This window comes from Eumetopias jubatus, unplaced genomic scaffold (assembly GCF_037043125.1).
Source record: "Eumetopias jubatus isolate StellerSeaLion01/CBP00866 unplaced genomic scaffold, mEumJub1_p1.0 scaffold_4, whole genome shotgun sequence".
In the NCBI taxonomy this organism is placed as follows: domain Eukaryota; kingdom Metazoa; phylum Chordata; class Mammalia; order Carnivora; family Otariidae; genus Eumetopias; species Eumetopias jubatus.
In genome coordinates, this window is record NW_028274810.1 from 108,797,521 (window position 1) to 108,864,497 (window position 66,977).

The following is a 66,977-nucleotide window of genomic DNA, read 5'->3' on the forward strand; positions in this document are numbered from 1 at the left end:
CCGGGCCATCAGTGGTGGACATGGAGGATGCTGGCTATCCAGAAGCTAGGAACTCCGTGCCATCTGCTGCGCCCAGTGCGCCCTCACCCTGATCAACCCAGTGCTGGCCTGTCACCCCACCGCCAACTGTGGGACCTGTTGTCATTCCCCGAACATGCCAGGCCTGCTCCTGCCGCTCTCTCAGCCTTGGCTCCTGCTGCTGCCCAGCCTGGAAAGCTCCAGCTGTGCTGTCCACACACTGGCTCCCTTTCCTCGTCACTGGACACGGGTCTTACATCTCCACAGGGAATACTGCAATGAGGTGTCCACCGTGTCCATCGGCTTGTCGCTGGCTGGGGATAATTTTGATCACGTGGTCAGAGTGTCCATCTGGGTTTCCCACTGTGTGGTTGCGCTTTTCCCTTTGCAACTAATAAAGCCATCCTTGAGGAGAATGATCACACTGCGAAGCTGTGAGGACACGTGGCTGCTGGGGGCGGGATGCGGCCGCTGGACTGGGGGGTGGGGAAGCACTGCAGTGACAACCATGGACACACGCAGAGCTGGAGGCGGTGACTGTCCCTTGGCTTCGTAAGAGAATGCACCAGTGTAGGAAGCACACAGCAAGGCATTAGGAGACCAAGGGACTTGATGTTTGCAAACCATCTAAGGTCTGGGCGGAAAGGATTTGTATAGATATAAACAAATTCGAAGAGTACACTGCTGCCATGTGAGAACTAGTGTGACATCTTTCTATTTGTCTCCATTTCCCAAATTTTCTACAAGACAGTTTGCTTATATAATAGGAGAAAAGGGTTTGGGTCCACCTCCTGTCTTGTATGAACTGCTCTGACAACCGGGAGCCGGAAGAGGGCTCTTTCATTGCTGGCTAGAGTGGTGACTCCATCTGGGCAGCGCATTATTTTTCTTTTCCAGCAGGTTCTGGGGTGCATCTGAGGGGGCCTATTGTTCACTTCTGCTCGGGACCCCTTCCCTCATGCATTCCCGCAAGAGCACGCCTTTCCTTCTGGGAAGTGCTCCTCTCCCTCTGTTCTCCTACATCATTTTGGAGCCCGAGGCCACACGGGGCCCTGCAGAGATGAGAAGTGGAAAGGTGACAGGAAGACCTGGTCACTGCAAGGTTCTGGTCCCCACCAGGAAACCTGGATTCCCTGGGTTGCTGAAGCAGCGCTTGACCCTGTGGGCTGCCCCTGGTCCTTCCAAGCCTCTGTGAGCCCCAGACGGGGCTGAGGAGTTCCTGTTGCTCACACTGTTGCTTTGGCAGTGGTTCCCTTGACTTCAACGGTCCAGGCCCTGGGCCCCCAAGGCTGGGCAAGTGCCTGGAGGAGCGGAGGGGCGTCAGTCGGGCGAGGCAGGGGCGGAGGGGATGAGGGCCAGAGTCACACCGACTGGCCTGCAGCCCCGACCATGCGTGTGGTCTGTCCCTCCACGAATGCAGCCTGTCTGTAGCGCCTCACTGTGTCTGTCACCTCCTCTAGCAGTAAGGACCCCGAGAGACAGAGACTACTCTGCCGAGGAGGAAGTGGGAGTTTCCTGAGGACGGAGCTGGCACGTGGAAAAAGGAAGTGACACGCCTCACTGGGTCAGGATAAGCCTGCCTACTTCTGTGCTGACAGACCAGCACCGGTCGCTGTGGCTGGAAACCACACACGTCCAGTTCACTGCCAGTTGGCGGTCTCTGCTCCACTGGCCTTCCTCATTCCGGGGCTGGGCTGAGAGAACACTGCTGCTCACTAGGCAGAGGGCAGAAAATTCGGAGAAAGCCTGCTGGCTCTTCATGGTTCCCTTTTATTGCAAGACGTAGGCACAGCCTGAGGAAAAAGATGAGGGTCAGGACCACAGAGGACAGGCCTGGCTGGTGGTCAGCAGTGGGCGGGGAGGGGATGAGCCCAGGCCGCCTGAATCCCCCGCTCCCCCCCCACCTCCGCCAGAACAGTTCGGGCCCCAAAGGAGCTTCAGAATGCAAGTGAGGGCGGGAGGGAGAGCACAGGCCGCTCGCCCCAGAAGCTTCCTCAGTACCCAGCAGCCCACCCCCTTCCCGCCTCTGGCCTCCCGCATGCCCTCCAGGCCCCGGCCCCCTCTGGAGCCGTCAATCCCCAAGGGCAGCCTGCCAGCCCACCCGCCCGCATCCTGTGTGCTGGGGCTTTTTCACAGCATCTGGCATCCGTCTTTAACACCCACCACATACTGCGTTACTTATTTCTAATTATAAAAAACACGTAAAAGTTAAAACATTTTAAAAGGATGATCTCGAAGGAGAAACAGTTTCCCCTCCGCATTCCAGGGGGATACCTCGGATATTCTGGAGGACTGCCCCTCCCACAAGCGACATTCCCAACAGCAAGTCCGGCCCCCCGCTCGCGAGCCTTGGTTCCCACGGCCTGGGGGACAGTCCATCCCCCGCCCCCCTCGATCCTGCTGGACAGTCCACCCCCCGCCCCCCTCGATCCTGCTGGACAGTCCACCCCCCCCACCTCCCTAGGCCACATGCGCTGCCCCCCACCCCCGGCCCCGCGCGCCCCCGCGATCCGAGCACTGCGACGGGAACGGGCTGCGCGACCCTGCCCTTGCTCCCGCGCTCCCCACGGCCCGGGGCGAGCTGCCAAGGAGCCGATGAGTCTGTGTCGGGGGCCAAGGACCCGGACCAGAAGCCCGCAGACTTTATGTAAGGGGCCGGACAGTACAGACGATTTGCGTAATAACCTTTCGGAAGAATCCGTCGTTAATGTAAAGACCGTGGGCGTCCGACGGCTGCACGAAAGCCGGGGGCGCGAGCTGCGGTCTGGGGCTCGGCCCGGGGCTGCCGTGGGGGTGTCCGCACCGCCCTCGGACCCTGCGCTTCCCCGCGTGTCTGTCCACGGCAGGCCGCCGGGTCTCCCGCCGGAAGGCCCGGGGTGAGGGCGCACCCCCGCGTCCGGCGCGGCCGCCGGGGCTCCCTGGGCGCTGTGGACGCGCTGGCGGCCGGGTCAGGGACGGGCTGCGGCGGGAGGCGCGTCCGCGCTCCGGGCACGCACCGGGCGGCTCGCCGCTGCGGGACCACGGGCGCTGCGTGAAGAGCGAGCTGTGCACGAAGGCTTTCCCGCGCTCGCACGGCTTCGCGCCGGTGCTTCACCACGTCCGGCCTGCGGCCAAAAACCCTCCCGCCCTCAGCGCCCTCAGGAGCCTCGGGAGGCCGCTCCCCGCGGGGAGGCTTCCAGGGCTGGAGCGCGAGGGCCCCGCTCCGGGCGGCCTTGCCGGACTCGGCCTGGCGGATTGCTGGCTCGCCCAGCTGGGTCTCCCTACACCTAATGGATTCCGAGTGACACCCCCCCCCCCAGCTGGGGTCACAGCTACGGCGTCTCCCGCCTGTCCAGTCTTCCTGGTGGGTCACCGGGCTCATGGCGAGGCTGCCTTTGCCTTTGGGCTCGTGTTCAGGGTTCCTGTCCTCCCTGGGGGCAGCCCCACCAGCCTCTGGGCACCCCCATGGCTTCTGCAGGACCCAGCAAGTCCTTGGCCCAGTGGCCCGGCCTTAGGAGCTCTGCCCGGCCACCCCGCAGACACCTGGGGCTGGGTCTCCTCCAGGGTTTCCTGCAGGAGAATCTGCTTCTCGTTCTGGGGTGCGTGCAAATGTCACCAGACTCTGAGCCACAGCATGGAGAGACTTTGGGGACAGCAACATTGTCTCCTTAGAGCCAGTGGTAAGGGAAAAAGGAAGCAAGGACAGATGCCCGGGGTGGGAAGGGGTGTGTGTGTTGGGGAGGCCAGGCCAGAGGCAGGCTGTGAGAAGGGCCCAGGGCCGGGTGGCAGGGCAGCCGCGACGCCACGGGGACACGGGAAAGGGCTGGCGATGTGCACCTGGAACGTCCTCACGCCCACGTGTAAGCCACAGCAACTTTAGCGCCCTGGGGTTTGGCCTCCTCACGGATGCGCCTCGCCTGGGAGGCTCAGGAGCTGCAAGTGTGGGTTCCCACAGGGCTGTGGTGAGAAGAACCGGCAAGTTGCAAGTTAGCAGGTATAGCGTTCTCTCCCCGAAAAGCTGCGCGAAGCGGAAAGGAGAGCCGGCTCCCACGACTGCGCTAAGGCTGCTCTGGACGCTGGCCTCCCCGCAGAAGGACCGCGGCACCCTGCGTAGGACCAGAAAGACGCGCCCTGCAGCTTGTGTTTGGAGTGCCTCTCGCCCTCCCGGTGCTGGTGCGACAGAGCAGTATCACTGAAAATATCTCAGATCTGCTTACTTTTCCTCAAAACAAACCAGGACTTCTGGTCAAAGATAACTGCGTAGGGGCCTGTTACTTACTTCTTTCCCCCAAACTACTGAAAACAGAGAGAGAATGGAGAATGGCAAGCGGCCAGGTGAGCCCCGCCGCAAGGCCTGGGCGGCCCCACCTCCGACCGCTCTGGCTGCACCGCCCACGGACCGAACACTAACCCGGAGCTGCGGCCTCTGCACCCGGGGCCCCATCTGAGGCCGCGGGCGCGGCCGGCCAGCACTTGGACCGCTGCCGGGAGAGGCCCCAGGCATTCCCACCCACCCAGGTTTCTGCCCACCCCCTCCAACCGCATCGCAGACGACACATGCGCCGAGAGAGGACTGGCGGGGAGACACCCCGGTGGCCCTCCGGTGGGAAATCCCAGTTGTTTTTTTTTTTAAGATTTTATTTATTTATTTGAGAGAGAATGAGAGATAGAGAGCACAAGAGGGAAGAGGGTCAGAGGGAGAAGCAGACTCCCTGCTGAGCAGGGAGCCCGATGCGGGACTCGATCCCGGGACTCCAGGATCATGACCTGAGCCGAAGGCAGTCGCTTAACCAACTGAGCCACCCAGGAGCCCGGGAAATCCCAGTTTCAACGGGGGGAAGTCTCAGCACAGTGAGACCCAGCAGCTGCCCGGGCTGGTCTCAACCCGCAGGGTGCTGTGGAACCCAGGAGAACCCACCGGAGGGCCTGTCCCTGCTGTGCCTGATGCTGGGGATGCACATGTGCAGGACAGGGCACCATAGTGCCTGCCCCCACCGGAGGGCCTGCCCTTGGGGCACTCCCGGAAAAGGGAGACACTCAGAGGCCTGGCCGTGTGGGGTGGCTGGCGCCCAGCAGCGGTACATGGAGGCAGGGCAGCGGCTGACTCTGCTGGGAGAGAGGCCGCGGGCACTGCCCCAGCGGGTTCTGAAGTGTGAGCAGGAGTGTGGGAAGGGGCTCTGCGGCAAAAGAGAGCAGAGGGAAAGGCAGGCGGCCAGGGGCCTAGCTGTACTGACCTCTCTGGAGCCACCAGTGGGTTCTAGCTAATAACCTCGAGAAGTAAAAATGGGGGTCAAAGCAAAGAGGTTCATGTTGAGAAGCTATTTAGAATTTTTAAAGTCCTCTTTGAAGCACAAGATAGAATAGTTTACTAGGATTTCATTGTACATCGTTAATTTCTTGGTAATTCTTGTGAAAAAAGAAAACATATTTGAATACTTAATGTTTACTCCTATAAGACGAAGAGGCATTATCAGAAGTAAAAGCCACTTTAGAAGCAACAGGAAGTTGAGTTCACACGACAGAAAGCCAAGTCGGGGAGGCAAAAGATAGATGGGTCTAAGGGAGCTTCACAAAATAAAATGGAACAGTTAAAGGAAGACATGAAGATGTGGAGGGCAGAGGAAGACAAGCAGGACGCTTCCAGATGGCTCTTCTGCAGAAGAGGACCAGTCCTTCGACTATGGAAAGGAGTCAAGCTGTCCATCAGGAGCACAGAAGGGCAAGCCTCAGAAACACTCTGCTGAACAAAGAAATCGGGCACAAAGCTCTGCACAGGTCACCGTTCCGTGTTATCTGAAGTTCAAGCTAGAACAGCGGTCACCTTGGGAGTACTGAGAGAGAAGGTTCTGGAAAGTTCTATGTCTTTTTTTAAGATTTTTATTTATTTGAGACAGAGAGAATGAGAGAGAGAACGCGCATATGAGAGGGGGGAGGGTCAGAGGGAGAAGCAGACTCTCCGCCGAGCAGGGAGCCCGATGCGGGACTCGATCCAGGGACTCCTGGATCATGACCTGAGCCAAAGGCAGCCGCCCAACCAACTGAGCCACCCAGGCGCCCTGGAAAGTTCTATGTCTTGACCTGGGTGGTTTTACAGGAAACATGTAAAAAGTCAAGGAGGGCACTTAAGATGTGGGAGTTTTAAATAGGTTAAGTTATGCCCTAATAAAAAAATTAGAAATATTAACCACTCCATCTCAGGAAAAATCAATGTACAGTGTCCCACAGCAGCCATGTATCTTGGTGAAGCTCTTCAAGTTCAGGGGCAAGGAAAGAATGATGAGGCCCCACAGTGACAACATGGGACAGACTCAGGAGAGGCCTGCAAGGGAAAACCCCAAACCCCACACACCCCAAGAATGTTACAGGCCCCTGAGCTGCCCTTTACTTTAAGGACCATGGAGAGTGTTCTAGAGCTTTCAGAGGCAGAAGAAACGCCATCCCCGGGGTGCCCTCTCCCAGGCAGGGGCTGGCAGAGGGGTGCTGCTGGGTGGACAAGCGGATCGGGTCCAGGGGAGCAATCTGCCCCTTGTGCCTAGAGGTCATTCAATCTGTCCCAGGTGTGGCTCACCGTCCACCATTCACTGGCTGGTTGCTGCCCTGTGAACCAGGGGGTGCCCCTCCCATGGGGCAGCCTGAGGCTCAGGTGCACTGAGAGGGGGACAGCAGCCTGGCAGTGGTGCTGCACACAGAATGCAGGGTGGCCGGATGGGAAGCCCTGAACCAGGGGTCAGGAACACCTGCGTCAGATGCCAGCATTGGCTGCATAACTTGGGCAAATGACGGCATCTGCCTGAGACCTAAGAAAGGGCTGGAAATCCACAGGCACATATGGACACCTGTCCCCTCTTAGCTCCCCTGTGCGGTGGGAACTGTGTGGCTCGTCCAGGTCAGAGACCACAGCTTTCCATCTGGGCACCTGGGGCCTGGCACACGGTGCTGAGCAGGTAGATGGCCCGTCCACCAGTGGTCACAGCAAACCGTGTGTGTGGGTGTGGGGGCGTCGGCCTCAGAGTCCCAAGTCTGGGTTCACAGTGAGGCTGTGGTAAGTCTTCTCTGAGCCTTGGTTTCCTGCCTGTAAATTAGGGGTGTTGGAGCCCCCCACGAAATGGGGGCGATAAGGTGCCCAGGGCTTCTAGCACCGCTCCCGTCAAGGCTGAGCCCTTCGGGACATGAATGTTATTTTAAGGCGCGGTTAAGCACCGGGTCCATTGTTTAAACTGCAGCAACAGTCCGTCAAGCCCCAGAGCGCGGACGGTGGGATGCGTGCCAACGCCCCCGGCAGCCGCTGAGTGAGTTCTTGCGGGGCGGGGGCGTGTTCCATTCTCCCCACACTTTCCAAACTGTCTTTAAAGAGCGCGACTGCCTCTCCCGGTGAAACAAACTCCCAGACGCTATTTCAGCGTCTGTTAAAACCTGCGCCCCTTCCCGACCGGCCTTCAGTTCCGCTCAGACATGGGGCCCGACGGTCAGCATCTGCGGCCCGAGGGACGACGACTGGGGCGGGGGCGGGGGCGGGCAGCGCGGCGTCCCCGCAGCCCAGGCTGCGGAGGGAGGGCCTGGCCCCTCGGCGGGCGCTGCGGCCGCTGCGGACCAGGGCCCACCGGCGGCTCTGCGCCAACACCCGCCGTCCGATCGCTCTCCCGGGGGCCGCCGCCTGCGGAGTTTCAAGACTGGGAACCGGCCCGCCCCGCGCTGCAGCTGCGCCGACGCCCGGCCCCGGTTCCTTCCCGCAGCTCCGACCGGCCGGGCTCGGCCGCATCGGACGGCGACGGCAGGACGGAAGGCCCAAAGACGCCGCGCAACCTGTCCCCCGCCGCCCGCTGGACCCCGACCCCGCGGAGGCGCAGGCGCGCGCCCCGCCCACAGGAAGTCCCGCCCCGCGCCACCGGCACTTCCGGGCGCTCTAGGAAGCTCGGAGGACTTTCCGGGGGGACACGCGCGGGGGCGCCGGAGAGCCTGAGGGCGGGTGCGAGTGCCTGGAGCTGTCCGAGGTGCGCGGTTGCTCGGAGCGATGGAGCCTCTGAGAAGTGGTCGGGGAGGCAGAGACCGGAAGGGGATGAGCAAGGGGACCTGGCCTGTCGGGCCCTGAAGGCCGTAGTAAGGGTTTTGGCAAGCAAGCGAGGGACCCCACCCAGCGTCTGACTCGAGAAGACCCCCTGGTCTGTGGGTGGTTGGAGTGGTCCAGGGGAAGAATGGCGGAGGGCAGCAGGCAAGGCCCACGGAGGCCGTGCTCGCTGCAGCCTGGACTCGGACTGGGGTGCGGGCATCGCCGTCCACCGCTATGGCCAGTCCAAGAACCCTGCAGCCAGCTGAAGGAGTCGAGTGCTTAGAAGAGAGGCCTGGCCTGGAACAGCTGGACGTGCCAGAGCTGTCTGTGCAGCAGTCCCAGTGGCCTGGCCAGGTGGAGTCTGAGCTGAACCTGCCCGCGCAGGTGCTCCTCCTTTGAGGGCAGGTGAGACCAGAGGTTCCCAACCTGGAGCGCTGTCATTGTCACTGGGCTTACTGGAAATAAACCCAGATTCCCTGCTTTACCCCAGGCCTACTTCGTCTGTCTCCCCGGGGATGGGCCTGGGAAGCTGTGTTTTCCAGCAGGTTCCCCAGGTGATGTAACCGCGTGGCCCCTCAGTGGGTGCTCACACCCCGTGAAATAAGATCCTAGAAAACGCAAGGCAAGGGGTCTTATGGGAGGCCAGTGCCTCATGAGAATTCGCTGAGCTCAGCGTGAGACCTCCAACGCCAAGACAGGGGGTGTGTGAAGCCACTCCCAGGAGGAGATACAACTTGAACAGAAGGGAGGGCAAGGCTCGGAAAAATGGTTGAAATGTATCCACTGTCTGAAAAGACTGTAGAGAAGCCTCCTTCTCCTGGGCTTCTTGATGGGGCCTGTAGCGGCGACAGGAGACAGCGCTCTGCTTCTTGCGACCAAGGGTGGCTGGACTCAGCATGGGGGTGAGGCACACAGCCCTTTGGAGCTAGTGCCCTGGCGTGGCATCGGCGAACATGAGGGAAGGAGAGTTTCACCTCCTGCTGCTTCCCTGGTGACGGTGCTGGTGTTTTGGGGCATGAGATCTTTGCCTGAAGGCTTTGCTGTGACCCTGCGCTGCGGGGTGGGTGCGGATCCTCTCACTGACATTTCTCAGATGCTAAAAGTGTTCACTGATGGTTATATCCCGCATGGCGACGGTGACAAGGTTCTCTAGTGCAGACCACCGATGCCTGTCCACGAGCCCTGCATCCGCGGTGCCCTCCCTGACTCCGCTATGAGCCAGCATGCTTGCCCACATTCACTACATTCAGAAGCTCTCTCTCTTCACGAACTCTGATCCCCCGACAGCCTGACCCTCTACCAAAGGCTTCGCCATGTCTAGTCCACTCACTGGGTTCTTTCCAGTGCGAATCTCTGATGTTGGACCTAGCCTGAGCTCGTGCTTAACCCCTCGCACGTTCGTGGCGTTCTTGAGGTCTTCGCCCCCGACTCCAGCGTGCAGAGCTCCAGCCCCTGCGGTCCCTGGACACCACACCTACCTTGTCTCTGAGCGCACTGCGGTTTCCAGCCCTGACTGAGGGCCGGTCTGCACCTGTGGTCGCGTGTCTGAGGCTCACAAACACCGGCGTGACTTCTGGAGTGCCAGCTGCATGTGGGTGAGGATTTCCAGCAAAATCTCGCTTGAGGCCATCTATCTGAACACTGACTAAATTGTGGCTTTTAGCATTTATCTTGTTAATAACACTCAAATGCAAGTGGCACCAGACATTAAATTTTGTCCCTCACCTCCACCCGCGCTCCCAGGTCGGCCTGCACCCCCCCCCCCCACCCCCCGCACCGCCTGCCACTCCCAGGCCGGCGGGGCGGACCCGCTTCCCCCGGCCGGTGCCGCCATGCGAGGCTCCGCCGCTAGGGGCGCCAGACAGAGCGGGCGGCGCTGCGGGGAGGGAGGGACCTGCTCCTTCCGCGGCACTTCCAGCCTGGCTGCCCCGGGGCGCTCTCCTCTCCGCCGCCGTCCAACCCGCTGCCGGTTTTTTCAGCGTGCAAAGCTTCGTCGCGCAGGGTGTGGGTCCAGCCCGGCCCTCCTCCAGGCCCGAGACCCCGCCCGGATTCACCCCTCCGCGGAGATCCCAGTCAGAGACACTCCTTCACGGGGGTCTCTGAGAAGAAGAGTTTGCCTGGTTTTCACTAGCGTTGGGAAAACTCTGCCGGATCTGGTTTAGTGGACAACCTTGGGTTTAAAAGATAAAGCGGGGGGATTGATCACTGATACACTTGGGTGACTCCTAGTGACTGCTCAGTCGTGCTGCAGATGCGCAGAGCCACCACCCAGCTGCACGCTGAGGACAGAGTCGGATGAGACTTGCTGTGTGGGATGCCGTCTCCTGGGTGGGGAACGCCCAGCACAGTGCAGGTGCTCAAGAAAGGCTTACTGAGGGGCGCCTGGGTAGCTCAAGCGGTGAAGCCTCCGCCTTCGGCTCAGGTCATAATCTGGGGGTCCTGGGATAGAGCCCGGCATGGGGCTCCCTGCTCAGTGGGGAGCCTGCTTGTCCCTCTGCCTCTGCCTGTCCCCCTGCTTGTGCTCGCTCTCACTCTCTCAAATAAAATCTTAAAAAAAAAAAAAAGTTTACTGAGTGGATGAGACAGGAATGCACAAACGTAATAAATTATCATGGGAAAGGGTGTAATTATTTTCCGGATGGTAGGCCGTGTGGGTTTGGAACTCCTACTTGTTAACCTCCGACTCTGGCCTGTGCTCTGCTGGTCCCTGTGTGTGTGTGTGAGCACATCTGTAGCAGGAGGAATTAGGCCAATCCTATGGCAGAAGTACAATTCTTATCCTTGCTTGTGGTGGTTAATTGTATGTGTCAACTTGACTAAGCCATGGGGTGCTTGGCTATTTGGTCAAACATTATTCTGGGTTTGTCTGTGAAGCCGTTTCTGGATGAGATGAACATTTCAATTAGCAGACTGAGTGAAACGGGCCGCCCTCTCCTTCAGGCAGTTGACCGGCTGACAGAACAAAACGGCCCGGTCTGACCAGTGCAGGCCCCACCCCACCCAGTCCTTGTCGACAGGTGCGTGGGGGCACAGGGGTCTGTGGCCGCCTGCCAGGACCGGTCTCGGTGCTGGCATCCGAGCGCAGCCTCCACGCAGAGGTGGCAGGATGACCCTGCAGCGCACAGCCGCCGCCCCCGCTCCCCGTGAAGCCCCGGGGGGTGGGGGCTGTGCGTGCAGGATGCTGGAGCGCTGAGGCCCCACATTACCCCTGCGGCGTTAGACGGCGGAAAGAGTTGGGAGAAGGCGGCTTTCCCTTCTCTTCCAGACCACAGCGCACCAGCAAAGGCGACTAAGGAGGTGCCCTGAGCCCTGAAGCCGATGTCCAGAGACTGCCTGACTTCTACTCCTCTCCCCTACATATGCTCTCCCCCTGAGGTGGAGGGGGGCGCATGGCGAGGCAGTCCGAAGTGCTTGGTGGCCACAGGGCCCTGGGAGTGTGGCCCAGAGAGGTGAGGCCGCCCAGCCACAGGCCTTTGGGCTTGGAACTGGGGAAGTGAGGCTCAAGAGTTGCAGCCACGGGAGGGACCGGGACAGGCCAAGGCCTGGCCACAGCTGCAGAGGTCTAGGCCTGTCAGGCGCGAACATCCTGGGACCCCTCTTCTGAGGGCTGGAGGCAGCTGTGAAGCCTGGGCCACTTCACCTACGGCTCAGGATAACGGACAGGAGGCACCTTGCCTCGGGCAGCCACCCCCTAACCTCGCCTGCCCCACTTCGGCTTTCCACACCTGCAAACACGCGGTTGTGGCTCCGGGTTCAGTCAGGCCTCAGGTCGGCGTCAGTGCCCCCCCCCCCCCCCCCCCCCCGAGACCAAACGCCAGCCACGCCTCTCCGGAGACAGGCAGGAGCGACTCCCATTTCCATCCGTTAAAAAGAATTTATTTGGGCCACTGGGCGTGCGGGGCTCGCTGTGCGGATCAGGAGGAGGGGGAGGCAGGAGCCCTCGCCCCGGAATCTCCCCCTGGTCCCTCCCGCGCCCGGCCTCCCGCCCGCTACTCCCGGTAGTGGACCCTCTGGTGCTGGATGAGCTGGGAGCTCTGGCCGAAGGCCTTGCCGCACGCGCCGCAGGCAAAGGGCTTCTCGCCCGTGTGGGTCCGCAGGTGGCGGAAGAAGTGGGAGCGGCCGCGGAAGGCCTTCCCGCACTGCCCGCACTCGTAGGGCTTCTCGCCGGTGTGGATGCGCTGGTGCTCGATGAGCACGGAGCTCCAGATGAAGGCCTTGCCGCACTGGCTGCAGGCGTACGGCTTCTCGCCCGTGTGCAGCCGCTGGTGCCGCACCAGGTTGGAGCTCTGGCTGAAGGCCTGGCCGCACTCGCCGCACTCGTACGGCTTCTCGCCGTTGTGGACGCGCAGGTGCTGCGTGAAGTGCGAGCTGTGGCTGAAGGCGCGGCCGCACTGGCCGCACTCGTACGGCTTCTCGCCCGTGTGGATGCGGTGGTGCTGGATGAAGCCCGACCAGCCGCGGAAGCGCTTCCCGCACTCGTGGCACGCGTACGGCTTCTCGCCCGTGTGGATGCGCTGGTGCTTGAGCAGCAGCGACTTGTACCTGAAGCTCTTGCCGCAGGCCTCACAGCGGTGCGGCTTCCCGCCCCGCGGGCCACCCTGCCGGGCCCCGGGCCCCGCCCCGCGGCCGCCCTCCGGCTCGCCGGCCCGCTCGGGCTCCCCCGCCGGCCCAGAGGCTCCCTGGGGCAGCAGCGTCAGGCGCCACGGGCCCCTCTTCTGGGAGCAAGGCGCCGTCCCCGCCAGCTGGCCCGTGGGTCGCTCCAAGCCGGGTTCCTGCCCAAAGCGGTCCCCACACCTGGGTCTGCGGGGAAGGTTCCTCAGAAGGGTCCTCAGTGCCCCCCCGGCCGGGTCCACCTCGTCTTCGGCATGGTGGGGATGGGGAGATGACGGAGCCTGCTCCGGCTCTGCCTCCGAGTCTGAAAGGAGACATGGAGGGGCCGATGGCACCCACCCCGGCATCGGCCTCCCCCTCCGCCGGACCCCGGCTCTGCCGACCTAGCTGATGGTACCAGCACGGAGCGCGGCAGTGCTGGGGGCCAGAGTGAGGGCAGACCTGGGGGACAACGCCCCCACAGATTTAGCCCCAGAGCCCAGGGGCAGAGCCCCCTGCGTCGGGTGCTGGCCAGGCTCCCGGCAGGGATGTGGCCGCCCCCCTGCGGCACTGCCAAGAACCGGATGGAGTCTAGGTGGCAACTGTCTCCTGGCCTGCCCCCCTGTGAAGCTCCTGACACCTCCAGGACCTCCCAGGAAGGGGGGACAGAGACCCCAAGGGGGCATCCCAAGGGCTTCCATGGGGCGGGGGATGTGGCAAGGGGCTGAGGGCCGGAATTAGTGCTGCCCCAGCCAGGCTGTGGGGAGAAGGGGATGGGGACCAGAGCTTAATTTAGGGGACCTAGTGGAGGTCCAGGGCACTACACGGTGGGAAGGAGGGGACCCAGGATGACTCCCTGGCCGCTGGCCTGGTGGCGGACTGCTGCTGAGTGGGAGATGCTGACTGGTTACAGCTCTGGGGCTCAGGGAAGGGGTCCGGGCCATCGAGGACAGAAGTGAGCACTGAGGCAGAGACAAGTGAGATGCAGTGGTGCGGGGAGCACGGTGCCCGAAGCGGTGGGTGCTGCAGAGAGCCCGGCACGTGGCAGCCATGGGTAAGTGCACTCGGGCAGGGACCGGATGGGGGTTCTGCTCACTCACCTGGCCAGCAGGTGTCTCTGCCAATCTGGACCTCCTCCACATCTTGGAGATCCAGGTCGGACAGCTGCTCCTCCTGCAGTGGCCGGGAGAGCGCCTCAGGGCTGCAGCCAGGGGAGTCTGGGGGCACAGGGGGATGGGGGCTCATCTCCCCCTCCTCTCCAATCTAGCCCAGGCCTTGCCCAGCTGCCTGTACAATGCCACTGCTCCTCACACAACATACCTCCTTGCCCTCCTGGGGGTCCCGTGGGGCCGGTGCTCCCCAGGAGCCACAAAGGGAGACGGGCGCAGCCACATGACACTCCTTCCCAGAGTGAGGGGCCTTAGGCACTCCCTGCCTGCTCTGGAGTGGGGGGCAGTTCTGGGAACGCGGGCCTTTCTGGGCTACAACCTTCACAGTCCCCTCCCCCAGCCCTCCAGCCGCTCACCACCACCTCTGAAGGCCGGGGCCCTGGCTGGGCTGTGTCCCCCAACCCCGGGCACCTCCAGGGAGGCTGTGACACAGCCCCTGCTCTGCCTCAGTGGAGGCCCCAGGCCTGGGGCTCTCGTGGACACCACAGGGGAAGGCATTAGGGGCCAGGAGGGCAGGGGGAACTTTTCTGGCTGGAAGGGACGCTCCTTGTTTGTCAAATGGCACAGAAAGTCCATGCTTGGATGTGGACATGGGGAGAAGAGAGTCGGGGCAGGTGACAGCCAGAGTTCAGGTCTCAAGTGCCAAGGCCAGGCACCCTATCTGGAAGGCCTGCCCCTGGTCGGGGGTAGCGCTGCCCTGGCCACATGGCCCCTCCCCACCTCTGGGCAGCTGGTATGTCCTTCTCGTCCTGTTCCTGCCCACAGCCTGCCCCTCCTGCCACAGGGCTCCACACCATACCTTCCGGAACGAGTTCTGGAAGCCTGTGCTCTGGCAGGGACAGCCTTATGCCAGGCCCCTTGGCCAGCCCAGCACAGCCCTGATTCCCAATGTCTCTGCCCCGTTCCACACCCCACCCGCCTAACTCCCTGCTCTGGAGGCTCGGGGAGGAGGGGCCGCCAGCTCTTTGCACCAGTTTCATGCCCACCCCACCCCCAGGGACCAGGCCGGGTGCCCTGTGCCCATGCTGCTCCCTTCACCCGCTCTAGCTGACAGATGGGTCCCCGCTCAAGGATGCCCTCTGCCCCCCTCCAGCATTGTGCCCTACCAGAGATGTGAAACTGGCTCTTGTGTGAGGTGACGTGGGAGACTGGTAGGACCCAGCCCCGAGGCAGGCAGGAGGGACCCCAGGTTTTGCAGGGCGGGCCCCACCCACTCTGGTCTGGGAGTGGAGAGGCTGGGGCTCCAGAAGTCCTGGCCTCACTGGCCGGAGGGCCCTGGGTAGGTTCCGGAGATGCTGGGGTCTTTCCTCTGAGGGCACGTGTGGCCCCTGGGGCACCGAGGAACTCACCAGCAAAGGAAACGAGGTCGACCGTGAGGGGCAGCCTCTGCCCTGGACAGCAGCTTGGTCATGGGGCCCAGCTCTCTCTGCTGGGCTGCTCTCCGCGAGGAGGGGACGAAGGCAACCCCTCTCCTCCCTCTGGCCCCTTGGACCTCCCTGAGTTCCATCACCCTCCAGCCATGCCTCCTCCTTCAGAGCCTGCTGGAGGCCCCGCCCCCCTCTTCTTTAGGGTCAATCTTGGTTGTTTTCCTTTGCAGGCAGGCCACCCCCCTCTCCCCCCCCCCACCCCGTTTCTGAATAGAACAGAGAGTGCTGAAGCTGCTGGCTGCAGCCCACACTCCCTCTCACTGGGCAAGGCCCCTTGTGCTCAAGGCACTTGAGCGCACTTGGCTGTGGCTCAGGGGACCCAGCCCGGCCTTCCAAGCTCTTGCTGGATCAGGGGCAGCCCCACTCTGCGTGGGCAGGAGGACCTGCATCTTGGGCACCAGTCTTCTCATCCAGCAGAACTGGCTAGGTCTGCATGTCTTTGGGGACAGCCCCTCTCCAGTCCTACATCCTGCCAGTTAGAAGCCATGAGCCCCAGCTTGCTGGGCCCAGTGGGGGGAGGCGGGCTTGAGGGCCCGGCTTGAGTCACATTGATGTATTCTAAATCCTACCGGCCTCCACCGGCTCATGTCTGGGCTTCCATGTCCCCGTCAGAAACATGGGGACAGGAGGCCCTACCTTGCCAGGCTGTTTTGAGAGGTGGCATGAGAAACTGGAGGTGGAGAGTGGGCCCCGGAATCCTGACTGCATGGGGACAGGGGGCACAACCACAGGGGGTGGGGGGCCCTGGGGGAGGCCCTCAAACCACCCTGTAGGGAGAGGCGCCTGTACCAGCAAGGCCTGCAGAGTATGTGCTCCTTCCCGGCAGCACCCAGCTCCATACCCCCCACACCCCCAGCCTGGCCTCCACGGGGACGGGCAGGAGGCCGGGAGAGATCCCCAAGCCAGGCACAGCACAGGGCGTGGCTCGCTGCTCCCGCTCCAATCCTGGACTGAACTGGGGGGTGAATCCCAGGTTCCCTAGCTCCGTGTGACCTCTGTGGGCCTCGCTGTCCTCACTGTTAATGTGGCCACCGGGCTTTAAGACAGCCCGCACAGAGCCCTAGGCACAGAGCGGGCGCAGCTCAGCCGTCATCATGTCACTCCCTGTAATGCCGGGACTCGCCAAGAGTGAAAGCCCTGGACACAGAGCGAGCCCCACCCCCTGAGCCCAGGGCCAGCTCTTTAGGACACAGGTGAAATGAAACACACCCAGGTCCTTGACCTGGTGGTCGTCAGCTCATTTGTGTCCTCAGCTGTGAGGAGTGAGGCCAGGCCTCCTGTGGCACATGGGGCATGGACAGAGCCCCTGCGACTTTCTGATGGCTGAGTGTGAGCAAGACCCTGGGGCACCACATGCCATGGGCTTAGACACCTCTCTGCCCCTGGCGCCCCGCCAGTCATGGGCTACTTCCATGCCTTTGACATCCTGAGATCCTGCCAGGAGGCTGAGACAGGCTGGAAGCTCCATCCCTGCAGGTCCCGGGGGCCCCCAACCCAAACCAGCCTGCCCAGAACTCTGGATGCTATTTTCCTGGGGTGGGAGCAAAGGCTCCTAAAGGGAGATGGCAGGACAAAGGGCCCTACCACTGAAGCTGCTCTTCCCCCACGCCCCAAACACAGTCCCAGGGGGCTGTGGAGAGCCATCGCTCACAAGGCTCGGCCTCCGGCTTCAACCACGGCTGCCCCGTCCCGACCCAAGCGCGAGGGTGCAGGAGCCCCAGCACCCAGGGAGCTGCCTTGTTTCCAGCCTGCAGCCAGTGGTGCGGGGCAGGCGAGTGGTGTAGGGAGGCGGAGGGAGTGCAGGGTGAGTACCGTGTTGATGACCGTGGAGGTGAAGCCGGGCCTCGCGGTGGTGGGTTCCAGGTGTCCCTGGTGACGCAAGATTGACAGGGGACGGGACACGAGGGGGCTCCTGACCGTCCCCCAGGGTCGCCATCTTCCCCAAGGCCTGCTGAAGGTATGCACACCTGGGACCTGGGGAAATGAAAACCATGGCAGGATGAGGGGGGTCAGAGGGATGAGTGGAGGGCGGGGGCAATGCCAGCTGCTGGTCAGCCACAGGGGAGCTGGGGGGGCGGCTAGGCAAGGATGCCAGGAGGGGCCATGTGGGGCCTGGGGTGAGAGCAGCTGGACCCCTGGTATGTTTATTCCGCCACGCGGACAGCACCAGCACACCCGCAGGGACCAAGCCCAGGCGCTCATCTGAGCAATGGTCTGGCCTGGAATGTTCTCCCAACCCAGATCCTAAAGCAGGTGGGACCTCCCTGAAGAACCTCCCGCAGCACAGCTGTGGGCTGCTGGCTCTGGAGAAGGGTGAGAAACCGCACTATGCCTGCTGGAGCATGAACGTTCTAGATTAAATCTTAACAAGACAATTCCTGAGAGAAAAACCGCCTTCCTCTGCCGCTGCAGAGCCCCAGAAGCTGCAGGCTAGAAACCGTATGAGCAGCCCACCATGCTCTGAGCCTCCTCTGGGGCCGAAGGTACGGCTTTAATTTGGTTTGCAAGTATGGTTTGATCCAGTGTGAGAAGAATTTTTCTTTTGCACTGTGGTGAAGCAAGATTCCTCATTAGGGTGTGAAGGGGGGAACGCAGTAAGGACAAATGTTAAAGTACATTAAGCAACGGTTGCAAACAGTATCTGCTTCAAGGTGGGGAGGCAGCCTCCACAGGGCTCCTCGCCAGCGCCTGGGCCATCTTGGCACACCGCATTCCCTAACGATGGGAAGGGTCACGGACACTCAGGGAAGTGGACACAAGTGGACGCAGGGTGGGGCTGCTGTCATGACGTCTGGGTGCGGGCCCTCAACCTCCTAAGTCTCAGCTCAAGTTACTCGGTTCGCTTCCCGGGACTTATCAGGGAAGGTGCACGCTCCCCCACCCTGGTTCGCACAGGTAGCGCGCGCACGGCCGCCCACCGGGCCACCGGGCCACCGGCACAAGATCCGAGCGCAGGCTCCACGCCCACACTGCTGCAAACGGCTGCAGGCGAAGGGGACGGAGACGCCACGGCCAGGAGCAGACCTTCCCGCCCCCTCTCCTCCCGGCCTGGAGCCTGAACCCCGCGGGGAACGGCCCGATCTCGGGGCGCTGGGCGGCAGGGCGCAGCCTGCCCGGCCGAGGTCCGGCGCTCACGGCCCCGGCCTCGGACTTCTCTGAGCCTCCGTGCCCCACCTGTGAAGTGGGCACAGCGCCGGCTCCGTCCCCGCGGTTCCGGGCGCGTGGGGAGGCGACCCGCACACGGACCCCGCGCGCTCGCCGGGGGCTGGTGCGCCCGCTGCGGCCCGCCACGCCGCGGAGGCCTCCTCTGCGCCCCAGGGCGCCCATCTGCGCCCCCCGGCCGAGGTCACGGCGGCGCGGGGTGAGGCCAGGGCGGGGCCCGCGGGGACGACGCGCGAGCGCGGGCGGGCCGGACATCCCCGCAGCCGCCGCAGCCGCCCGGCGCCCACTCACCTTCCGAGCGGGAGGCGGCCGCCCGCGCGCCGGCCGGAAGTGCGCCCGCGCCCCGCCCCGGCCCGCCCGCGCGCACTTCCGGGACGCTCTGGGCGCCGGAGGACCGCCGCTCTCTGCGCGGCGCGGCGAGGGGCTGGGCGGCCGCCAGCTTTGCTCCGCCCGGGGCGGTGCCGGGCTCCCGCGGTCCGCCCCCGAGTTCTCGGCAGCTGGCTGCAGAGGCAATTAATTGAAAAGTTGCGCCCAAAGCATCGTCCGTACCGCCTTTCTTCCCTCGCGGTGTTTCTGCTGGACGGCCATCAGTCGCTGGGGAGCTAGCTGAGAACAAATTCTCTTCTTTTTGGGGGTGTCTCAAACGCCCCTCTAAACTGCCCTACCACCAAAATTGTTCCCAAACTCTAGGGCCTGAGGAGTGGCTGTTACAAAATTTCCCAAACCTTATCATGGAATTCCTCCTGATGTGAACCCGAAGTCTCGTTTTTAGTCCTGTTCTTACAACCCCAGAAAGCGAGAAGTCAGCGTCACTCCTTGTTAGGAAAAGCAGACAGCCGGAATAGGCTTCCGTGAACTAGTCCAGCAGGAAGGACGTCCAGGGGCTGGTTTGCCCACGCTGGCCCTGAGCCCAGCCAGGTGGACAGCACGAGGACAGCAAGGCAGGACCCACGCCCAGCCAGGGAGCCCCCGGGCTGCAGGGATGCCCAGGGCGGAGGGAGGGGAGCCCAAGCCCAAGAATCCCAGCATCTGGTTCCAGGGCGGGTGCCAGGCAGGAGAGAAGCTGCATGATCAGGGACAAGTGGACTCCGTGACTGTGTGGTGAGACGGGATGAGAGCTGGGAAACCGGCAGAAGCCAGCCTGGAGCCTCCCATCCCTGCCGAGGATTAGTGCAGCCATCTGCTGCAGCGGCCTCACTCACCCCACACTGCAGGCTTCTAGCCCTGCAGGTTCTGTAGGAATCCCCCGCCGCTCCCCTCTGCCTGACCTAATGCCCGCCTGCCTCTGTCCCACTTTCAGGGGACCTGGCCTGGCCCTGCGGCGCCGCCAGGCTCCTCAGCCTCCACAGGCCTCCTGTCAGGCGTCTGGGTTTCTGCAGAGCTGCCTGGCCTCCCCCTCGCCAACAGCTCGCCTCTTCTCTGTCCTGCCCGTGAGTGTCCCCCACCCATCACCTGACTCTGGGGCTAACCTGGAGCTCCATCCTTGGCCAGGTCCTTTGCCATCAGGCATTCTGTGCTCTGCAGGGCACTGAGCAGCTTCCCCGCTCCCACCAACCAGATGTCAGTAGCACCTCCCCTCAGTTGCGACAAGCAAAAATGTCTCCAGGTATTACCACGTCTTCTTCTGGGGGGCAGGACTGCCCTCAGGAGAACAGGTCTTCTGTGGAAGGCAAAGTAAGCAAGGGGAGGGGAGGGTGGGCCGACCCGGGCTCTTCAGAACACAGGGCAGCAGGCGAGGGGCCTCCCAGATCCCCTCCAGGGTTATGACTACAGGCATCAGCAACCAAGGAACCCCTAGTTTTCCAGAATCTGGGGCCAGGAAGACCGTGTCCCTGGAGGGACATAGTATTTTGTCCCATGAGGGCTCACTTTCATCCTAAGTCAGCAGATTCTTTTCTGGTTTATATCATTCTCTTACAAGTTTGGTTAATGTGAGGCAGCCCCCAAGAGACGCATCTGGAGGCAGTGACCAGTTGGATCTCTGGCTCTGCAGGCGTTGGGGAGTCCCGACTGCACCCCCAAACTGCAGGGAGATGAGCGGGACCCAGTGAATGGGTCAGAACAGATGTTTATTACAGGAGAAAACATATTATCCACAAGCAGCAGGACAAAGACGTGTTCAGGGTAAATGCTAGGGAGGCGGCAGGAAAGTACCCGGCACTGGTGCAACATCCGCTGGGATGGAGACAGCACCACGTGGAAAGTAAACCACAGAACTCGGATAAGAGAAAACAGAATGTGTCCCCCAGATGCAGAACACATTCACTGAGGACTGAAGGAACTGAAGAGATTATAGAGTCCACGTTCATCAGACCGGACTGTTTGGAAAGTCCCATTTCCCGTACCACGACCAGCAGCTGTGAAAGAGCTCTGATAGCCCAGGGACGCGCACTGCACTGGGGGTGAGGACAACCCCAGTAGCCGAGTGCTCGAGTCATCAGGAAACACGCAATTGTTAAAACCAGAATGCCAGAGGGACCTGGGAAGCCTATGTCTACAGAGACCGCAGACAACCACGGGCAGCAGCGTCCACTGGCCCCCATAGCCCCGTCTGGGTCCTAGCAGGACTCTGGTCAAGGCGAGGACCCTGTGGTTCGTGGAACAGGCAGCTGGAGTTTGTGAGGAGGACACCAGGAGACCACCAACTCTACACTCAGCACACAGAGGTCCCTGGAGGCACGGGCTGCCGCTCAGAGCAGAGCTATGTCCTTGGGTAGGAGACACGCAGTCTGCCCCATCATCTTCGCGGCCACTCCCATCCTGAACTGGCCCTCAGCCCATTCCCTTTCTGGCTCCTTGGGCCTGGGGACATGGCTTCCTTGGGCCTTGGGGACACCCCCTTTACCCCTACGTCCTGGCTGAGAACCCTGCCCTCGCTGATACTGCTCCAGAGCAAATGTCCCAGTGTCCCCCGTGCCACAGGCTTCTGCCACGAGCACCAGGACTGGGGAGCCCCAGGCTTTGCTCCCTGCAGCCGAGGCTGCAGGGCTGCCTTCGGACCTGCATACTCTGCGGCATGCCTTGGGGCCTACGTCACTTGCAGGGGAAAGGAATATCACAGCTTGGTGTCCAGATTGGGGATGGACACAAGAGGTCACTGGAAATCAAGCCCAGGTAACACCCTGGTGCCTACAGCCTCCCCTAGGAGTGCAGCGGACCCAGTCACAGGTGAGTCCCCCAGTCTGTGGGGAGAGGAGGAAGCCGAGCTCTGCGTGCTCTGTGGCCCTCACTGCCCACTCTCCCACAGCGCTGGCTCCCACCTTCCCTCAGATCAAGGCCGGCAGGAGCCCCGTAGGGACAGATGCTGCTGGATGATCGACGTCATGTCCCTGGGACATCTGCAGGTGTCCTCCGTGGCCCCCGCCATCCCAGCGCCCTCCACACTGGGCCAGGCGCCGAGGTGCTGCTCTGGGTGCTCTCCGGCAAGAGAACCATGATCAGCGGGGCGTCCTAAAGGTTTCCCATTTGGAAAAGGCATTTCTCTGGGACATCCCCAGGACGCTGGGAAAGTTGTTGATGTCGCCTGTGGGGTTTCAGCCTGCAGCACATTCCTAGAAGGCTGGGTGGTGTCAGCACTGCCTTCCTGGGTGGGCGGGGGCCAGAGGTGTGAATTCTGTGGCCTTTGGAGACATTGGGGAAGGCCCCACCAGGAGTTCGAGTTCGGGAGTTTGGGGAGTTTGCTGCCTTCACGGGGCTCTGGGAGGAGACAAGGAGAAGGGAGGCGCTGCTCACCTGCGGCATCACTCAGCCCACCTGCGGCACCCCCCACCCCCCCCAACTCGGATTTCCTGCCTGGGCCCCGTGCCCCCACCCGTCCCTCAGATGGTTCCTCTCTGCTCACCCAGGGGCCTCCTCACCTCCTCCTTGGGGCTCAGGACTGGGGCAGTTTGGTTAGTTTGGAGGTTCACTTCTATGCACATTTCATCAGGAACTTCTTGACTGGGGTGATCTGCTCTCACACCGGAAAAGGACAAGAATTACCTTTTGAACAAAGAAATGCAATTATTACCCGGCTGGCTGCTGGGAAGCTACAAGTACACAGGTGAGGACATGCGTATCTCCCCCCCGCCCCCCCCCCCACCGTGGAAGCCGGACTGGCCAGCGCTGGCGGCAGGGGTTCGAGCCATGCACCCCAGACCTGGACGGCAACAGAACCAGGGGGAAAGTGCTCATGTCCCCCAAAAGTTCAGAAAGTTAGAAAATGTAACATTTCAAACGCATGTAAACCTCGGGTGAATATGATGTGATGCAAGAGCAGCTCAAAGCCCCGCTCACGGTCCATGTGGTTTAGGACCCAGACACCCGCCTGCCTGCCCTCTGCCCGAGGGGGGCCAGGCTCCTCTCTCCCTCCGCCCCACTTCACTGTTGATTCACATTTGGGTTATTTCCAATTTTTCTGACATTCCACATGCACTATATTAGTGCGTATGTAAAAAAGCTCACTACGGTATTTTAATGAGTGAAATTTCTGGGCTAGCATGGTATAGCACATCTTTAACTTGCTAGGAAATGCTATTTTTGTTGCTAGCTTTTTAAAACTGCATTTTGTTATAGCACAGCAAATTCAACGGACTTTTTTCACTGTGGGGAAATATACATGGTGTTTATTATTTCAACTGTTTGTGTACAATTAGTGGCATTAAATACTCACCACGCTATGTACCTGTCCCCACGCCCTACACCCAAAGCCTTCTTACCATTCCCAGCAGCAACCCTGCCCCTGTTACACTCCCCTGTCCTGGCCCCGGAGGACCTCTACCACGCAGCTGTGTGTGTGTTGGGGGGGGGGGGCACCGCCTCTGGCCCCTCCCGAGAATGGGTCACACAGCAGTGTCCCCGGCCGGCTTCTGGCGCTCAACCCCGGGCTTCGGAGGCTCAGGCTTGTGCGCCACAGCCTGGGTCTTCATTCCCTCAGGGCTGGCGGCGGTGCCCAAGTCTGGCAGCGCCACGTGTCCTGTGTCTGTTCGTCTGGTGAGGGACACTCAAGCTGCATCCACGACGGCCACCGCGAGTGCCCGCTACAACCCTTCCCTGATGAGCCCCTGCTTCCCCTTCTGCACCTGGGCCTCCGGGGATCCTGACCCTGACCCTCTCGCAACACCTTGCTCAGCCCTTCCGTTTCAGTGCATGCGTCCATGCAGATTCTGCGTAGACAGTGGTACCAGCTGCTGAGAAACACGCTCAGGGTTTTCCACTGTAATCCTACGTGTGTCTTCCTTCTGGTCTGGCTCTGGGCGCAGGGGGAGCTGTGAGGCTGGCCCTCTTGTGCTCTGCGGGCGGAGGGGACACCAGCTACACGGGACCCTAGGCCGAAGTGCTGCTCCAGGTGCTGGGAGATGTTCTGTACGGGTTTAGACAATTCTGTTACATTCCTGATTTATGAAGGTCTATTATCATGAATGGATGGTGCATTCTGGCACATAGGTAACTATTCAGATGATAATATGCCCCCCCCCCCCATCTGTTGATGTGAGAAATCACATCAGTTTTGAGCCAAATTGGCCTTCCTGAAAGAGGCCTCATCTGGCCGGGTCCCCGCTCCGCTCCTGCCCTGTGGGCGAGGCTTGCCCGCCCCGTGCTCGGAGCCTCTGCCGCCGAGAGCACGGACATCCTGGCCGTCCCAGCTCATAAAACAAGGTGAGGTGTTTCCTCTTTTCAATCTCTGAGTCTGTAGAGGACCGGAATGGGTTCTTGAACTCACTTGTGCACCATCTGGTCTTGCATTCTTTGGGGAAGACTCTAGACTCCGGACACACTCTGTGCGGCGGGCACGGGGTCTTGGGCCGGCTTCCCTACCTCATCTGTGCTCACGTTCCCTGGCTCTGAGTTTTGTCTTTCCTGATCTCTGACGTACCTGCTGTCACATCCCCTTTGCATTCGTGATGGTTTGGTGGCTCCTGCTCTCTTCCTGGACGCTGCTGCTGGGCAATGTCAGCTTGAACAGTCCTTGTGAGCAACCAACGTCCACCGGTCTCCTGCCCCAGACAGCCTCCGTTCCCACGGGCCGTGCTACTCTGCCACTTGTTATTTCCTCTCTGCCACTTTGCATTTGTTTTTTTTTTAATGTTTTTATTTATTTATTTATTCATGAGAGTCAGAGAGAGAGAGAGAGAGAGAGAGAGAGAGAGAGAGGCAGAGGCAGAGGGAGAAGCAGGCTCCCTGCCTAGCAGGGAGCCCGATGCGGGACTCGATCCCAGGACCCTGGGATCATGACCTGAGCCGAAGGCAGACGCTTAACCATCTGAGCCACCCAGGCGCCCTGCCACTTTGCATTTGTTACGCTGTTGTTTTTATAACTTCTGATTTCTAGCTCGTCCGTTGATGGGACTGAAGCTCTTAGGGCTACACGTCCCCGTGTGGCTTCAGTGGCCCAGAGAAGCTCTGACAAGTCCTATTTTCAGTGTCAGTGAGGTCTGAGTGTTTTATAGCTCTCATCATGTTTGTTTTTTTTTTTAATTTGAGTCAGGTTATTGAGAAGGTTTTCTTTTTCCTAGGACAGGAGTTTTATTTGAAGAACAACAGAAATCCCTCAAAGCTGCCTGAGCGACAGGAGGCAGAAAAGGCCACTCACTGATTTGAGTTTGATTTTGTGATTCTTCTCATGACTGTAAACTATATTCAAAAAAGAATTTCCAAGTCTTAATTTTTAAAAAAGTATTTTTCTGTGGCTCTTTTCCGGGCTGATGCAGCCTTCCTGGGAGAGGCACTGAGGGCTGTCAGCCTGCACGGCCGCCTCCCATGCCTACAAGCAAATGTCCGCCTTGCTAAGAACACAAACACATGGCAAGAAGCTCCACACCCGACGCAGGGCTCGAACTCACGACCCGGAGATCGAGAGTTCCAAGTTCCATCCACTGAGTTGGCCAGGTGCCCCCAGAGCTGACATTCCTAAAACACTTGGGGGGAGCCAGCCCTGCACCTAGGACTTCACGTGCTGACTCACTGAGTCAGGTTAAGCATCCCCATGTCACGCCTGAGGAAATGGAGGCAGCACGAGGAGGTTAAGGGACATGCCCCAAGTCCCACATCGCCAAAAGGCACTGGCTCAAGTCGCTAAGCCCTGGCCCAAGAGCCTGTGTTCTTCACCACCCATCTCCTCTCTAGAAACCAAAGCCATGGGGTCAGAGTGCGTTTCCCTCTCTTCTAACAAACTGGCAATGATGAAGACCCACCTGCCTGCTGCCGGAGAGGCCAGGGCAAGCCTGCCGTCCGTGTGCCGCTGGGGCACCCGGTCCACACAGCTCCGAGGATCTCCACCTGGCATTCCGTGTCTGGGGACCCATCCTCTCGGCCTGAAACGCAGAAAAGGTATTCATCTCAGTGTTATTTATAACATCCGAAACCAGAAATAGCCCCATGCCCGTTAGGGCACAGTCAGGCTCTGCTCACCACACCTATAGGCAGCGGTGTAGACCATGCATGTCTAGGGATGGGGAAACGGGCTGTAACACGTGATACAGATCACACAGCGAATGCTACACGGGAACACACACGTCCTAGTGTGTCAGAGGGCCGTAGTAAAGACAAACCAAGCCACGCTGAAGAGGACGCAGACACCCCTGGACGTGCGTGCCGTGTCCACAGCCCACGCTCTGGCACCCAAGATGGGCACCAGGGCGCACTGCTCGGAGCCCTTCCGCGGCCCTCCCAGGGTGTCCTTCGGCTTTCTGCGCCTGGCTTCGCCCCCCAGCAGACAGTCCTGGAGGACTCGAGCGCACATGGGTCGGGCTGACCCTCACGCACCCTCCATCTACAGCAGGCCCAACACGGCTGCCGCTGGTCTCTGTAAATACAGCTTTGGTGGCACACGGCCAGGCTCATTCACGGTGTGTTCACTGCTGTCGCATGTCACAGCGGAGCTGAGCGGGGACAGAGGCCTTATGGCCGCAAGGCCAAGAACAGCTACTATCTGGCCCTTTACAGAAAATGTCTGCCAACCTCGCTCCGGGTTCAATTTGCTTCATCACTCAGTGCGGATACATGTCTTGTTACTCTGTTTCTCTGCTGAACATTTGACAGTAAAGTGCAGACATCATGACCCTGTGTCCCTGAAAACCTTAGGGAGCATCTTTCACAAGGACGAGGTCTGGGAAGGCCACAGGCCGCAAGCCAAGCAGGAACTTGGAAACTGATGCAGCTCTGCCACCCAGTGGACAGTGTGGACACACGGTTTGCGGAATGTCCCAGTAATGTCCTTTACCGTACACTGTGCGTCCCCCTGGATCTCCTGCCACACCTAGGGCGAGCTGCGTCAGGTGGGAGGGCCCGCTGCGCTGGGGAGGGGGGCAGGGGTGCCCAGCTCACGTGTCATAACATCACAGCTTTTAGAAAGAATAGGAGCAAACACTTGCCAACCTGGAGAAGCATTTCCACTGGGAGCATCTGCCCTGTGGTGTCTGTGACCCCCTGATTGAGAAACGTGTCTCCCCCGATTCAGGACCTTCTTGCAGGATGGAATCCCCAAAGAGTAAGGCTATCTTGGGGGTCCAAACAGCTGAAAGTGTAGGCATCAACATTTTCCTAGTACAAAGCCCCATTACCTCCTGGTTGATGGTCACCGGGTCCCCCTTACGCTGTCAGAAGTTCTGGGACACACTGCACCACTCTGAGGGCACAGGGCCCCATCCAGACCACTCCAGGGGGAAACCAGGGCTGGGCATAGCATGTGGCCTTCCCCGGGGGATAAGATGGAACTTGGGGGCCAGGCATGAGGAAGTGAAACTAACCTGGAGAGCCGATCCCCGGGGGGCAGAGCGCACTGCCTCATGTCTGAAGACCCCTGTGGCAGATGCAGGCTGGCTCGAAGCTGCCCTCACATCCTTGGGGCCTCCATCACATGTCCAGGGCGGGAATCTCCCACGGTGGCAGTATGTAGGTCCTGAGCGATCCACCTGGGTGAGTCAGGCCGCTCACCTGGGACGGGGGCTAGGCCAGGGGGATGCACAAAGGGTGCAGTTCCTGGGGATGGGGTGGGGGATGGTGGTGGCACCGCAGCCCGAGGAGGGAAACCAGAGCACAAACCACTGTCACCATGGCCAGCCGAGTGGGGACAGCAGGTGTCTGGTGCAGCGCCGTGGGCACAACCGCAGAGCACTGCTACCTAGCTCAGGGCCATGGGCCTCCTGCCAGGCTGCGCAGGAATGACCCGGCAGGTCAAGAGTCTGCAGACTCAAGTCTTCAAAGGAGCAGGTGAGAGGGCTGAAACCACAGTGGACACCACAGGCAGAGGCCACAGAGGGAGGTGCTGGGCTGCTCACAAGCAGCTGCTGCCTCGCGAGCCCCACAGACAGCTGCTGATACCCCCAGAGTCTCCCGTGCCGCAAGCCCCTCCCACATTATCACGGTGTCTTGATCCAGAGATGCTCTGGACCACAAAGGTCTTTACCATGCTCAAGCACTTGCTTACTGCACTGGGTGGATTTTCCTGATGATGAGGGGGATGCCCGGGCACAGGTGCGCTGAGCTCACGGACCCCCAGCATCGATCAGATGCTGAAGGAGGAACGGCTCCCATCAGCACAAACACCGCGTCTCGGGTGGCAGACAGCTTCCCCTCACTCAGTGCTTCTTCCGTGGGTGACGCTTCCGATGGCGAATGAGACATGAGCTGTAGGCAAAGGTTTTCCCACATTCCTCGCACTCATACGGCTTCTCTCCAGTGTGCGTCTTCTGATGTTTTAGGAGATTGGAGCCACAGTTAAAGGCCTTCCCACACTCGCTGCATTTAAAGGGCTTCTCTCCAGTGTGGATTCTCTGGTGTTTGGTGACATCGGAGCTGTGTCTGAACATCTTCCCACACTCCTCACACCTGAAGGGTTTCTCTCCCGTGTGAACCCTCTGGTGGCGAAGGTGGTCTGTCTTGTGCTTGAAGATGCGTCCACACTCGCTGCACTCATAGGGCTTCTTTCTCTGAAAAGGAATGAACACGGGAACCCCCTCAAAGTCATCTTTAAACGAAGCGTCAAAGGCATCAAATACGTGTCCTTCTTCCTCAGGACTCAGGCTGGCTTCCTTGCTGTGCTTTTTCGCCAAAGTGGACCTCTTGTTTGCCTTTTTCTCCCCAGATGCTTTCTCTGCTTTGGGAGTGTTCTTTAGCCCATCTCCTTCTTCCTTTGGGGTCTGTGCCTTCTTTTTGCCCGAGGGCTTTTCCATCTTTCTTTGTTCCCAGGAGAGAGGAAGGGCCACTGGAATCCAGAAAGGGCTAAGGAGAAAGGCCAGGGGCCAGACTCTCCTATTCTTCTGAAAGCTCTCACTTTAGTCACAGCTCTTCATTTTTCTGAGCTTGTAAGGAGACCTCTGGAGCAGGAAGCCTACACCAGAGAGGACACCACCAATCCTCGTGCTGCCGGAGAAGCCAGACCACGAAGGTTAGATCACAGAGGTGTGCGGGAGGAACAGAGCTGTGGTGCAGCGGCTAAGGCACGGATGGGGGGGGTGCGGACAAGGGAACGTGGCCCCTTCCCTGCTTGTGTGCTCCCCTTGGACACCTCATGAGCCTCTCAATGAGGCTCAACAAACAGCGTGTTCTGTTTGGACATGACCAAACAGAACACTCGCTCTAACCCTCTCCCAGGGATGGGGTCTCCAGGCCTGTGTCCAGCGGGGTCTGATACAGACCATGGACCAACAACTCCGTGTGGTCCCCACATTGAGGTTTTTTTCCCCCCACCATTTTCTCCCTCCTTCTCCACTTCCTGTATTTGGGACCAGAGGATGTGCTTTTGGAGCTGCAGGACCCACATGTACCCCTTTGGGAGTTACGCTCCTGTCACCTAGAGCCTGGATCTGAGATGGATCAAACTTGGGGCGCCCCAGCCCTCCTCCCATGGTCCACCTCCATATGGCAGCCAGCAAACCCCTATCATGTACCTGCCCTGACCCCCAGTGGCTCCCCTCATACTTATGAGCCCTATACATGCCTGACCTGGCCCACTCCTCACTCCCCTCCAGCTTCCGTTAGGCTCCTCAAACATACCCAGTCTTTCCTGCCTCAGTGCCTGGCTGATTCCAGAAATTGGCCAAGAGCAGGTGTTCATGGGGCTGGCTGCTTACTTCAGAGCTCTGGATGGGCCCTTTGCAGGGAGGCCTCCCTGACTCACCAAACACTGCCCCCACTCCCTCTTCCCTAACCGGGCTCTAGTCTTCCCTGGGGCCCTTAACCAGAGCCAACTCCTCCATCAACTAGATCTTGTGTACACCCTCTGAAACACCTGATGTTCCCTGTCCCTAACTCCACCTAACAGCACCCAATTCTGCCACAAATTCGAACAGGACCCAACAGTCGCCGGTGTCTGTAGGAGCATCACCCACACAGCTCCTAGTTCTTCATTGAGATCCCTCTTCTATTTCGTTTCTGTATTATTCCTGAGCTTCCTTGCCCTGTCTTCTCTCACTGCTAACTAATGGAATTCCAGCAACAAGCCTGGAGCAACTTCAGACTCTAACTGCTAGTGAGGGAGATCTCCACAACACTGAGAAGCCTTCTTTTTTAAAGAGAAAGCTCCAAAGGCAGGTCCTGTTCTGATCTTCCAACATTCCCTGCAAACAGCGCTCTTAGCAAAGGTATCTTGTGGCCTGTGACGGCTACCCTGATCTACTAGGAGGCCCATAACCCTGACAGGCTGTCTCACCCCAAAATGTGATGCCCTAGGTGGTAATATTCCCAGTGATGTATTTTTCTTTGAATCTTCTTTTCCATCCCATTTATTTACCATCAACATTTTAATCTGGGTGTCTTTATGACTCTTGTACATGACAACACTGTAGCTTTTTTCTTTTTTTTTTTAAGTAAGCTCTATGCCCAACTTGGGGCTTGACTCAAGACTCCCAAGATCAAGAGTCGCAGGCTCCATGGACTGAGCCAGCCAGGCACCCCCAAGTGGTTTTAAGGTATAAATACTTTGAACTCTCTTAAAGTCAAAAGGGTACACTTGGTCTTTCCTCTTCTCCCCCATGCAGAGGCAACAATAAAATGACTGTCGAGATTTCCCATCCTGACAAGGAGTTTGAGAGTCTGGCTTCTAAATAAAAAGGTTTAGGTACACTTGGTCTGGATTCAGGCCGATGTCGCCCCGAAGGCTCTACTTGAGGCAGGTTCTGGGAGGAGGCTGCTCTCAGCATCAGGTGGGAGCCTGAACTGAGGGTAAAGGAAGCTCATCTGGGCTGAGAGGAGCATGCAGGGCCCTCTGATGGGGAGGGCAGAGGATCACGGCACCAGGCAAGTACACTGGAGTCAGAGGCTGGTGTCTAGTTTCGGGAGTAAACCGAGGAAAAACAAGAACTTCTATGAAGGCACCCTCAACCCTGTACCCACCCCCACTGGAGGGCGTGCGTGGGGGTCCTCTGCGCTTCCTGCCGGGACCGGCACTGAGGGCAAGGACCACGGCTATTTCATCCCTGCATCCCTAGCTACGAGGCCAGAGCCAGCATGAACTGGTGCTCAGGAATCATTCTAGATCTTCGTCTCATCTACCCAATTCAAGCTGGCAGGTGCTTGACGGCAGAGAGCACACCAAGTTACAACAGTCAAAAACGGAGTAGACCCGAGGTCCTGGTCCCCCACTTCACAGGCCCGTAGACGGGAGTGCCTGCCGCAGCACACAGGCGCTCAAGCGACCTGCCCCAAGAGCTGGGGTGCTGTGCCCGCGGTGCAACTTCGGAGTAGCTCCTTTCCTCTCTGGGCCAGGCCTCCTGAACTCCAAGCTCTGCGTAGCCCCCGCAGCCGGGGTCCCTGGAAACCCCACTCAGGCTGGCCCGTCCCCCCGCCTTCAGAAGCCTGGGTCTCGGGGAGCCTGGATTACTAGCGGGTTTGGATCCAAAGGCACACATGCACCCCAACAGTCCGCCGGGCCCCCCGCCTGCCAGCAACCACGAGCTGTGTCGAGGCCGAGGAAAGGGGCCCCGACGGGCAGCACGATGCGCCCCCGCCAACGACAGGGCCTCGCCGGCCAAGCGTGCAGGGCCCCGGGGCGCCGCCTTCACCTCGATCCGCTCCGAGCTGCTCCTCGCCCTCCTCCCCGCAGCGCCCGGGAGGCGAAGGCGGGGAGGCCGCTGCCCTGGGCTGCGGCGCGGGTCCAAGCGACGCCGGAGGGAACCGGCAAGTCCCTAGCTGGAGGTCGGGGGCCCGGAAACAGACGGACCCTCGCCCAAACCCCGCCGCAGCCTCCCCGCGCCAGGGTTCCGCAGCCGCCCAGCCGAGCAGCCGGGTGGCGGCGCCCGCCGGGAGGCCCGCCCCTTCCGGCGCCGCTCTAGGAGGAGGGGCCCCGGGCCTCTCAGTGGTATGCCGGCGGACGGCTCCGCCCGGCTCGGCTTTCGTTTCCATTTCTGCAAGGGCCTCCTTGCACCGCCGCCCCCGCCGGAAGGCCCGCCCCTCAGGCCCCGCCCCTCAGCTCTGCGTCCGCTCCCTCGCCCCGCCCGCCCCGTCCTCCCCTCCCTCGCGCCTGCGCCGTCACCCCTGCGCCTCTTCCTCTCCCCTGCGCCCCCTCCCTCGCCCTGTCCTCCTTCCTTCACCCCTGCGTACCCTCCTTCTCCCCATCCCGCCTCCCTCCTGCCTTTGTCCCCCTCCTTCGCCCCTGCCACCCCTCCCTCGCTCCTGCCCCCTCCCTCACTCCTCTCCAGCCCCGGACTGCTCCTCACACAGGCACGTGCACTTGGCCTGTGTCCGGTTGCACTGGTGCCCCCTCGTCTGGGACGCTCCTCCCTGGCTGTCTGCCTGGCGCACTCCCACTTCCTGCCCACTGAGAGCTCAGCAACTCGGTGGAGCCCACCTGCCTTCCTATGTGTATTCAGTTCCTGCTTCCCACAAACGTAGCTGCTTAAAACAACACCTGTTTGTTACCTGAGTTCCTGTGGGACAGGCATCCCGGCGTCCAGACACGGCTCAGCTGTCCTCTGCCTGGTCGTGCCAGGCTGCAGTCAGGTATCAGCCGGCTGCGTTCTCAGCTGGAGGCTCAGCTGTGGAAGAATCCGCTTCCACACTCCCCTGCTTGTTGGCAGGATGCATTTCCTGGGGGCTGTGCTATCGAGGGCCTACTTCTTATTGGCTGTTGGCTAGAGGCTGGCCTTGGGCCCTAGTCGCCCCCCCATTCCCTGCCACGTGGCCCCCTCCATGGGCAGTTCCCAACATGGCTGCTTGCTTCTTCAGGGCCAGCAAGAGAGCCTCTCTCCCCGGTCTGCTCAGATGGAGTCTCATAGAAGGCAGCCTAACCATGGGAGTGACCTCCTGTCACCAACATACAACGTGACCCAACTGCAGGACTGACATCCTGTCACCTCTGCCATATTGTGGTTTTGAAACAAGTCACAGGTGCCGCCTGCATTTGGGGAGGGCAGCAGTCTCTCTAATACCACAATTGGTCTCTTCCCCCACCTCTGGACTCCCCCGCTCTGCCCTGCAATTTTTTTCATAGCACATTCCAGTCTCTGACATACTGTCATCTCCTTATTAGTATGTTTATCAGGCACAGGCACGCCTGGGAGGGTGAGGGCAGCGGGGCTCCAGACCAACGCAATGAGGTGAGTCAAATGAACGTTTGGTTTCCCAGTGGCAATCAGAGTTATGCTTAACACCACGCTCTAGTCGATTAAGCCTGCAGCAGCATTATGTCTAAAATACAACGTACATGCCTTTGTTACAAAAAAATACTCTCTTGCTAAAAATGCTAACAGTCACCTGAGCTTTCAGCGAGTCCATCTTTCTGCCCGATGTTGGTGGCTACTGACTCATCCGGGTGGTGGCTGCTGAAGCTGAGGGGCGGGGGGGGGGGGGGGCGCGGCACTGGCAAGTTCTTAAGACAACAATGAAGTTTGCCACAGTGACTGACTCTTCTTTTCATGAACAATATCTCTGGAGCATGTGATGCTGTTTGACCACCATAAAACGGTCAATTAGAATCACCTTAGGATCCTTAAAAAAATTATTTTCCAGGTGCCACCCAAGAGCTGGTGAAGCAATATGTGGGGCTGAGCCTAGTGACGCATAATTGTAGAGGCTTCCCTGTGATCCTAATGGTCACTCAGGTTTCTGGGGCAGCAGATGGCAGTGGCGCTCAGCCCAAGCTGTTCATCTGAAACACCGAAGAGCTTAAGAGACTGCTACCCGGACCCCACCTCGTGGCAGAGGGGTGTGGACACCTAACATTGGTATGATTTAAAAGTGCCCCTAGATGATTCTTCTGGGCATCCGGGGTCGAGAACCGCTGCTCCAGAGCACAGGCGTGGGGACTCACACAGAGGCTCAGTGAAGCTTCAGACGCAGAGCAAGGAGGAGACGCAAGAGTCAGGCCATCACGTTTCGTATTCTTCCAAGAAACATTGATTCCTTACCTGTGGGCATGTTCCTCAATTACGGGTCACACCCATTTACCTGGAAAAGCTAACCTCTGGCCCCTTGAGCCTACAGTTTGTGACAAGGTAGGCGGTAAGTAGGCTCCTTCCCCAGGCTCATCTGCTGGCAGGCACGGAGCCCAACCCGGGGCCTGAACTCACGACCTGAGCTGAGATCAAGAGTTGGATGCCCACCGACTGCACCATGCAGGTGCCCCACCGCCAGGCTTCTGGGAGGTGAATTATCAGGGGTTGCATAGGTGGCAACAGGCCGGGGAAGCTCGACCCCCAGGTCGTCCCCCTGCTTCCCTGCAGCGTAAGTTCACTGTCAGGCCCGGCCTGGGCCCAGAGGCTGTGCGGTGCCTGCGAGGCTTCACTTGGTGACTATAGGGTTGTGTGACCGCATGGATGGAAGGCTTTCCTGCAGCTGTCACCTTCAAGGCTTGCTCATCAATGAATGCTCCCAGATCAGGGCTTCTGGGATTGGGCCCCCCAGGTGGCGTCCTCTGCAGCCGGAAGAGAACTGAGTCCTGGCACAGGCACCTCCACACTCACTGCTCAGCTCAGGCTCTTTCTGGGAGGAATGAGGACATGGGGGAAGGGGGAGCCATGTGGAGGCTTTCCCGTGTTTCTCCATTCCCGCCCCCCTGCCCCCCATTCTCTGGGACCCTGCGGCCAGGCACCCCCCCCCCCCAGAAGCCCCACCACAGAGCCCAGCCGCTCCCCTGGTGCATCCTCAGGCAGGACACGCCTCTGTGCCAGGAGCGTCCTCTGAGGCTGAGGCCTGAGTGTCAGGCAACATTGAACCACATGGGACCCCTCACCTGCTCTCAGGTGGGAGCCCATGACTCCTCTCCTTCTGGAAGGTTCCAGGTGGGTCCTGGGTCCATCAGCTTCTGCAGACCCAGCAGTCCCTAGAGGGCCAGGGTTCAGCGAGCTCCATCCTCAGGAACATCCTGCTTTTGGGTCAATGCCTCACCCTTGGTTCCCACAGAGAGACCAAGGACAGGGAATATGCACCACGGCCACCTGCTTCCTGTTTTGGGAGAGAGGAAGTCCTGAAACCACCCCAGGACTCAATCTTGGAGGGGGAGCGTGGACAATGGCAGCTGACCCAGGGGGGCCATGGTGGGCAGGAGACCGGGAAAAGTCCCAGCGCCATGGGGCGGATGGAGGCTGCAGGGGCGGGATGCCCAGGGAGTGTCTGCGTGCGCCCTCCCCCCAGGCCCCTTATTCCAGCTGGCAGGTCCTGCGGGCCCAGAAGACGGAGCAGAGCATTCTTCCTGAGCTTGTCCCCAGTGCTAGGACTGGGTGGGGACGCACAGGGCCCTGAGGTGGCGCCAGGGGCTGGTTTCGAGGTGGGGGTGGTGAGACAGCTTGGGTAGGAGTCCCCCAGCCTGTTTGTACTCTCCATGTCAGGGGTCAGTTGTGGGGGAGGAGAAGGGAGCTGGGTGAGTGGGCAGACTCAATGCTGGGAGGGGGAAGAGAGCTTGAGAGAGCCTGGACCCCACGCCCCGCCCCCCCGGAACAGCTCCGAGAGTCCAAGCAGGCACCGCCACCATAACCCCTGTCACTAGAGCACCAGCACCTGGCAGCCAGTACCCGTCGGCCTCCACACGGAGCCTAGGAGACGGATTCTGCTTTTCTCTGGCTTTGTGGGCCAGGGGACTGCGCACAGAGAGGGCATGTGGCTTGCTAAGATCACACAGATGGGAAGCGGCCCATTCAGCCTTGAGGCCTGGCCAGGGGCCAGCCCCGGGGCTGCATGGGCTCCTTGTCCTCTTAGCAGCTCCCAAGCACATTGACAAAGGCCAGGGAGACTCTCGACAGCATCCAAGCGGCAGGGCCACCAGCTCCAGAAGTTTCCAGCATTAGGCTCTTGAGGACGACCCTCTGGGGGTTCGAGTACCTGCAGTGCCCTGGGGTGAGGACCGCTGAAGTCTGAACGAGGCCCGGAGGCTGGTCTATCAACTGCAGCCTCTCCCTGTCCTAAGCTACTGGCCTCTGGGACAGACGTGTCCTTCCTTGTCCATGGGCGAGCCCGGCTCTTGGAAGCCTCATGCCCCCTGCTTTCAGTCTAGAAGAGGGGACCTCACCCAAGTGCCTACTGCCACCCACTGGTGGCACCAGCAGAGCCGATGCACTGCCCAGGAGGCCTGTCCAGAGGAGCGGCTCTGGCGTCTGTAGGACAGACTTCTTTGGGGGAACCACGGGGTCTAAGGGTGTGCTGGCTTCGGCCCCCCGCCCCCATGCCGCTAACAGCCTCTCCCAAACGCCATGCGGACTTGTATGCCCACTTCTAGATTCCTGCAGAGGCTGAACATTTTTGCTGCTTTGATGATGGACAGCTGTGTCAGGCTCCAGCACGCATAACCTCCCAAGGGCGGGGGTGGGGGGGGATGGGTGCCATGATCCCGATTCCAGTGCAAAAGTGGGGCTTCTGCATGTGTTAACCTTGAAAATAAAACTTCTAGTCATTTTACCAGCCAAAATGGGTTTACTGAGGAAGGGCGGAGAATTGCAAGCTGGGGCAAGCAAAACACCGCAGCTTTGCAGAGCGAAGGACAGCAAAGCGCTTTCCCAGAGGAGGGGGGAGCTGGGAGGGGCTGTTGTCAACTGAAAGCCCATTGGGCTAAACTGGGAGCTGGAAGTGTACTGGCTTCTCATTGGCTGGGCTGTTGCCAGGGCTAGAGGAAAGCTCCCCTCTTCCAGCCCAGCAGGGAGTGAGGGAGTAGGGAAAGCGCTAGGGCGGGGGAGGCTCCTCTCTTCCCCTCGCATTTGTACATGATGAGAGTAGGAGGGGGTGAGAGCTCCCGCTGCCCAAGCTCCTCACTGGTGTTCTAGTGAGGTTTCCTTTGATTAATTTTCTCATTTGGGTGGGCCTGAGCTGCGAATCTGCCAGCAGGCTGCGGTGGGAAAGACCCCTGTGTGGCCCCCAGACCCTCACGTCGGGAGGGGCCCTCCGTGGGGCTTGCAGGGGGGATCTGCCCACACACCGGGCAGCACAGCCTCCTGAGGCTGGCTCAAGCCGAATCACCGTAGAAACCACCAACTCTGCGGGACAGGGGACACCCTGGGGAATCGGGGTGGTGCGGGGTTTGCTCAGGGTTTGCAGTGGGCAGGGAGAGGCCTGCCTCCATTTACAGAGGTCTGTGTGCGGAACGCGGCACTCCTGGGCTGGCTGGCTGCTGCCGCTGCAGACCTCATGGGGACACAGGCAACACAAGTGGCCCTGACCGGTCACTGAGCACCCTGATGGACAGATGGACAGAGGACCGAGGAGGCCAGCAGGACCTGGCTACCAGATGCGCTCATAAGGGCCACAGGCTGGGGAGCCCCTTCCTGCTTTGGCTGCTGTGCCCATGCTCCCCAGGCCGTGGTGATGCGCCCAAAGCCAAGTCTTTTTTCTAGGTACAGTTAGATGGATTTTCTGTTCCTTGCCGCTGAATACACTGCAGACTGATCCAGACAAAGTGAGCAAAGGTCTCTTCTTGGGAGAACACAGAGCTTGGCCTTGAGGAGGTCCTTGCTGGAGTCTGGACATCCAGGAGGGGACTGCAGCACCCCACATTGGAGCCTTGGGGAGTGTGGGCTCGGCAGGGTGACACCGTGGGGAGGGCGGTCATGGGGCAGGGTGATGCTGTGGGGAATGTGGGCATGGGTGAGGTGACACCATGGAGAGGGTGGGCACGGGCATGGGAAGGGCAGGCATGGGCATGGGTGCGGTGACACCATGGAGAGGGCGGGCACGGGTGGGGTGATGCCGTGGGGAGGGTGGGCATGGGAGGGGTGACACCAGCAGGTGTTTGCTTCTTCCTTCATCTTGCTTCTCAGCTGGAATGTGGAGCTGGGCACGCAGCCCCCTCTAGGTAGGGGTTGATTTATTGCTCCCCAGAGCAGGGCCCTCCAGCCAAGGTCCGAAAGACAGAAGCTTTGGAGGAGCGAGATTTGAGGAGGGGCACGTGGCTCTTTCCACCAGGCTCCTGAGCCCCCTGGCTTAATAGAGGACTCAGCAAGCCTGAGGTCCTGCAAAGTCTGGGGTGCTGCGTGTGGCTGCGTGATGGTCTTTGCTTCATGGGAGTGGGCTGCACACCCTCTGGGGGCAGTAGGGAGACGGAGAGGGGGAGGGAGTGAGCTTTGCCAGGGTGCGGCTGGGCTGGCAGTGGGTCTCACAGCCCTGGGGGAGGAGATGGCAGAGCACAGAGGCAGGGATGGGGGGCTCAGGAGGGCGAGGCTTTGACTTGCCTCCTGTGTGCTTAGGTCAGCCCATTGAGTTCAGGGGGTTAAGAGACAACTAGTCCGGTCCGTACCAGGGAGGAGCCCCATTCCCCAGACACCTGCTTCCAAGGGAGGTTGAGCGACCTTTCCAGGGGGAGTGGCTTCTGGGGAGGCCTGTCACCCTCTGGCTCTGCCTCTGTCTCTCCTGCAGTTCCTGGGATCTGCCTGCACCATCCCCCACCCTCACCCCCCAGCCTGGGGCCCTGCATCCTCAGTTGCATCTTCCTTGGGAGGTCTTAGATCCCCATTTGTCTGTGTGCCTGTGTCCCCAGCTGGTCAGAGCTTGGAGGGAGGGAGGTATGGTTAGAATTTGTCCCATGAGTTGGAATCAGGCACCACGTCCAGCTCTGCGACAGCCGGGGGACCACAGGGCGCCGGGCACAGTGGTGTGTGGGCACTGGCGCATTGGGTAGAAGGAAGGGTGTGTGTGACTTGGGGGACTGCCTGCCTCGAGGCACTTCAGCCCAGGCAACTCTGCCACCACAGGCTGAGGGTGACCATAGCTTCCAGGCACAGGGAGGCCATGCCCATGGAGGCAGCGTGGGGGAGCCCGTCCATTCACTGGATGGGTTGTCTTTCTCCCCTCCCCCACCCACCCATCACAGATTCCATCTTAAAAATCCCAGCTCTCTAGGAAGCTGAATCTAGTAGTGGCAAAGGCAAGGGCATCTGAATTGTGTCTGGATGGCAGGAGCATTGCTAGAGGCCACGCGGGGGCTGAGAGCCACGCCTGACTTCTGGGCTGTGGCCCCTGTGACCAGTGAGCTTACCCTCCTTGGGTCCAAGACCCGGCACACGGCCAGATGTGCTACGGCTGGGGTCTCTGACGTTGGGTGGTGGGCGACGCCCAGTAATGACTGGCTAACATCCAGGTCCTAATCCCTGGAGCCTGGAGATGTGTGGCCTCATGTGGCAAAGGGGTGATGTGATGGGGTTGAAGGTCTTGGGATGAGAGATTGTCCTCGATTGGGTGGTGGCCCCATGTCACCACAAAGGCCTTAATAAGAGGGAGGTGGCGGGAGATTTGAGGCAGATGGTGGTGAGGGGCCAGAGTTCCAGAGACGCGGAGCCAGGAGGATGTACAGCGGGCTCTGTGAGTGCAAGCACAGGGATTGGCTCACGTGGCTGTGGAGGCCGAGAGGTCCTGTACCTGCCGTCCGCAAGCTGGAGCCCCAGGAAGGCCGGGGGTGGGATTCACTGGAGTCTGAAGGCTTCAGAACGAGGAGCTCCAGCGTCTCAGGGCAGGAGAGGATGGAGGTCCAGCTCCAGAGGGTGAATTTGCCCTTTCTGCCTTGTTGTTCCGTTTGGGCCCTCAGTGGTTGGGGTGCAGCCCCTCACGTTGGCAGGGGCCATCTTTGTCATCTTTGTACCCGAATGCTAATGTCTTTGGAAACCCCCTCCCAGACACACCCAGAAATCATCTGGGCCTCTCTCGACCCAGTCAGGCTGACACAGAAAACGCACCATCACAGGCTCCGGAAGGAACAAAGCCCTTCATTTCAGACTTCTGAGCTTCGGGACCGTTTGAGCTGTTGTGAGTCACGTGTCATGGCAGTCATGAGACATGGAGGCAGGGATCCCGCTGGACACACGCCCTGGCCCGCTGTACAGGTGGGTGCAGAGGTGCTGCCCAGGTTGGATGAGAGGGAGCAGCCCTGAGGTACCACCTCCTGATTTCCGGCAGTTCCTTCCAGGGACTGGCCTAGAACGTCCTGACCGTCCCTGGTACATCAGACTGGCCTTGGCCTGGTGGTCCAGCTGGGTCTTGGTCCTCATCCGGCCTCTCCCAACCTCTGGCTCAGGCCTGGTGCTCTTCCCCTGCAGCGCTTGTCAGTCTTCACTGAGGCTGGTCCTCCCAGGAGGGCCCCCCTACCCTGCCACATGGCAGACAAGGAAACCCACTTGGGGCGGGTGTTGCAGGGGAGGTGAAGAGGTTCGTCTGGGTCACGGAGCTGGTGGGGCATGGCGTTCATGCGGGTCGTGGAGCTGGGGCAAGGGCTTAACTAACATTTTAACCCAGACAGGGTGAGCCCCGAGCTCGGCTTTTATCTATGTGGGAGAGCGTGTGTGACCACAAGTGCGTGCACCGGCGGGAGTAACATGAGAGCGTATGTACCTGCAGGAGCGTGTGTGTGTGACAGTGTGTGAAGAAGAAGGGACAGAGAAATGACTCACTTCAACTCTGCAGCCATTTATTTCCCTCCCAAGGAAAGGGGTACCGAGGCAGGCAGTGTGGGCCTGGTATAATGGCTCCTGGTCACCATGATCTCTGCCCTTCCTCCTTGCTGCCCTGCCATCCCAGTGTGCTGCCTCATGGTGCGAAGTGGCTGCTGAGCCGCAGACATCACTGCAGCCGGCAGGAAGGAGGAAAGAGAAGAAGACAGACCTGTCTCTACCCCAGGGATTTGCCCCCCAGCTAGGCCTTGAGGTTTTCTTTACTAAGGAAAGAAGGAAGCAGAGAGTGGGAGGCTACCCCACCTGCTGCAGCTGCCTGACAGGCAGCGTAGGACTCTGGGCTTCCCTACCCAGGGGCTGCTGGGCTGGTGGGGATTGAGGGGTCCTCTGAGCCTTGTTCCCTGCTGCTCTGATGGGGAACCTGAGGCCCAGACCCAGGCCTCCTTCCTCCTATCCCAGGGCTCTGTCTTGTCACCAGCCAGGAAGGCGGAGAGCCCCCAGCACCCAGTGGTGCCGGCCTGACCAGAGTGGGCCCTGGGCACCCCTGGGTTCCCTTCCCCAAGCCCTCCCACTGCCCAGTCCTCTTCTCAGGAACCCAGGCAACAGTCTTGGGGGGAGGGGAGGTGAGAGAATGTGGCTGACTCCGCCTGGCATAGGATGCGTGTTTTCTCTACCCAGCTGTGTGGACCCGCCCTCTGAGCAGTCGCGGCCTGGACCTGGGGTCAATGTGCTGACACAGGCGGTGGGGAGAGGAGGCCAAAGATGCCAGACAGCCAGGAAATAGGAAATGCAGACGGGGCAGTGTTGGCCGGATCACTAAAGGTGTTCCAAGTTTATTCATCAGAGCTGGGGTGGGGAGCCAGGTGGGTAAGGCACTGGACAGAGTGCTGGCCATCCAGGGTGTGAGTGGGGTGGGGGTGGGACCACCCATTCAGGACCCCATGGCCTGAAGGCCGGGAAGGAGGCTGAGCAGGAGAGTGGCGGCCACCATCGCGGGGCTGCCCTGGGGGCTACCGGCTCCGCTGCCTGGGGGCTCCTGCCAGGGTGGGATGTTGCAGAGGGTGGACTGGCAACAGGTCAGGGTCATCAGGGTCCCCTCCAGTGTCTTGGTGATGGGCTGACACGTGTCTGCACACCATGCAGAGTAGGTGGTCAGAGGACCCGACTCTGGGAGGGAGGAGGGGCGGGTGAGAAAGGCTTTGTCACGCTGGACAGGCTGGCGCAGGGAGGAGGCCCCTCACGGGGGTGCACGCCTTTCTGCATGGGAGATGGGGCACCTCCTGCCCTGGCCACTGCGGGGCCTGCTCACCCGTGTTCCCGTGGGACATGATGGCTTTGCAGAAGCTGTGGCCGTGGACGCAGTTCTGAACTTGCTTGCAGCGCTCCCCCCTGTACAGGGACTGGCAGGCATAACACTGCAGCAGCCCTGGGAGGCAAGAGGGCTCAGGCCAAGGGGCCTCCCCCTGCAGCCCAGCGCCTCCCCCTGCAGGCCCAGCTCCTCCCCCTGCAGGCCCAGAGCCTCCCCCTGCAGGCCAGCGCCTCCCCCTACAGGCCCGGTGCCTCCCCCTGCAGCCCAGAGCCTCCCCCTACAGACTTGTGCTCTGTTCCCAGCTGATCCCTCCATAAGCCTCTGCCCAAGCCTCCCTGCACCCCTCCTCAGGACTGGTCAGCTCTGCCCTGCCCTGCCAGCGCCCAACCGTCCTGTCTGGCTGAGCTGGACTCCATGCCCAGGGCCTCTACACTTGCTGGTCTATCCAGGCAGGGACTCCGCTGCACCCCTCTCTGCCTAGTGAACTCCTATTCAGCCTCCCTGCCCGGGAGTGGTTCCTTCTCTAGGCTCCCTACTCCGGATGGCCATCGAGGGTCACAGCCAGGGTGAGGTGAGCGGGGGTGCTGAGTGTCAGGGCCCTTTCTCTCCCCTCCCCTGCCCCCTGGAAGGCTTTGCCTGTTGTTCTGCATCATGCCAGCCCCGCACTGAGCCTGGCGCTCAGCGGAGCCCCCACACAGTGTTGCGAGAGAGGGATGGGTGCCTGTGCCCTCGGGTGGGGTGGACGGTCCCCTCTGCCCTTGCCACCTGCAGCCACACTGGCCTCCTGCCCCTCCTCGTCATCGTCGTCGTCATAGCCCTCCGGGCCGACGTCCGCGTGCTCCTCCTCCTCCTCGTCCTGCGCCCGCCCGGTGCCTGGCCACGCAGGGATGCCTGTAACCCCCCAGTTCCCGGGCACAGAGCACACATACTCCAGACCCAGTGCTGGGCCCCACCCCTTCCATCTGTCCTTCGACACTCCTCCATCCCCTTCCTCCCCACTCGGTCCTCCCCGTGGGCCCCCAGCTGCTGGCGCTGCTTGCTTCCCAGCACCATCAGCTGCTGTGGGGGCCCCTTTGCAGTAGCTGCCTCCCCCCGCCACCGCCCCAGTAAACCCTCAGGATGGCCCGCCTGTTTGACAGAAGAGGACACGGAGGCCGGGACAGAAGAGGTAACCCGAAGCCTGCATTTCAAAGAGGTGGGGCCTGTCGCTGGGGAGGGGTAGGTTTGGGAACCCGCGGGAGCCCAGGACAGCCCACGTCCACGTCCCTCCAGCCTGACCCCCCTGCACCCCATGCCGTGTCCTGCCCCCAGGCTGGGTGTCCTGAGGGTCCCCGTGGGCCCAGACTGTGCTGTCCCCTCTCACTGCAGGGGTGCCCCCTTGCCCGGGTACCTGGCTGCCCACAAAGCAGCAGGGCCAGCAGGAGAGCCGCGGGTGCCTTCATCCTGCTGGGGGCTGCCGGGTCTGCTCGCTCCGGTTCTTGCTCAGGCTCTGGATCTGTGGGAAGTGGGACAGAGGGCATTCCGGGGGCTTCCTGGAGGCCCCTGGGCCCCAGCTCCCCCCACCCCAGCTCCAGCCTCAAACAATGGGCCTCATACCGGCCCCCAGTGCCAGGCATCAGGCCAGGGACGGCCCTTTCCCTCCCTGACTTCAGGGGCCTGGGGGACAGGAAGTCATTGTGGGGGCCTCCTGTCCACCTGTGCCGCTCCGCCCTGGCCCGGCTTGCAGGCGCGAGCACTGCGGCCAGCGAACCTGGGCCCGGGCTGGGGCAGCGCCGGACAAGTCTCTCGCCCGCCCATCCGCCTCTGGAGCCTGTGGGAACCAGGCCCAGGCCACTTGGCCACAGGAGCTTGTCGTCCTGGATCCTTCAGCTGCCCGTCGCTCACCTGTCACCTGCAGCCCCGAGTCAGCCTCACTGTCCTTCCAGAGCTCGTTCCCACTCCAGGCTGTTGTCCTGGTCATGCCCTCTGCCTGGAGCGTGCTCTTCCTGCCTGCATCCGCGTGGCTCCTCCCCTCACCTCAGAGCTCCTTCCAGCCACCACCCAGCCCGGGCCCTATCTTCCCTGACTTGGGCGTACCCCTGCCCGGGGAACAGGCCGGTGGAGGAGTGGGGAAGCTTCCTGTGACTGAGCCTCTGGGGCCTGGCTTCCTGGCTCCTACCCTCTAGCCAGCTTGGCAGCCCCCCAGCTCTCTCTCTGGGGACACCCCTCCTCCTCTGCAGGCCACAGGCCTGAAGGAGTATTGCGAGCCCCTTCCCCCTTCCCGGGGGCAATGGGAAAGTGGGGGCGGGGGCAGGGGGCTGGGTTGGACCTGGAGCCCGGAGTGCAAGCCCGACTGCTACTTGTGCGCGTGCCTCAGTGCCTGGGCCCCTCCCTTGGCGTGCCGGGGGTCATTTCCCTGACTGTCAGCAGGTGCGTGGGACATTCTCTGGGGCCACCTGTAGCAGAGGTGAGAGGTGGCTCTGGGGTGAGACTGGCTGGGCCTGGTGCCTGGCTCCTTTTCCCCCTCTGCGTCCGGGACCAGCCCCCTTTTGGGCCTCTGGGCCTCAGGATCCTCACACGATGTCTTGGCCATCAGGAGCCAGTGCCTGCCAGCCTTTAGGATGGTACCTGGCTCGGTCCCCTCAGGGCTGGCTGTGAGGACACTTCTCTGAAGCCTCAGCCACCAAGAGGTGCTGTCCCGCCTGAATTCCTAGGGAGCCGTGCACCCTCGCCTACCCCAGAGCCACCCTCAGTTTCCCGAGGAGGCTGCCCCCAGCCCTTCCCCACAGCCCTTCCCCACAAAGGGCCAAAGTCACTTTTCAGACCGGCTCCATCTGTTGGGTGCTCATGGCCCTGGACGCCCCCACCCCCGCCGCGCCCCAGCCACCGCAGCAGACCCAGAGCTGCTCCCAGGAGGGCCCCGGGGGCGGTCCCAGAACTATTAGGGAGCAGGGGTGCCCCCTGCCACCTGCGCCTCCCCCCCCCCCCCCCCCCCCCGCCCCTGCAGGCCAGAGCTTGTTGTGAGAAGCCTCTGGGGATAATAACAGCCCCATTTACTTCACTGATTGAAACATTGTTGCCCCTCAGCAGCCCCCCAGGGCGATGTTAGAGCCCTGCCCTACGGACCAGGAGCTACGGCCCAGCTTCAGCCCTGCCGGCCATCCCTCCCCTCTGCTGCAGGCACTTGCGCTGCCCCCTGCCCCGTCTAGGGAAGGAGCGGGTCCAGTCCTGACCCTGCAGATGCAGCGCACAGCCAGCCCAGGGCTGGTGGCCGACTCGTGTACATGAGGACTGTCGATGCTGGGGGAGCTTGGCCCCTTCCCCAACACCTTGTTGGCAGACACCTGCATCCCTGGGACCCCCCAGCCCTCAGGTCGGGGTGTGTGTGTGCACTCAGCCTTCTCCCCACCCAGGCCTTTTCAAACGTTCTGGTCCCAAAACATGCCCATTAGCGGCACTTCCTTGACCCCAGGCTTCCAGGACAGGGGTGCCTCCTGCAGACCCCAGTGCAGGGACTTGGCTCCCTTAGACACCCCCAGGGCCAGGGCCAGGGCTCAGGGCTGCCGGCCCCATGGCAGCTGAGGCCCATGTTGGAGCTTGCATGCTAAATGGCCTGTGCCCTGGGCTCAGAGCCCTCCCCCTTGGCCATGCCCATATCCAGAGGCAGGCCCGGGGCCCCCTACTCCCGACCCGCAGACCCCTGCCTAGCAAGGACCCAGTCCTGCCTGTGCTGCCCAGTGCGGCTGGGCTGGTTCCAGTGGGTGGCCCTGTGGCCGTGGCTGGTCTGGAGTTCCCCCACCCCCAGGCCTGGCCTCCCTCCAGCCAAGTGAATCTAGTGGGTCACCTTGCTCTTCCTGGCAGGAGCAGCCTTGGGCTCAGACCTCATGCCAGTCGTGGACAGGGCACCCCGGCCATCCGTATTTGCTCTCACGCTGGCAGAGGAGGAGATGGTGGGGGTGGGGCAGGGCCCTGCTTTCCCTGGGTAACTGTGCTCTTCTGTCCCGAGCTTTGAGTTCCTGTTCTGTACCCCCTCATCCTCCCCACGTGGGCCTGTGGGGTCACCAAGCTGAATCAGATCCAGACCTGGGGAAAGGTGAACAATGTTTCTGAGGGGCAAAGGTCTAGCATCTGTGGGGACAGGAAGGGCATCTGTCCCCACCTGCAGTACACAGACCTGGGGAAATGGGGCTTTTGGGGGCAGATGTGGGCTGTACCCATGCTGGTCCTCACGTGCATCTCTCTGCTCTGGGCTCTTTCCCACTCTCTCTGCAGCTGACCCTCTCGGTCTCTGGGAGCAGAGGAAGGGGCTTCCTTCTTAGAGCAGAGTCCAGACCCTCTCACCCCTGTGGGCAGGAGTCATGAGGGGGTCCCTCCTGGGGTCTCTCTCTCCCTGCTGCTCTCTTGCCCAGGCAGGCTGTTCCTGGGGCTTGCCAGGGGCACAAGCCCCGTTCTTCCCTGGAATCCAGCACTGAGAAACAAGCAGACATGGGGGGCTGGCCACTGGGAGCAGGCTCCGGGTGGTCTTGGGGGGTACACTGCCCTGCACCCCCACTCACACCAGGAACCTGTGAGGAAACTCAGGGTCTCAGAAGCTCATCCATTAGTCCCTTCAGGGACTATGCAGGCACGCATTGTTCATTCGGTCAGCCTGCTCCCCCCCACTCCCTGACACACATCTGCACTCCAGGCACCCCTGGCCTTCATTTTCTCTAGTCCTCGGACACCCTTGTCTCCATGCACATCAACCCTGGAGAGTCTCATCCTCCCTTTCCCTGGAAGCCCCACGGTGGAGGGTGACCGAGGGTCCCTGGTAGCTGGCACAGTTCTGGCAGATGTGCCGCCCACCCCCCGCGCCTCTGTTGTGACGCCTTCCCCACCATCCACCTCCAGAACTTTTCCACCTTTCCTAACTGACGCTCTGCCCACGAAACACTAGCTTCCGTCCCCCAGCCCCTGGCGCCACCATTCCACCTGCTGTCTCTGAACCTGATGACCCTTGGGACCTCACAGAAGTGAAACACAGATGTGCCCTCTTGTGACTGGCTTATTTCACTCACATAACGCCTTCAGGCGCACCCATGCTGTGGCGTGTGACGGATCTCCCCTCCTTTTTAAGGCGGAATAACATTCCATTTTGTGGATCCGCTACGTTTTGTTTCTCCGCTCGCCTGTGGACCGGACGCTGGGACGGCTGGTGCCCGGTGCCTTCGGGCTGCGGCGACTTGCGGTGTGAACCACCTGCGCGGATCCGTTCAAGTCCCTGCCTGCACTTCTGCGGGGACGCGCTCAGGAGTGGGGTTGCTGGAGCAGATGGCGCGTCTGTGTCTAATTGGTTCCTCTCCTTCTGCACGTAAACACCTGTGTGTCTCATTAAACTGCCACTAAGCTCGGGCTTCCACGTGCACGCGCAGGTCAGGGCATCTGGGAGGCTGAGGCTCCAGTCCCGCCACGCACCCCGCCCACCTGGCCGCGCCCCCTCCGCCTGGGGCCCTGGAGGGTCCCTGGGCGCTGCTTCCCAGACACCTACTCCCACCCCGTGCCCCTGCTGAGGGGTTCCTTGGTTGGACCTCCAGATGTCTGGGGCGCCAGTGTTACACTGGGGCTCCCCTTGGGAGAACCACGGGGAGGGGGGTACATGGTACCTGTCATTTATTATCTCATTAGAAATCTATCTCCCTCCCCAAACTGAAAATAATTTTGCAGGGGTGCTCTGCAGCCATATAAAGGGATGAAGAAGCTCTTTGTGTCCCGAATCAGAAAAAGATGACCCGGATAAAGCCAGGGATTGCAGAGCATGCGCACACGCTACTTTTTGAATGACTAGGGAGGATACAGGTCTCCGAAGTACCATCTTCCATTCAAATTTGCCCCCCTGGGACTGTCCACCCCCTTGCAAAGGAAGGAGTGCGTGTGTGCGTGTGTGTGTGTGTAAGCCCTGGGGGCCTGGACGGAAAGACACCGATGGCTGAGCTCGAGATAGGGGTCCACACTTGTGGGGGGGAGTTCCCTTAAGTCCCGCATGACCGCAGGGAAGACCCAGGGCAGCGTGGGGCCCCAGGGTGAGCATGAGCACCCTCACTGGGTTATGGGCTGGGTCCAGCCCCAGGCCTCCTGGCAGCAGTGCGTCTCACACCCATCAGAGCAGGGGACCCGTGTCCTGGAGAGGTCCCCTTGGATTCCTGACAGGTAGGGTGGCAGATCTTCAGATACAGGGTGTGGACATGAATAAAAGCAGACCTCACTTAGATGGAGTCTGGAGGCCTGCAGGGGTTGCTCTCACCCCCTCCCACTCCCGCTCCGCTGCAGGCCCAACAAGGAGAGACGCACCTTGCAGGAGGGTACTACCGAACTAGCCCCGCAGGAGGAAGGAAAGTTTCCTCCTCCCCCAGCCAATGAGGGGTTGTCAGAGCTCAGCCAATGAAAAGCCACTACGCTTCCAGCTCCCATTTTACTCCAATGAACTTTCATTTTAAATGCAGCCCCCTCTTTCTTACACCCCACCGCTCTTTCTGTAAAAGAGCCTCCCCTCTGTTCTGCAGAGGGGCCTACCTGCTTGTCCAACGTTGTCTCTGCTGTTCCCTAATAAATCCACTTCTGCTGGTAAAAGAACTGGCGGTTTTATTTTTAAGTGTTAAAGAACAAAAATTGATGGAGTAAATGTGAAGATCTAGCTGACTTTATTTATTATAAAGATTTTATGTATTTATTCATGAGAGAGAGAGAGAGAGAGAGAGGCAGAGGCAGAGGGAGAAGCAGTCTCCTCGCGGAGCAGGGAGCCTGATGTGGGACTTGATCCCAGGACTCTGGGACCACGACCTGAGTCGAAGGCAGACGCTAAACCGTCTGAGCCACCCAGGCGCCCCCTCTAGCTGACTTTATTAAACGATTCGTGAATCAGGCACATAGAATCTCCTGTCTAGCACGGAGAGGGGAGCTCGGAGAAGTTGTGCAAGATGGAAAGTTTTTGTAGGAAGGAGGGGTGAGGCGAGAAGGTTATACGCTGTTAACCTTAAAAAGTAAGGTTTGGGGGCGCCTGGGTGCTTGTGCTCCCGCTCTCGCTGTGTCTCTCTCTGTCAAATAAATAAATAAAATCTTTAAAAAAAAAAGTAAGGTTTAACTGAAACCTGTTTATGTAGTTAGAGTCGGACTTTCGTCCTCTTCTGTCTGGACTCTGACTCCTGTTAGGGGGAGCCTATGAGGTCCGCCTGTACTGTGGGGGTTCGACGTCCTCGGTCTCCTTCAGTGCCGTGCAGTATTGTGTTGTGGGAACACACCCCACAGTTGTTTTATCCATCACACAGCTCGTGGGCTGTGGGTAGTTTCAGCGTGTGGCTGTGAACATTCTTGCACGTCTTTTTGTTTCATGAAAAAGATGGCGATAGAATTTACAGCCAGCTAAGTATGCAAATTGTACACTTATGTGTACGGATTGATGAAAATATATATAGAGAGAGAGTAGAAGCTCATATCAATCAAGACGCAGAGCATTCTAGAAACCCAGAAGGCTCTCTTGGGTTCCTCTCAGTCAGTATCCAGCCCCTGAAGGTCACCACTATTCTGACTCCTACTCCAACACATTGGTTTTCTGTTGTTAGACTTTGTGTAAATGGCATCCTGCAGTATCAGCTGCTTTGTGTGTGACTACTTCTCTCCAGCTGCAGGGCTCGTGAGAACTCTCCCTGGCCGTGAGTGTTGGTATTTCTGCTGCCGTGTAGTGTTACACGGTGTGGGGATTCCAGAGCGGGCGCCTCATCCAATGGGGTAGCGTTTGGATCGTTTCCAGTCTGGGTTTTTTGAGGAAGGCTGCTCTGCACATTCCTTCCACCGGCTTTGGTGCAGACAAGCCTTCGTGTCCACGGGGAGGACAGCAGGCGTGGGAGTTATGTGTGACCAGCTTCGGTGGGTACTGCCATTCTCCGCGGGCGTTGTGAGAGTGTTCTTACACACTGTCTCCACCTGGTGGTGGGAGTCTCCCAGAGCTCCACAACCTCACCAACACTCGGTGTTGTCAGTCTTTTAGATTGCAGCCGTCCCAGTGGGTGTAGTAGTGCTCACTGTGCTTTTAACTTTTTGTGTGTGGAAACTGATAAGCGGATTCCAAAATGATATGAGATCAACCATACATTAGAGTTCTCCCAACTCTCCAGTTCTGCTTGCTCGTTTCTCTGTCCCCCCACCCCCCCAGGGCGGCCTCTGCCTTGACCACAGTCAAATTCTCAGGCTCTCAGCAATCTCAAGGCGCCACGCACTCTGAAGACTGGCGGTGAGTTGTTCGAGGGCAGGTCTGCCAGTTTCCCATCTCTGGAATTTTAGTCCCTCTTGTCTCTGTTGCTTCCCCAGCTCTCCAGAGTGTAAACAGGACAGTTTCTGTGACTTATCGGCTCTTTTGTTTGTCGGTGGGAGCATTAGGCCACTGCAAACGACTTTACCCTGAGACAGAAGTCAGCCATTAGGGAAGGGGGTGGTGTGGTGCTCGTTGTCAGTGTTCAGTCAGAAGGATCCAGCATCCAGACCTCTAGGGCGAGGTTGGGGGTGCAGTTCCATGCCAGGCGTTGGGGGTGTAGGAGAAGTCATAGAAGTGTCGATGAAGCCAGGTGTTTTACCAAGATTTCTACCTGCACCTGCTCCGTTAGTGCAGGTGCTGACCCTGTGCACCGGGGACCCCCATCTTCACATGGGAAAACCAAGGGGAGCAGGGAATTGCTCAAGATCACACAGCTGGTAAGCAGCACAACTGGGACCTGAACACTGGTTCTTCTGCGTCAGTTTTATAAAATGTAAACGTTCTTCTGATGGTGGGACACAGCAGGATGACCCTGGGAAAGATGGAAGTCAGACTCTGTGACTTGTGGTGGGACCATGGGGCTGTCCCCGCCTGGGGTCTGCAGGAGCGGCCAGAGGACGGCCAGAGGGGCTGGGCAGCTGGGTTGTACAGGCTCCCTGCAGATTCGCTTGTTTGAATACTTTTGGCATCTCTAGACACAGGGGCTGTCTCTAGTTGTCTGGTACCCAACCCTGGGGCAGGTAGGGTGGGTGTTCCAGGGTCTGGAGTATGGGAGCCTGATAAGAGACACCATCAGCTGCCCACGAGAGGCAGCTGACTGGCCTTCAGCCAGGACTCAACACTGGGTCAAGACCGCATAATCAACACTGTTTGACAGCAGAGCAGGGGCCTGGGCTCAAGCCCTTCTGTGCCCCAAATTCCTGTTTCCCCATGACTGGTCCCAGCATTCCCCTTCCTGGTGTCTGGGACTCTGAGATTCTGCACCAACTTAAAAGAAGACAAATTCAGGGGCGCCTGGGTGGCTCAGTTGGTGAAGCGTCTGCCTTCGGCTCAGGTCATGACCCCAGGGTCCCAGGATCAAGTCCTGTATCGGGCTCCCTGCTCAGTGGGGAGTCTGCTTCTCCCTCTGCCCCTCCCCCTCCTTATGACTCTCCCTCTCTCTCAAATAAATAAATAAAATAAAATAAAGAAGACAAATTCAAGTAGTGACAGAAGTTTGGGTAACTTTTTTTTTTATTATTATCCTCATGCAGTCAAGGAGACGCATGGGGACAGGGTCTGGCCCCTCTCCACATGTAGACGTTTCATTATGAACACTTCAAAGCGTTCACACTAGTAGAACACTGTGATACCGTGATCTGTAATGAGGAATACCCACCGGCACAACTTGTTTTATTGGGCTTCGCAGATACTGTGTTTTTTGCAATGGAGAGTTTGTGGCAACCCCACAAGCAAGTTTACCCACACCGTTTCTCCAACAGCATTTGCTCACTTCATGCTTCTGTGTCATGTTTTGGTAATTCTTTCAATATTTCAAACATTTTAATTATTATTAATTTACTATGGTTGTCTGTGATCCGTGATGTTACTGTTGTAACTGTTTTAGGGCGCTACAAACCACACTCAGAGAAGATGGTGAACTTAATAAACGTTGTCTGTGTGCTGGCCGCTCCAGCAACTGGCTGTTCCCCCATCTCTCTCTCCCTCTCCTCGGGCAGCCCTATTCCCTAAGACACAACACTATTGAAATCAGGTCAGCTAATAACCCTGCAGTGACCCCTCGGTGCTCAGGTGAAAGGAAAAGTCACACATCTCACTTTAAATCGAAAGCTAGAAATGATCAAGCGTAGTGAGAAGACATGTCAAAAGCCCAGACAGGCAGAAAGCCAGGCCTCTGGCACCCCACAGCCACTCTGTGAACACGAGGGAGAAGTTCTGGAAGGAAATCATACATGCTTGTCCAGGGAACACACGAATGGTAAGAAAGCGAAACAGCCTTGTTGCCGACACGGAGAACGTTTCACTGGTCTGGAATAGAAGATCACACCAGCCCCAGCATCCTCTTAAACCGACGCCTCACCCAGAGCAAGGCCCGCACTCTCTTCAATTCCGTGAAGGCTGGGAGAGGTGGGGAAGCTGCAGGAGACCAGCTGTAAGCCAACAGCGGTTCGTGAGGTTGAAGGAAGGACGTCTCCATACCATGCAAGTGCTGACGTAGGAGCTGCCTCGAGTTCTCCAGAAGATCGAGCTCAGATCATTCACGAAGGCGGCTGCACTAAGCAACAGACTTTCAGTGTAGGTGAAACGGCCTTCTACTGGAAGGAGACGCCATCTAGGACTTTCACAGCTGGAGAGGAGAGGTCAGTGCCTGGCTTTAAAGCTGCAAAGGACAGGCTGACTCCCTTGATAGGGGCTCGTGCAGCTGGTGCCTGTCAGATGAAGCCAGTGCTCAGTGGCCATTCTGGAAGTCCTAGGGCCCTTGGGAATCATGCTTAATCTACTCTGCCTCAGCTCCATCAGTGGGACAGGAAAGCCTGGACGACCATCCTCTGTTTACAACATGACTTACTAGAGAGTGGTGTAAACATGGCTTTGATAGCCGCCGGAAAACCAAACGTTCATTTGACTCGCCACACTGCAGGGTCTGCCTCACTGTAGGGTCTGCTTACCACGGGGTCTGGAGCCCCGCCCACAGTGCTCTTAGATGGACCTATACTTTTACCTGCAGTTGTTTGCAAAGGAGACTGGCCCCCAGAATCCTGGTGTAAGGGGTAAAGGATGCAGTGTTTGGGGGACCCCAGCTCCCAGCCAGTGTGCTCACGACTGTTACTGGTGGGGAAACAACTTTCTTAGCTCGCAAGAGGCTTTACTGACAGCCGATGTCAGAGTCACAGCACTCAAAGGAAAGCATTCTGGTTTTGTTTCTATTTTTGTTTTGTTAGGGCATCAGTCCTGGTCAGGGTGTGCTTTGGGTGGGGTCTTCATCTGTTTGGGGTGCTAGTGTTTGACAGGTTGGTATATCACTTTATTTGTGGCTCATCCCAGGATTCAATGCGTTTTCCTGAGTCTGATGCTTGGTCATGTTGGCCCCTGGGCAAGGGGCCCAGGGTCCCCTGGGCTGGCCATGGACAATGTCTCCTGAATGCACATGTAAGAACAGACCGCCTAACGGGGAGACGGGTGCACAGGATACCCAGGAGTGTCCTGTGGGATGGACACCCTGTGACTTGGGGTGTTTGCCCACAAGGACAAGCTGAGGGGCTCAGCCTCCCTGGCATGAGTTGGATCCCAGGGTGGGACTGGGGTGGGGACCCCAAAGGGGGTGGGCTGGGCCCTGGTCCAGGCCAGGCTGTTGGGCTGGAGCCTGATCCCAGAGTTGATGCAACCGTCCACATGTTTCCTTTTTGGGGCCTGGGACCTGAGTGCAGGAAGCAGAGGTGTCTCCTAGATGCCCCTGAACGCTGAGGTCTGGCCCCAGCAAAGACTGCGCTCAGGGAGCACTGGACCATAGGCTACCTAGGGAGAGGGTTGGATGAGGAGTGGGGGGCCTTGCTGTCCAGAAGCTCAGGTGTGGCATGGGAGCATGGGGGCAGATACGCACACAAACGTTCTCTGGAACCTGCTGTGTGGGACCTTGAGCTGGGAACTAGGGACAGAGAAATGGGGGGTAGGTGGAGATAGGAAAAGAAGGAATACTGTGTTAAGGGCTCCTCATGAGGTGGGAGTAGTTGGTGGGGATCTACCAGGGAGGGCTTCCTGGAGGAGGTGGCTTTTGAGCTTGGTCAAGAAGAGACCCTCAGGTGGAGTGAGTGAAAGATGGAGAGGGCTGGACTGGGTGTGACAGAGCCATCAAAGGCTGGGGAGGAGTCAGTCTAAATAACTAAGGCCTACTGGTGTAGATGTTTCAAACCCCCACAGTTATGGACCCCAGGATGTCTCCCACCCACACTTCATGAGCATTGGCTGCTGTGTCCCAGTCCCTTACATGAGCACACACACCTCACTCAGGGATGAGAGAGTCTGAGCACTGACAACTGGGTGTGGGGAGCACAGTGTGAACGAGGCAGACACACTCAGGGGGGTGAGATCTAACGGAGACTACTACCAGGCCAGCAAGTCTGCAAGCCATTGTTTAATATGGGGGTATGGTGGTTGGTTCTACAGAAAACAAACCCGTGTAAGTGCTGTGAGAGCATGCAGCCTGAGGAACAGTGTGGGAGGGCTTCCTGGGGGAAGTGACATTTAAGATGGGACCTCAGAGCTGCATAGGAGTTGGTCAGGTGCAGGAGAAGGGGTAAAATGGTTCCAGTTTCAGTGAGCAGCAGGTGCAAATGTCCTGAGGCAGGAGGAGTCTGGCAAGCCCAAGGAGCTGAAAGAAGGACAATGATTGGAGCTAAGGCAGTGGGAGAAGAGGTGGGAGGGGCTGGGGTCAGACCTGCAGCCCTGTGGGCCCCGCAGGGACTCTGGACTTTATTTTGAGAACTATTGGGAAGCCCTGCAACGTTTAAACGGGGATGTTTGCCAAAGCCTCTCTGGCCTCCTCTGGAGAATGGGTCGGGGTAGGTGGGAGTGGATGCAAGGAGCCCAGGTGAGGCTCTGGTGGGGGTCCAGGTGAGAGGTGGTTGGGCCCAGACCAGGTGGGGCCTGAGGAGGATGACAGATGGACAGAGAACTCCCAGAATACTGCTGGCTCCGTTGCGGGGGGCGGGGGGGAGGTTGGGGGGGCAGGGGCAGGAAAAGGTCAGGCCTGGTGGGCCCAGTGGGAAAGTCAGGGGGGTAAAGCTGGGGCAGGGTGGGGGCAGCCTGAGCCCCCCAGTGGGGCGGAGGGGGTCTGAGAGACGCCCCACCTTCTCCCTTGGATGCCGAGGTGGGTGCTGGTTTTGCAGAAGACTGCAGGTGGTGGTAGCCCCTGCAGAGCTGATTTGGCGGGGTCTTGCCCTCGGGGTGTGTCCTGCGCGAGGGTGAGCCGTAGCCGCACACAGGGGCCCTCCATCCTGTCCAGGTCCTGCTGGGCCTGGGGGGAGTCCCTTCCCCTTCCCTTCTGCTTCTCTCCAACACGGAGGCTCCGCTGCCTGCCCCTCCTCCCTAGGCTCCCCCCCCCCCCCGCCTCCGCAGACCCGTCCGAGGTCCGAGCGTGACGGTGAGTGGGCGCCCCGCGGCGTTCTGCTGCCTTCCCCGGGCCCAGGACGCGTCCCTGGGTCTTCAGAGCACGGGAGCCCCTTCCGGCTTCTCGCACACGGGCAGCTGGCCAGGGCTGGGGAGCAACTTCCCCCCGCCCAGCGCCGATGACACCCTGTGTTTGTTTCCTGCAGCAAATCACAAACTTGGTGGGTCCTTCCCGCTCCTGCTGGCTCCTTCCGCGTCTGGTGGCTGCAGGAGGGCGGTGGCCTGTGGCCGCCCCCCCACCCAGGGTGGGCCTCTGCTGCCACGTGACCTTTCTCCTTGCTTTTGTGCCTCAAACCTCTCTTTTGACTAAGGACGCCAGATGGGGGGTGGAGGGCCCATCCTAAATCCAGGATGACCTCATCTTCAGATCCTTAACTTTATCTCCAAATAAGGTCACATTCTGGGGGTCAGGACTTGGACATCTTGTTGGGGGCCACCATTCGGCCCAGGACACATCCTGCCTCCACTATTCTGGGGGTTGTCCCTGGGGGTCAGAAGCTTTCTCCCTCTCTGAGTTTGGCAGCCCTTCCGAAAATGTTTGACATGTGAGTGACAGTGTCCACCGTTGGCTGAGAAGCTGGCCCTCTCTAGGAGGCAGGGCAGTCTTTGGGGAAAAACTCCTTTGTAGCCCTGGCCGGCAACCACACCCACAGTCTTGGACGGCTTGGAGGGGTTCTGACAGTGTTGGCCAAAAAACAAGGCAGGAAGCTCTGGGAGCGGATCTCAGGCAGGACCCCAACCTTGGCCTGTCCTCTCGGTTTCTGTGGGCTTAGGGGCTCAGGATGCTTAGCTGCCTAGTGCAATGGCTTTTGACGCTGTCCCTGGTTCTGACCACCTGAGTTCCGCCTCTGCGGTGGGGAAGGCCCACCCGCCAATCATCCTGGGCCCTGAGCACAACTGCCATCTAGCCGTTCTGGCTGCAGAGTGCCCACCGGGCAGGGCGGGATCCCTGCGCTCCCGCACCAGGATCTGGGCATCTGGGCCAGGGCAGGCTGGGAGGATGGAGAGCAAGGCCAGCGGTCACCAGCTCGGTGCAGGAGCTGTCCAGACTGCAAGGGCCCGGGACACACATGGACTCAGTTCTTCTCTCACTGCTTTAAAGAAAGCCCTTTCTTCTGCTAATCATGACTGATTGTTATTCTTTGTTTGCAAAAATCCTGATAGGGTGAAACTGACCCACATGCTTTGGGAGGAGGCAGAGTGGCTTGGAAACTGGGTTAGGAATCACTATCTCCCTGGCAACCAAGCCCACCCAGCCCCGGAGAGCGCAGTCTTTGCTCTCCGAGGAGCGGACCCAGAACTACATGCCCCAAGGGGTTGGCGCCAGACTCCTAGGACATTACTCTTCCGACACCTGACATCTGTTCCCTCACATCATGCCCACGTCAGGCCCGATCCACCTGTGTTCTCTTTTACTGCAAAACAAATCACCCCCAAATTAAGGTGCTTAAAACAACACAGTTTATGCTCTCCCGGTGTCTGTGGGCCAGAATTCCAGGCGTGGCCTTGCTGGGGCCCCTCAGGAGGTTGTTGTGAGCTGTGGTCCAGGGCTGTGGTCTCTTCCGAAGGGGGCCTGGGTGGGACAGTCTGCATCCAAGCTCCCTTCTGTGGTTGTCCGCAGGCCTCACTGCCCCCTCAGGGCAGCTGGCTTCCCCGGGATGAGGGGATGAATGGTCTGGTGGGGTGGGAGGGAGCGTGCTCAGAAGCCACTGTCTTTTTATGACCTTGTCTCAGAGTGACGTCCTGCCCTCTGCTCCCTTCCCCTCACTAGAAGCAGATGGCTAAGTCCAGCCCATGCCCAAGGAGCGCGCTCCGCGAAGACCAGATTAGCAGGGGGGTGCACGGCTCGAGGGCTCTGACAGCCCGCCCACCACGACACCAATTCCAGATGTTGGGGCTCGGCTGCCTCGCCCTGGACCTGGCAGGGACCTTCTTCGTCTCTGGGCAGAGATTTGGCCGAGATTCCTATTCCTGGAGTGGACTGACTGTGGTCGGCAGGGACCCCCATCAAGTGCACCCTACAACCACCCCATGCATCCGGCATGCAGCTGACCAGAAGGGACAGAGGCTGGCCTCGTGGCAGATACCCAGGAACATCTGTCCACCCCGCACCCCAGTCCCACGGAGAAGGCAGTGTGAATCTGAAATGAGTGTGTCAGTTCTGAGGAGGATGACGGGGTCTGGGCACAACCAGCCTCAAAACTTCCTTGGGCCCCACGGCTTTTAGAAAAAATTCCAACTCTTTTCTGCACACAGCCTTCCTACACCCTCCTCCTTCCCTCTCTCCCCTTCCGCCTGCCCCTCCCCTCCTCCCTTCCCCCTTCCCTTCTCTCTCCTCCCCCTCCCCTCTCCTTCCCTTTCCCCCCCTCTCCTCCCCCTCCTCCTCCCTCTTCCTGCTCTTCCCTCCTCCTCCCTCCCCTTACATCACTTGGCTCCTCTCCCAAACACTCTTGCTCTCTCCCATCTCTGGGACTTGAAGCTTCTGGCAGCCTCATCCTCCAGGCCTTGGCTCAATGTCCCCTTCGAAGAGGCCTTGTCCCCGCCTCCAGATTGCTCTCAGAGCTGCTCACATCACTCCACAGCCACCTTTCTGTTTGCGCAGTCATCCCTGCTGCCTGCCTTCACGGGGCAGCACCCAACTGTCCCTCTGGCACGGCGGGCTGAACGGACGACTGTGTCGTGATGGCACCCTCCCAGGCGCCTGGGCCAGATGCTCAGCGAGCACTTCACTGGCGGCATCGAGTGGGATTCCCACGATGCTCTTGCAAGGTAACTAGCCCTGCCCCATTCTACAGACGAGGGACTGAGGCTCGGGAGGTCACACAGCACGCCCAGATCCACGCGCCCTGGGGGTGACTCACGCTGTCTGCGCCCAGAGCCCGGATCTCACCACTGTGCCACTCGGCCCCAGACATGCAAATGCCCACGAGAGCACAGAACAGAGCCCTGTGCAGTGTTGGGAGCGACAGCGCTGACCCACTGGGCCTGGGGTCTCAGTGAGTGTGTGAGTGAGCGTGTCAGTGTGTGCAAGTGTGCAGGGGTGGCAGAGGAAATGCATCGGTATGAATGTGATGTGTGTGGGTGAGTGTGCATGAGTGTAGGCAGCTGGGGGCTGGGGGTGAGGGACCTTGAGTGCACCCGCCTTCCCTGCCACAGCCTTTCCCCTCCTGGCCCCCAGGGCGAGCGTGGTTCCCAGGCCTGAGGGTTTCTTGCAGGGGTTCCCTCAGTGCGGCTGCCCCGGGGAGCTTCTCACACTGGGGTGGGAAGGGGTTCTTTGGAGTAGACCTGAGCATCCAGAAAGGTCAGGTGTCTTTAAGGAGACCCTGCATGCTGAGATTTGGTCTCGGGCAAAGGCAGATGCAGGCACATGGGCCACAGAGTCCTGGCACTGCAGGTGGGGTCAGGTAGCTGCTCTGTGCCAGGTGCGGGGCCATGGGGGTTTCCCAGAGGCAGTGCCTTCAGGGGAGGGGATGGGAGGGTCTAAGATTGGATCCTGGGCTTCAGGTCCAGGGCCACCAGAGGGTCCGTTTGGGGGAGGTGCCCAGGACCATTTACTGCAAAAAGAAAGTACAGGGTGGGAGGGTTTTCGTGTGCCTGGTGTGAGGTGTGGGATGGGTGTTCCGGGCCCAGGAGCGTGCAAGCAAAGGCTGAGAGGAAGGAAAGTGCAGGGAGCACGGTGTGTCTGAGGCTGTGGCTTGACCTGGTGCAACTTCCTCTGCAGGGATCTTCCTTTGATTGCCTGGATCGTTGGCACAGGGAGGGTGGAGAGGGAGGTGGCAGGTGGGAGTGGTGCAGGCGCTGAAGGCTGGTGGCAGAAATGCCCTCAGGACGCCAGCCTGGAAGGGGTTGACCGTCCCATGTGAGACGGGGATAACCACCCCTGTACTAGACACAGACTCAGACCTGGGCGGGGGGGGCCTTGGGGGCACATTTCAGCTGAGAGGAATTAGGGGGGTGGGTTGGGGCAGAGGAGGAGTCTCCCAGAGCTGGGAGAACACTGGGGCTTTGCCGGGGAGTCCTGTGGGCGCAGCTGGGGCACAGGCGGCTCTGGGAGACTTGGAGGTGGCGGGTGTAGTCTAGGGAGGGGTGGGTCTGCAGAACAGCGGGACCAGAGAGGGGAAGGGCCCTCTGTGTGAACCCTTTTGTTGGCACCTGAGCCAAAGTGGGCCCAATGGCCTTGAGAGGAGGACAGATGGACAGACAGCTCCTGGACTCGGGGTTGCGAGGGGGCGGGCAACAGTGACGTGCTGTGAGGCCCTCATCCGCCTGCGGAATGCCAGGCGCCTATGCCAAGACTTGGTTTGTAGCTTAGCTGCTTGGGGCCTCGAGCTCTCTCCACCTTCTCAGCTGGTAAGTCCATCTGTTCCTTTGTGCCAACCAGGACCACATTTATGTCTCCACCCCAGAACCTCCTCTGAGCCCCGCAGGGACCTTAGCTCTCCTGTTGGTGCTGTCCAGGCACGTCCAACGAAGGAAAATGCTTTAACACCTCTCACGTCCGATGTGCTCGCCGTCCTGCCCTCGACCCATCTGCTTCCCAAGCCAGAGCCCTGAAGGTAAGCATCCTGGACACACAGCTCCAAATCTTGTGAACCACGTCTACTGCTGCCCCTGCGTCTGGGCCCCATCCTCCTCGCCGACCCCCTTCTTCTGTTCTAGAAATTCCAGGCCATTCTCTACTCAGCAGCCATGGGGATCATCTGAAATGTCAGCCGGTGATGTGTGTGCCCTGCCTCAGCTCCTTCCACCCCTGCTTCCGCAGACAGTGCTGACCACCGAGCTCGAAGCCATCCCCGTCCCCTTTCCCTGTGTGTGTTCCTTTGATATCGATGGGAAGGCTGGGAGGCTCAGGGGAAAGGGACAGAGCCCCCGGTGAGCTTTGAGCCCCACCAGCCCTGACTCCTGTGACAGTCAGGGTTCTCCTGAGAAGCAGAACCAATGGGGCGTATATATTTGTACAGAAAGATTTATGTTAAGGAATTGGCTCATGTGATTTCCAGAGTCTGGCAGGAGGGTCAGTAAGAGCCAGTGCTCCTTCAAGTTCAAAGGCCGGTTGCGGGCAGAACTCCCTCTTGCTCAGAGCAAGTCAGTTTTTTGTTCTATCCAGGCCTTCAACTGATTGGATGAGGGCCACCCACACCATGGAAAGAAATTTGTTTCACTCAAAGTCTACTGATATAAATGTTACAGGAACACCCAGAACAATGTTTGACTAAATATCTGGGCACTGTGAACCAACCAGGTTGACACACAGAATTAACCATCACACTCATGGATGGGTATTTTGACTTGTAATTCAAAGACTTCCCAACTAGTACACTAAAGTGCTTGGGACACAGTCCATGATCTGTAATAGGTCTTCAAAGCCACGGAGGGTCTGACATTTGCCCTCTTTTCTGATTTCACCTTCCTCCACCCCCCACCCCCCAGTCACCGAGTGCCAGACACACCGACCTTTCCATTCCCAGCCTGTGCACAGGTAGGGTTCCCACACAAGGGGCTGGTTACCTCGAAACCTTCCCTGCAACCTTAACGTCTGAACACAGTCTAACGTTCATGGTGAGCGGCGCTGCCTCTCAAACAGTGCAAGGGTCTGGGGACCCTCTCACTCAGTCACCTCCTCCCGTTCCACATGCTGCAGCTCAAACTTCACCTATCGCACGCTCCTACTGTCTTAGACGACAAAGCTAACTGCCATTTCCCTCTCGTCAGCCAGTCTCTTCACACAGTTCCTTCTCATGTCTAGCCCTTCCCTCCTGAAGTACATTCTTTAAAAATGCCTGCTAGAGGTAAGCTCTCTCAGCGTCTCCAAAATGTCATCTGAAGACATTTATTTGTCTAAACCTTGAATTTTCTGAAACATTTATTTTGCACTGATTTTTGGAAAACAGCGTGTAAAGTTCTTAGCTGACAGTTCTTTTTGTCTGAGCACACTTCCTGGGTACTTCTTCCCTGTCTTGGCGCCCCTGCTGCTGCCGAAGCTGCCAGCCTAGCTGCTGTTCCTTTGGAGCTCGGGTCCCTTTCTTGTTGGCTACCGAAGCATCTTCTTTTGCCTTCAGTGGTCTGCAGCTTCACGACGCCGTACTAGGTGCGAATTTCCTGCTTATTGATTCTATTTTGCACACATGGTGCTTCTCTGTAAATGCTTCTTTCATCAGTTTTTTTTTTTTAAGAGAGAGAAGGGGAGCGGGAGGGGGAGCGGGAGAGAGACTCTCCAGCAGGCCCCCCACCCCTGCCCAGCGCAGAGCCCGACACGTGGGGCTGGATCTGGAGCCGAAATCAAGAGCTGGACGCAGGCGCGTCTCCATCACTGGTTCTGACACATCGTGTCTTCCAACACTGGCTCTCTTCCCTTTGGGGCTCTGCCCAGACTTCCCCCAGCGCTCTGCACGTGACCCGTTGGGTGTCCTGACCTTCCCTTCCATCTTCTAGCTCCTCACCCCTTGCACACATTCTTGATCATTTCTGGAGGCTCAAATTCCGGTTCGCGAACTCCTTCTTCACTTGTGTCTCCTGTGTGTCCTCGTGCATTTGCTGTTGCTTTTACACAACAGCTTGACCGAGACGCAACTCGCATACCGTAAACTTCACCTTTTGGCTCTCTGTGCTTGGGCTTCCTCATTGTAAGATGGGGACGTCAAGAATACTTCCACAGCAGGTGGGGGTGAAGCTATGACATACGTGCCTGGAACAGCACACACACTAGGTGCTCAGTCAAGGCTAACTGTGGTTGGCTCCTCTCACAAGGGCATACCAGTGATGATCCTTTGTCTGATGCAAGACTGGCTGAACCTTCTCATTGTGTTGTCCCAGGCCCAGGGCAGCGATCGGCTAACCGTGGGTACTCCATGAATATTTGTTGGCGAAATGAAGGCAGGGCAAAAAGGAAGGACCCCCAACTCCTGCGCAGTAGCTGGGGCTTACTCAGTGCTCAGCAGAGATGGATTCCAGGCACAGGGGACAGCAAGTGCAAAGGCACAGCACTCAAAAGCTTTGTGGGACGGGAAGGCGAGAGACAAAGCTGAGAAACTGGCCAAGCAGGCGGCGGACGGCCTTGAATGCCGCGACCAGCCCTTGGGACTCGGCCCTCCGACGGGGGCGTGGTTGGAGCCCTCAGTCCCTGGGGCAGCGGTGGCTGGCGGGGGTCGTCGCGGGTGCTCTGGGTCGGGGTTGGGGCGGGGGAGCGCAGCCTCAAACCACCGAAGCCGCGACGACGGAGCTGGGGAGGGGAGGGCTCCAGGCCTGCGAACCAGGACCCGCGCGAATCACCTTCGCTGTTACCTCCCCCACCCTCTGCGTCTTTGTGCGTTTCGCTCGCTTCCTTTCGCCGTAAACGTTCTTCCGAGAAATTCCGAGGGGATCTCGGCCAAGCAGAGGGGGAAGGGATCTTGCCCACGCCGGGGGAGGGGTGCGCGGGGCGGCCGCGGAGGGAGCCGGCACCGGAGGGGGCGGACGCGCGGGCCGGGCGCTGCCTGTCGAGGGGCGCGGACGGCCCAGGACAGCCACCCGCCGCGGCACCGAGCCCCGGGCGCCCCGGGCGCCCCGCCCGCGCTTCTCCCGCCGCCCCCGCCCCCCGCGCGCCCCCGCCCGGCTCCGCTCCGCCCCTCGCGCGGGGTCCGCGTCTGCGGCTGCGTTCCCCGAAAGACAAGGCTGCGCCCGGGTTCCGGTCCGCAGGGAGACCGAAGGGCACCGCTCCTCGCGCTTCCCGGAGCCCCGGAGTGCCGACCCCCCAGGGATGTGAGTGCGCCCCCGACCCGAGGCCCGCGCTCCACGCCCCGACCTGCGGTGAGCGCCCGGGCACGCGCAGGAGGCGACGGGAGGGAACTCAGCGCGGGGTTCCCGGGCCCCCAGCCCAGGGGTGGGGGTGGGGACGTGGCTCGCGCCCCTCCTCCATCGGCAGGTACCGCCTGCTCGCACCTTGTCTAGCGCTCTTCTCTCCGGACGCACCTACCGCTCCCCAGGGAGGAGAAGACGCGCTCTCCCTGACCCCCCACCCCACAGGTGCCAGGAGCGGGTTGGGGCGTTTCGAGCTGTCACCCTGCCCGAGACGGCAGACCTATTCTCCCTGGAGGGGATGCTGTGATGGTGGACGCTCTGGGGGATGGGCTGGGGGTGGGGCTTTGCGAGCTTGCGAACAACCCCCCCACCCCAGCTCTGAGATTCCGAGGAGGGGGGACGTTGCGATGCCGTGCCAGAAGAGGGGAGGGGGCTTCGGGCTTGGCAGGAGGCTGGGGCTCCTGACCGAGGCTTCTCCTTGCCAGGCCCGCGCCCGGAGGACCTCCGCCCACAACCCCCGCGCCTTCCCGAGGCCCGCCTGGAGCATGCTGCCTGCAGCCATGAACGGCCTCGGCCTGGTGCTGCTGGCCGCCCTGCTGTGCTCTGCGCCCGGTGAGTCTGGGGTGGCCCCGCGGGGCTGGGCCAGGTCGCCGGAGGAGCCCGAGGCGGCTCCGGAGAGAGCCGGGCTGCAGGGCCGCCATCCTCCGACGGTGCTGGTCACATCCACACCCTCTCCCGGACCCTGGCGACGCCAGCCGGCCCTCGCGCCTGTCGCCTTCACTCACGGTACTCCAGCTCCAGCCCCAGCCACGCGGGGCCCTCCTGGCTCCTGAGGGCACCGAGCGGTTTTCCTCCCGGTTTTCCGCACCGGCGGGCTAGTCCTGCGCGGACGCCCCTCGCTCAGGGCGGGGTTCTCGCGTTCCATCGCTTCTCAGAGCCCCACCTGGCCTCCCATCAAGTCTGTGTGGTCCTTCCTTCCTTGGAGCAAGTGAAGTCTGCGGGGAGGCGCGGGAGGGGTAGGAGTGTGCCGGAGAGCAGCAGAGGGGTGAGAGATGTGGGGCTGGCTGTGCACGCTTGTGCCTGCCGCCACGGAGGGCGCCCAGGGGCTGCCAGAGTTGCAGTGGTGGGGCCCACCCCCCAAGTTGCCGGGAAGGCACACAGGTTCTCCCAGGGCCTGACCTCCAGGTGCCTGCTCCCTCCTGGCAGGGGGTGCTCGGCCTCCTACAGTGGCCTGGTTCTCCTAGCAGGGCCTGCAGTAGGCGGGAGGGAGGGGCAGGGGGACGGCTGGCTTGGCGCCCGGTTCCTCTGGTCATCGGAGTCCTTGTGCCTTGCCCAGCTCATGGCCTGTGGTGCCAGGACTGCACCCTGACCACCAACTCGAGCCACTGCACCCCAAAGCAGTGCCAGCCGTCGGATACAGTGTGCGCCAGCGTCCGGATCACCGACCCCAGTAGCAGTGAGTCAGGACCAGGGCCTGGGTGGGGAGCGGTTGGGGGTGTCATCTGAGCCCCTCTGTCCTCGACTAAAGGCGCAGGGCTGTGGGTGGCCTGCTGTGTGAGGCTGAGCAGGTGCCCTGTGTGGCCCTCTCCAGGTCGCTGAGACAGGGTGGGTGGGTTGAAAAGCTCAGCTCTGCTGTCTGGGGGTCCCGAGCTGCGTCCCGGGCTGGGTCCTGGGCCTGGGCGTGACGCAGAGAGGGCCCAGGTGCCGCTCCTGTCCCAGGCTCTCCTACCTCTTCCCCAGGCAGGAAGGATCATTCCGTGAACAAGATGTGCGCCTCATCCTGTGACTTCGTGAAGCGACACTTCTTCTCAGACTATCTGATGGGCTTCATTAACTCTGGGATCTTAAAAGTGGACGTGGACTGTTGCGGGGGAGACCTGTGCAATGGGGGGCCGGGGGCGGGGGGCAGCCCCTGGGCCCTGGCGGGGGGCCTCCTGCTCAGCCTCGGGCCTGCCCTCCTCGGGGCTGGGCCCTGAGGCCCTCTCCCTCCTGCAGGGCTCTGAGCTTCCTCCCTGGAACCTGGCCCTCGCCCCTCCCTGAGCCATGAGGCTTCCCTCTCTCCACCAGCTCTGAGTCCGGGCCAGCAGGACGCCTCTAGGAAACCCGGTGTCTGCAGGAGGCCCCGGGGGGTGTGGGCTGGGGACTGGGACCCCCAGGTCTCCGAGGGGAAGCCAGGCAGAGCCAGGCCCAGCCCAACCGATGGCTGCGAGGGCATCTTCCGCAGAGAAATAAACTCACTTCTGGTCCAGAGACCTGGGTCTGAGCCTGGGTGTGGGGGTCAGGCTGGCAGAGCAGGGAGAGGGGCTCCAAGGACGTGGGGCACTGGGACTGGGGGTTTGTGGGTGTGCTGGGCAGCCTGGGGCACCTGGGGCCTGGTAGCAGATGGGAGCAGAGGTTAGAGTGGACAGAGTCTCGGGACAGGGACACGAAGGTAAGGCCTTGTAAGCGTGTGTGAGTGCACGTGACACCAGACGTGCAGGCATGCGCACATCCATGCCTGCAGAGGTGTGCTCCGCGTCCACGCCCACTCGCACAGATGCACGCGCGAGCCCCCGCAGACGTCCACAGGTGTGCACGCTGAAAAACGGATGTCACACCAGCGCCTGGACTGGTGTGCCCCAGCCCACACACACGCACGTCTGTGCACACACGCTTCTTGGCCCTCAGGGTCTAGGGACACGAAGACACACATGCCCTGCGTGTCCCTTCCTCTTGCCCTTTCTCTCACTTGCTCTTTCGTGGAGCCTTGGGGTGATCAGACTCTGGGGCCTGCTCCCCAAAGAGCTGTTGGGAGCATTCTTGCACCCAGACTCGGCCTCTCAACCAGAGACCCTTTGCCCCCACCTAGGGCACCTCCTTGGGCAGGGTCACGAAGGCTAGCCCCTGAGCAGGGGCTGAGGCGGCCCCACGTGGGATGGTGCAGAGGCACTGGGTGCTTCGGGAGGGAGGAGGCAGGGGAGCACCTGCAGGTAGATCTTAGGGACCACTTCTGGCCCTTCCCGCTCCGATGGTGGGTCTCTGGTTTTGTCCCTGCACCCCTGGGTTCAGCCCAATCTCCCACGCTCCCAGGCCACGTGGGTCACCCATGGCCCAGGCTCACCACGTGATGTCAGCAGTCACTCCGGGCTTCTCTGGAGTCTGGTCTTCAGTCAGTTCTTCCTCATCCTTCTGTGGCCGACCCAGGCTGTGGGTGCTCCTGGGTCCTGGACCCCTTGGCAAGAACCGTGGTTTCACTAAGAGCTGGCCGTGGCATTCCCCCCGGGGCTCCTGCGTGTGGTTGAGGGAGAGGGACCTGGGAGTCCGGGGTGAACACGACAGGAGAGGAGTCACTGGGGACTGTGTCCACCTCCTGCTGGTAGGACTGGCCAGGGACGTGTGTCCCGCTCTGTTTTAAGTTTGCTTTGCTGCCCTGCAATGCACCTGTTCCCATCCTGCCCAAACCTCAGTAAAGTGTGCTGCCCACCGCTGTGTCTGGTGTTTGGGGGCGTGTAGGGACTGGGCACTCTCACTTAGGGCAAGTGTGAGGAGCAGCTTGAGGATTCAGAGGCCGGAAGCTGGTGCCACCCAGGATGCGGTTCCATGGGGGCCCTGGAGGTTCCCAGAGGACGAGATGCCGCCCCATGGGTTCAAACCAACTTTCAGGTCAATCTCTGTGTGAGAATTTATTACCTGAGGGATGTATTTAAAACACAAAAAGTGGGGAGATCCTTCCAGCTGTGCGATTCAAGGTGAAGGGGGGCGCGGGGGCAGTGTGGCCCAGAGAGCCTGCTCTCCGCTCTCCGCTCCCGAGCTGCCCCATCCAGGGCTGGGTCCCCGCGCCTGAGAGCGAGCGAGCCGTCGCCACCGTGATGAGTTGTCATGGCAGGCTTGAACCCCGCCGTCTGTGAGGCGTGCTGGGTCCGCCTGGGCACATGGACAGCGCTCTGTGTGCAACTTGATAATTCTTCTGAAGAATCCACCAAGGTCATCCTTGCCGGATCTACGTGGACCTTTCGTTTTCACTGTCTGCTTAGTACTCCCCTGCACGAGCAAACGGCGCTTTTCTTAGCCACCCCTCACCTGAGGGCAGAGGGCTCCGCTCTCAGTCCCTGATCAGCGCTGTCGTGACCACCCTCACCCTCATGTCCTTATGGGATCCAGTGACTCTCCATCTCAGGGGGATTCAGGAAGTGTGTGGCTGAGCCCGAAAAACATCTCCTTGGAAGGAGTAGATCTCCCCGAAGGAAGGCTGTGCCCGTCCCTCCTCCCGGGCCCCTCCACCCTTCCCGCATGGATCCCCCGGGAGCTCCCGTCAG

The 66,977-nt window shown here is 60.1% G+C and overlaps 4 protein-coding genes and 1 long non-coding RNA gene across 10 annotated transcripts; 2 read left to right on the forward strand and 3 right to left on the reverse strand.

The window, feature by feature from the left end:
• Positions 1-11,898: 11,898 nt before the first annotated feature.
• GLI4 (GLI family zinc finger 4) lies at positions 11,899-18,735 on the reverse strand. 2 transcript variants are annotated; one of them, XM_088022718.1, is made up of 4 exons: positions 18,684-18,735; positions 17,043-17,204; positions 13,735-13,851; positions 11,899-12,959 (listed from the first exon to the last, which is right to left on the reverse strand). In XM_088022718.1, exons 2-4 carry the CDS (start codon positions 17,164-17,166, stop codon positions 12,034-12,036), a joined length of 1,167 nt encoding a protein of 388 aa, XP_087878844.1. In that variant the 5' UTR covers positions 17,167-17,204; positions 18,684-18,735; the 3' UTR covers positions 11,899-12,033. The 2 variants fall into 2 exon arrangements, with proteins under 2 accessions (XP_087878844.1, XP_087878845.1); XM_088022719.1 differs by lacking the exon at positions 18,684-18,735 and adding an exon at positions 18,405-18,488.
• A 1,708-nt stretch (positions 18,736-20,443) lies between these two features.
• Positions 20,444-32,615, reverse strand: ZFP41 (ZFP41 zinc finger protein). 5 transcript variants are annotated; one of them, XM_088022720.1, is made up of 5 exons: positions 32,229-32,615; positions 27,119-28,733; positions 25,565-25,684; positions 22,250-22,373; positions 20,444-22,088 (listed from the first exon to the last, which is right to left on the reverse strand). In XM_088022720.1, exon 2 carries the CDS (start codon positions 28,541-28,543, stop codon positions 27,950-27,952), a length of 594 nt encoding a protein of 197 aa, XP_087878846.1. In that variant the 5' UTR covers positions 28,544-28,733; positions 32,229-32,615; the 3' UTR covers positions 20,444-22,088; positions 22,250-22,373; positions 25,565-25,684; positions 27,119-27,949. The 5 variants fall into 5 exon arrangements, 4 of the variants coding, with proteins under 4 accessions (XP_087878846.1, XP_087878847.1, XP_087878848.1 ...); XM_088022721.1 differs by lacking the exon at positions 32,229-32,615 and adding an exon at positions 31,373-31,594; XR_015768041.1 differs by lacking the exon at positions 27,119-28,733.
• Positions 32,016-33,714, forward strand: LOC114201066 (uncharacterized). Its single transcript, XR_003607578.2, has 3 exons — positions 32,016-32,309; positions 32,535-32,905; positions 33,318-33,714. It is a non-coding gene; the product is annotated as an uncharacterized LOC114201066 (long non-coding RNA).
• Positions 33,715-41,099: 7,385 nt separating this feature from the next.
• On the reverse strand, positions 41,100-42,919 carry GPIHBP1 (glycosylphosphatidylinositol anchored high density lipoprotein binding protein 1). Its single transcript, XM_088023072.1, has 4 exons — positions 42,868-42,919; positions 42,222-42,350; positions 41,478-41,594; positions 41,100-41,335 (listed from the first exon to the last, which is right to left on the reverse strand). Exons 1-4 carry the CDS (start codon positions 42,917-42,919, stop codon positions 41,100-41,102), a joined length of 534 nt encoding a protein of 177 aa, XP_087879198.1.
• A 20,291-nt stretch (positions 42,920-63,210) lies between these two features.
• Positions 63,211-64,658, forward strand: LOC114201121 (lymphocyte antigen 6H). Its single transcript, XM_028093643.2, has 3 exons — positions 63,211-63,294; positions 64,019-64,138; positions 64,423-64,658. Exons 1-3 carry the CDS (start codon positions 63,228-63,230, stop codon positions 64,656-64,658), a joined length of 423 nt encoding a protein of 140 aa, XP_027949444.2. The 5' UTR covers positions 63,211-63,227.
• Positions 64,659-66,977: the final 2,319 nt, after the last annotated feature.

What these genes read in the sequence shown, in the direction of transcription:
- ZFP41 (XM_088022720.1), bottom strand. Translation starts at nt 28,543, where the DNA reads ATGGAAAAGCCCTCGGGCAAAAAGAAGGCACAGACCCCAAAGGAAGAA.
- GLI4 (XM_088022718.1), bottom strand. Translation starts at nt 17,166, where the DNA reads ATGGCGACCCTGGGGGACGGTCAGGAGCCCCCTCGTGTCCCGTCCCCT. An exon ending in CCTCCACGGTCATCAACACG is followed by an intron (nt 13,852 to 17,042) that starts GTACTCACCCTG and finishes CTGTGCCCCCAG; the next exon opens with ACTCCCCTGGCTGCAGCCCT. An exon ending in CAGAGACACCTGCTGGCCAG is followed by an intron (nt 12,960 to 13,734) that starts GTGAGTGAGCAG and finishes GTCTCCTTTCAG; the next exon opens with ACTCGGAGGCAGAGCCGGAG.
- GPIHBP1 (XM_088023072.1), bottom strand. Translation starts at nt 42,919, where the DNA reads ATGAAGGCACCCGCGGCTCTCCTGCTGGCCCTGCTGCTTTGTGGGCAG. An exon ending in GCTGCTTTGTGGGCAGCCAG is followed by an intron (nt 42,351 to 42,867) that starts GTACCCGGGCAA and finishes CTGCGTGGCCAG; the next exon opens with GCACCGGGCGGGCGCAGGAC. An exon ending in CATGTCCCACGGGAACACGG is followed by an intron (nt 41,336 to 41,477) that starts GTGAGCAGGCCC and finishes CCTCCCTCCCAG; the next exon opens with AGTCGGGTCCTCTGACCACC.
- LOC114201121 (XM_028093643.2), top strand. Translation starts at nt 63,228, where the DNA reads ATGCTGCCTGCAGCCATGAACGGCCTCGGCCTGGTGCTGCTGGCCGCC. An exon ending in CCTGCTGTGCTCTGCGCCCG is followed by an intron (nt 63,295 to 64,018) that starts GTGAGTCTGGGG and finishes TGCCTTGCCCAG; the next exon opens with CTCATGGCCTGTGGTGCCAG. An exon ending in GATCACCGACCCCAGTAGCA is followed by an intron (nt 64,139 to 64,422) that starts GTGAGTCAGGAC and finishes CCTCTTCCCCAG; the next exon opens with GCAGGAAGGATCATTCCGTG.